The 72,089-nt window shown below is 39.2% G+C and overlaps 2 protein-coding genes across 2 annotated transcripts; both read right to left on the bottom strand.

Moving 5' to 3' along the window:
* Positions 1-5,287: 5,287 nt before the first annotated feature.
* Positions 5,288-6,308, bottom strand: LOC138894355 (uncharacterized). Its single transcript, XM_070179049.1, has 2 exons — positions 6,048-6,308; positions 5,288-5,614 (listed from the first exon to the last, which is right to left on the bottom strand). The coding sequence occupies exons 1-2, from the start codon at positions 6,306-6,308 to the stop codon at positions 5,288-5,290; spliced, it is 588 nt and encodes a 195-aa protein (XP_070035150.1).
* A 13,089-nt stretch (positions 6,309-19,397) lies between these two features.
* LOC138894354 (uncharacterized) lies at positions 19,398-42,912 on the bottom strand. The gene is made up of 2 exons (XM_070179048.1): positions 42,508-42,912; positions 19,398-19,565 (listed from the first exon to the last, which is right to left on the bottom strand). Exons 1-2 carry the CDS (start codon positions 42,910-42,912, stop codon positions 19,398-19,400), a joined length of 573 nt encoding a protein of 190 aa, XP_070035149.1.
* Positions 42,913-72,089: the final 29,177 nt, after the last annotated feature.

Below are 72,089 nucleotides of genomic sequence, written 5' to 3'. Positions count from 1 at the left end.
TCTTCCACAGAACGCCGTCCTCAGGCGACACTAAGATGGTGCCGGATACTCTGAACATATGATATCTTCCCTGCTCCTCCAAGCTTGTGACATTCTTATCAACCTTGATCCTTAACTTCCAATTTCTTTACTGCTCACTATACCTATCATGCTGCTACACGAGAGTACAGGAATTCACCATAACCCCTGAACTACTAGTAAAACAAACACTTCATTGGCTAGAAACCTTTCACTTAACTCATTTAAGAAGACGAATCACAACACACAACCAACTTATCATAACCGCGAAAGACACAGAACTCAGGTCGTGGTCTAAGCTGCCACAAATATTTTGGGATCCATTTACATATAACAAGGACATCATAATTAAATACATCCCAAATCAATCAAATTATGGTGGTTATCAAGCCCGCACGTACAACCACAAACCACCTTCATAGCTTAACATACCGAAGGAACCGATCATTTCCACAACTATGCTGATTCAAACCATTACTAACTGACTCAACTTCTTTCAATTTACTTTTGATTTGCCTTTGGAATAATAGTCCTATTCAAACACATAACGGACCTCCAACAACACTCATCCCGAGTGACCCAAATCATGAAACCACATCGTCCCAATACCCTAAGCCATCTCATACCCTCCTCGTGCACGCAATCGTATCTCAAACTGATGCACCCGTTCTGAAAAGTCTTCTACGAATCCGAAGCTGTTTCCTCTAAAACTGCACCATAGACCCGATGATAACATAGATATTTCCCAAGTATTCTTCACACTCTGCTGCGAAACCCAGTCCTCAGCCCCATAACGAACCCAAAATCCTTAGACACCGCGCTTTAATTCTTGAACCCACTAGAACCATTGATGAGAGTCACCCACTCTGGCCTGGTCCTAATTATATAACCAACCACTGGTGCTCTGCTATCACATGAACACTTCCAAAGAAGCAATCAGATGAATTCTCTTCCTTGTACATCATATCCACAAGAAGCATACACTCTGAATCATCCCAACATATACACACGAATCGATAAGGTGGAATGCATCACACGTACATCAAATTCCTTGCCCGAAATACCTTTGATGTTCTCTTTCCTTAATAATAACTAATCCACCAATGTACCGATAACCCGATACTACCAAGCCACATAACCACGTGACCCAATTGTAGATGGTGGGCTCCCCCACTTAGCTTCAAGCCACCATTACATAAATCCATAATTCACAATGACTCCTCCTCCTCCTCCTCAGTTACCACGATTTCGCACCGTCGCTTCGTCGAATTCCTCGCAATCCCTTGTTAAACTTGCATAACATAACTCGAATTACCACCTCCAAACACACACTCGACCTCCTGACCGCTACACTATCTTATTCAAAGGATTCCAGCCCATATCGTAGCACATACTTCATATTGACAGAAAATAAAGTTCTTCAGAGGACCTTTACTAGGAATTACGCAACTCCTAACACCTCACAGGAGATAGCCCACCAGTGTAACCCCATATCGACATCTTCCAACGACATTGCCCTGATTATAGCCATCATGAAATCAGTTAGTCCTCCTGAGCCCACGCTCGCCCACCAGTCAAAAACGCTCGTTCATTCCTATCAACATGAAATGAAGGTCCAGCCATGCATCCAAAACCCTAAGTAATATTACATCCCAAGCAAAGTCTTTCCGTCATATTCAAACTTCCGAAGCATAAAGACACCATCCTAAGTGAAATCTACAGACCTAGTCACTATCCACCATGATCCCCAAATCTCTCTAAACTTCCCCAAGGCATGTAGCTACCCTACCACAGAATCCATATGCTACTATGCCACTCCTACTTCTGTTAAACCACCTCTTTTAAGAAATTTCTCGACCTCTAGCAATTCAACCTTCGCGAGACATCTCCCACCATGTCCTTCCTCATCATTCGCTGCCCTAATATTGCCTCAAATCACAATCCATCTCTGTACACCCGAACTAATAAATTGTTACCAATTCTAAGACTCCTCAAAGATTATCTTTCTCGAGCCATCAACATTAGAAACACCGATTCGAATCTGAAACCGCTACACAATGCCATCCGACAATGTCACGACCCCAGTTTCCCTTTGTAGGATGTCATGATGGCACCTAGTCTCTAAGATTAGGTAATCCTAACAAACATACGGAATATAATTAAAATAACAAATAAACTCTCAAATACTCAACAATTTTAATAAAGAAAACTCCACAACTCAGCATATACAATTTTCCCAAAACCTGGTGATATCGAGTCACAAGCTCTACAATAGTGTCATAATCATCCTTATAAAACTATATCTAATAAAAGAAGGAAGGTATATAAGTTGATAGAGGGTGACTCCGAGGCTTGCGGACGCCGACAGGTGTACCTTGAAGTCACCAATTACGAACTCAACTCACTGATGCCTAAACTAGTAGGAGGTACCTGGATCTGCACAAAAGATGTGCAGAAGTGTAGCATGAGTACACCACAACGGTGCCCAGTAAGTGCCAAGCCTAACCTTGGTAGAGTAGTGACGAGGTCAGGTTAAGGCCCTACTGGAATAAATAAGAGACAGAATGAGTAATTTGACGGTGCAATAATAATAACAATGGAAATGAAGCAAGTAACGAATATGCCAAATTAACTACACATAATCAAGGAAAATAATGCATCACGGAAGATAACAAGAAATGTTAAGTCCAGGAAACAAAACAACCAAACACAAGTGAAGTAATAGAGAAGTACCAACAAGAGTCACTACCGAGGTACCGCCTCGTAGTCTCAAATCACAAAAATAATCCACAATCTTTCCTTATATCACCGCGGGAGCCTTTCATTTAGTTTTGAAAATAATTTTTCCTGAAATAGCTTCCTCTGTTTTAGCCCACCTTATCACACCGCGTGGCTTCAAGTAGTTCCCCTACTAGAAACACGTGTGTGAAGCCCACCTTATCTCACCGCATACGTTTCAACCCCAAAACCTTATACCTATGCATGCATATCAATATCACGACGTATTACAAATCGCATCTCAAGTGCCCAATATCACAACTTGCCAAGAAATTAACAACAATAGTATTTTCACAATAAGTAGCCTGTGGCTCAATCACAATATGCACAAGAGTATCAACAATGACAACCAGAAGTGAATAACTCAACAAGAATAGTATTTCACAACTTAACACTTTGCCTCAATGTGAATCACGGCCTTTATAACTCAATGCCACTTCCAACAACAAGATATCCCAAGAATAACCCCTTTAAGCAAAGAATTCAACGGTTAAATAATGAATATGGAATAAAGAAAACAAGAACTTCAACTAAACATGTAGAGCAATTAACAAGTAAGTGATAAGACAAGTAGAGCATGTGAAAATAGTCTAATGATGATGAAGATAACATGTTAAGATAACTCAATTAAGGCATTAAAGAAATCTACGTAGCTAAAATTGGTAATTTTCCACATTTAGCCCCTATACACACTCGTCACCTTGCATACACGGCTTCTATACATCACTATTATCACAAAACAACACCAATCCTAAGGGGTAATTCCACCACACAAAGTTAGGCAAGACACTCACCTCAAAACACGATAACTCAATCCACTAGTAAGCCTTTCCCTCGATTATCTAACTTTGAACGGCTCGAATCTAGCCAAAACAACTTCATACCATAAATATAAACTATAGGAAACTATTTTGAATAATAAAGTTACGATCTTTCCAAATAAATAAAAAGTCAACTAAAAAGTCAACCTAGGCCAGCATCTCGGAACCCGGCTAAAATTACAAAATCCGAACATCCATTTGATAACGAGTCCAACCATACAAGAATTACTTAAATCCGACCTCAAATCGCCTTTCAAATCCCCAAGTTTTAGCCTAAGAAGTTTCTCACGATGTTTCCTCAAATTTCCAACTCAAATCACTAATTAAATGATGAAATTACCATTAGATTCATGTTATTTAACCAAAACTGAGTTAGGATTTCTTACCCGAATGATTTCCTTGCAAAACTCCCGAAACATTTCCACAAACCGAGTTCTCTAGGTCCAAAAATGGATTATGAAACTCAAACCCTCGAAGACCCCTTTTCTGCCCAACGATCCTCGCTTCTGCAGGCCTGGGATCGCACCTGCAGAAATTCCATCGCAGGTGCGGTTCCAACTTAACTTCAAAGGTTCCGCTTCTACGGAAAATAGCTCCCACCTGCAAGCCCGCTTCTCCAGAGAAACGACCACATCTGCGGTCACGCCCAAGGCTGCTCCCAAAATTCTGATGCTGCGAAGGTAGTGTCCGCTCCCGCGGAGGCGCACATGCACCCAGGTGTTCGCACCTGCGAGTCCAGTCCTGGCTGCCTCATTTCGATCCTGCGCTTCACCACTCGCATTTGCGATTCCGCACCTACGGCCAATCCCTCTGTAGGTGCAATGACACCAGAAGGCTGGAAACTTCAACAATGAGACTGAGTCCAATTTTGTTCCGAATTCAATCCGAATTACACCCGGGGCCCCCGGGACCCAGTCTGAATATACCAACAAGTTTTGAAACGCATAATGGACCTACTCGAGGCCAAAAATCATGTCAAACAACATCGATTCTATGAATTGCAACCCAATTCAAGCCTATGAAACTTTGAACTTCCGAATTACAAAACTAATGCAGATTCATACCAAAACAACTCCGCTTTACTTTAAATTTTGCACACGTCATAAATGACATGACAGACCTACTCCAACTTTCGTAATTGGAATCCGATCTCGATATCAATAAAGTCAATTCCCGGTCAAACTTTCCAATCTTCCAAACTTTCAACTTCCTAACTTTCGCCAATTCAAGCCGAAACGACCTACATACCTCCAAATGAATATCGGAACACGCTCCTAAGTCCAAAATCACCATACGAAGCTATTGGAATCGTCAAAACTCTATTCCAGAGTTGTCTACACAAAAGTCAAACTACGGTCAACTCTTTCAACTTAAAGCTCTAACTTAGGGACTAAGTGTCTCATTTCACTCTAAAACTCACCCGAACCAAAATCAAACACCCCCGGCAAGTCACATAACCATAATACAACATAGAAGAGGCAATAAATATGGGATTAGGGCAAAAATACTCAAAACGCCTGGCCGGGTCGTTACATCCTTCCCCTCTTAAAACAAATGTTCTCCTCGAACGAGTATAGAGACATAGTTGGAGTGGTGAAAAGATGAGGATAACGGCTACGCATATCATGCTCGGTCTCCCAAGTCGCCTCCTCGACTGGCTGACCCCTCTACTAAACCTTCACTGAAGCAATGTTCTTCGACCTCAACTTTCGGGCCTGCCTGTCCAAAATGGCCACTGGCTCCTTAATATAAGACAACTCCTTGTCCAACTGGATTGAGCTGAAGTCTAACACATGAGTCGGATCACTGTGATACTTCCAGAGCATAGAAACATGGAATACTGGATGAACTGCAACTAGACTAGGTGGCAGTACAAGCTTGTAGTCCAGCTCTCCAATTTTCTCAAGAATCTCAAAAGGTCCAATATACCTAGGGCTCAACTTGCCCTTCTTCCCGAACCTCATAACACCTTTCATGGGCGAAACCCGGAGCAAGACCTACTCCCCAACCATGAATGCAACGTCATGAACCTTTCGATCCACATAACTCTTCTGTCTAGATTAGGCTGTGTAAAACTGATCTTGAATCAATTTAACATTTTCTAAAGCATCCTGAACCAAGTCTGTACCCAAGGCCTCATACGGATCCATCTGAATGCTCGACTGACAGCTGTTGTTGTAGGAAAACTCCCAAGAACTGATCCCAAGAACTCCCAAACTCCATCACACATGCACGAAGCATATCCTCCAATATTTGAATAGTGTGCTCGGACTATCCGTCCATTTGAGGGTGAAATATTATGCTCAACTCCACCCATGTTCCCAACTCACGTTGTATGGTCCTCTAGAACCGCGATGTAAACTGCGTACCTTGGTCAGAGATGATGGATACCGGCACGCCATGAAGTTTGACGATTTCACGAATATAGACCTGAGCCAGCTGCTCTGGAGAATAAGTAGTCACCATGGGAATGGAATGAGCCAACTTGGTCAACCTATCCACTATCACCCACACTGCATCGAACTTCCTCTGACTCCGTGGGAGTCCAACAACAAAATCCATAGTAACCCGTTCACATTTCCACTCTAGAATCTCTAGCCTCTGAAGCAATCCACATGGTCGCTGATGCTCATACTTCACCTCCTGATAGTTTAGGCACTGAGCTATATACTTTACTATGTCTTTCTTCATTCTCCTCCACCAATAATTCTACCTCAAGTCCTGATACATCTTAGTGGCTCCTGGATGAATAGAGTATCGCGAACTGTGGGCCTCCTGAAGAATCAACTCACGCGAACCATCTATATTGGGCACACATAGCCTTCCCTTCATACGTAACACACCGTCATCCCCAATAGAGACTTCTTTGGCATCGCCGTGCTGAATCGTGTCCTTGAGGACAAGCAAATAGGGGTTGTCATACTGACGCTCTCTGATACGATCAAAAAGAGAAGACCGAGAAACCACACAAGCCAAAACTCGACTCGGCTCCGAAATATCCAATCTAACAAACTGGTTGGCCAAGGCCTGAACATCCAAGGCTAATGGCCTCTCTGCTGCCGGTAGATATGCTAAAATGCCTAAGCTTTCCGCATTTCAACTCAAGGCATCGGCCACCGTATTGGCCTTCCCGAGATGATATAAGATGGTGATATCATAGTCCTTAAGAAACTCTGGCCATCTCCGCTATCGCAAATTAAGATCATTCGGTTTGAACAGATGTTGTAGGCTCCATTGGTCGGTATAGACCTCACAAGGGATACCGTACAAATAGTGCTGCCAAATCTTCAAGGCATGAACAATAGTTGCTAACTCGAGGTCGTGGACATGATAGTTCTTCTCGTGCACCTTCAGCTATCTAAACACGTAGGCAATCACCCTACAATCTTGCATTAACACCGTGCCGAGGCCAATACACAATGAATCATAGTACACATTGTAAGACCCCGAACCCCTATACAACACCAACATTGGGGCTATAGTCAAAACAGTCTTGAGATTTTGAAATCTCTCCTCACACTCCTCGGTCCACCTAAATGGTGCCCCTTCTGGGTCTCTGGTCATATAAGCATCAATAGATGAGAAACACTTTATGAATCGGTGATAATACCCTGCAAAACCAAGAAAACTCCGAATCTCAGTAGCTGAAGATGGTCTGGGCTGACTCTGCACTGCTTCAATCTTCTTCGAATCTACCTTAATTCCCTCACTCGACAAGACATGACCCAAAATGGTACTAAATCAAGTCAGAATTCAAACTTTATAAATTTTGCATACAACTTCTTTTCCCTCAAGGTCTGGAGCACGGTCCTCAGGTGCTGGTCATGATCCTCCCAACTACGGGAGTACACCAAGATGTCGTCAATAAACACAATGACAAATGAGTCAAGATAGGGCTATAATACACTGTTCATTAAGTGCATGAATGATATTGGGGTGTTGGTCAGCCCAAATGACATCACAAGGAACTCGTAAAGCCCATACCGAGTCCTGTAGGCAGTCTTCAGAATATTTGGCTCCCAAATCTTTAACTAATGATAGCCTGACCACAAATCAATCTTTGAGAACACTCTGGCACCATGTAGCTGATCAAACAAGTCATTAATGCATGGTAATGGATACATGTTCTTCACTGTAACCTTGTTCAATTGTCGATAATCAATACACATGCGCATAGAACCATCCTTCTTCTTTACAAACAAGACCAGAGCACCCCAAGGTGACACACAGGGCCAAATAAAATCCTTATCAAGTGATGTTTTATACTTTAATACCACACCGAGGGGGGGGGGGGGGATTTGTGAGCTATCTAAATTTTGCGTGCACTAATTATAGAAGGATCCGGTTCTTCTATGTGTTTCTTATACTACTGTTGCAGAAATAGTAAATGCGGAAAGTAAAGAACATAAGTATTTTTATGTGGAAAACACCTGGCTCAAAAGGTGAAAAAACCACGACCTACTACTCAGTAGGATTTTCCCCAATACTTCACTAAATCACTGAGCCAAAACAGTATTTACAAAAAATCTTTGTAAACCTAAGGATTACCTCTAATACTGTTGTGGCAACCAGCCTTTAACTGTTGCGACAACTTCAGGTTAACTCTAATTTGAATACTCAGAGTATCTAATACAATTTCCTCTAGATAAAGCTAAAAGGTACCATTTGGAAATCCCTACTACAATTGAACTAGAATAAAAGACAGACATTTGGAACTGGTTCTTCTATCTGATTCTTGTAGCTTCAGGTTCGCACACTTGAATCACACAAGAATTGTTTGCAAAATGCCTTGCTATTTTTCTCTCAACTCACGTTTAACTTCAATGTTTGTGCGTACCTGTAGAATGAGAACATCTTGCAATTTATAGAGTTAGTAGAATAAGAAATAACTAGAGTTCTAATGCTATACTCTTCCATAGTGGAAGAGTTATAGTTATCTTCAACTTCTAACTCCTCCCTCATCTAGGATAGAGTTCTGTTGAGTAAGGAGTCCTTTTCCTTATCACTTAAGCAATCTTTTTGATTAGGAGATATCAGATCACGTGCATCCCTTATGCTCGAATCTGCTCGTGTCTGTGTACACTGTGTATGGACCTGGTTCATGCTTTGAGTTCCTTTGTCAATCATCAAAATAAACTTCACTTGGGCCAACAAATTCCCCCTTTTTGATGATGACAAACTCTGTATTTTTTATGAGCATAGGCCGTGTGTCAACTCAGTAAAACATCAACACAATGTTAGAACACTTTTCATTTTAAAGTCACAAATCATAAAGGACTAGGTTCATTAGGTTCTAAACATCATAGTCCAAAGTAAAAAAGTACAACATATATTCCCCCTTTTGGTATTATAAAAAAGTTGCATAATTATGTTAGATAACCAGATTTTAATAGAAATTACTCATGGCCACTGGGGCTACTTCAAATGCAATCATGGAGTCAAGCATCATTTATCAATCTAATGATATTAGTCAACTAAGAAGCATCAACAAACAGTTAGAGTACAAAAACAGTTGATTATTATTGATACTAGTCATCCACAAAGCATAAAGAGAAATAAAAACACTGGATCATGAGCAAAAAGATCAAAAATAAATCTCATCCGGGTCACTGGTTTGTCTAACTAAGCTAGGAAGGTTTTAAGATTGGGAAGGACCGAGTTCTTGGTTCTTGGCTTGAAGCAGTTTCAGCATATTAAGATGAATGCCATCATTCTTCTCCTTTTCTTTTGCAAGCTCAGCTTTGAGAGCATCTCTCTCAGTTTCTACTTCTACCAACCTCTTCTTCAGACTTTCAATTCCAGCATCCTTAGCCCCACTTTCTTGCACCAAAGCTCGCACTTTGCTGTTCACAAGTACCTTTTTGGATGAACCAGGTTCTTTGGGAGTGGTGTGGACTTCATAGTCACAAGCAGTCAAAGTGTTTGCCCCAAAGTGATCCTTGCTTGTACCAACTTTCCATTTCTTGATGGGTACCTTGAAATGTACGAGTACAGCCGTGAGAATGAAACCATAAGGTATGTCAGTGCCAGTCAGAACCCTATCGAGAAGCTGGATGACAAATCCAAGCCAATTAATTTGCCTTCCACTGTCTAGACATTCCATAAGGACCAGGTCTGTGAATGTGGTAATGTCCCTCCTTTCCTGCCTAGGCAGCAAAACTTTGTTAACAAATTCGAACAACACTTTGTAGGGTGGCTTCATCTCACTTTTGTATATAGCTTTGGGCTGAAGCTCTTCTTCATTGTCACCAAACTTCCTTGTCATCAAAACTCATTGTTACCCCCTTCACCACACTGGTGACTCTGCCTTTTTTTATCTCACAGTTTGTCATGAACTCCACAATCTCAGTTCTGGCAAGCTTTCCAACCATTTGAAGGACCATGTCCTTCCAACCCTACAGTTGTAACTTTTCGAGCATCATCATCATGCCTTCCTCCTCCAAGTTCCTGAGGAGTCTAACTTTCAAGATGGTTTATTTCCCAAACTTAATCATCTTGTCATTCTCTGCATAAGATTCTTCTTCTTCCACTACTTTCACTTTTCTAGACTTCAAAGCAGACTTGGTTCTTTTAGCCAAGGTAGAGGGCCCTGTAGACTTTGTCTTTGAAAAAGACTTCTTTATGAAAGTCTTGATCTTCTTTGCCTTTGGAGTCACAACCTCCACTTTTTCTGCCTCCTCTTCATCGCGAAGAACCCGGTCCATCTCCTCAATTTCAAATGCCGCAACAAGCTCAACCACCTTCTTCTTTCCCTTAGTAGTAACATTTCTCTTACTTTTTTCTAGGGCCTTTTTCAGTTCAACCTCACTCTGCTTCTTCTGACTCCTTGTAGCTCTTTCTCTTGTAGGAGGAGTGGGATAGAAGAGGTAACCTTTCTCTTCTTGTTTGCCCTAGTAGTACCATGGACTCTAACTCCCGACCCCCTTTTCTTTTTAGGATTGTAATTGTCAGACACGTTTCTTAGTAGGTCCTCGAGGGGTTCCTGCACAGATGGAACAGGTTCTTGAAACCTCTTCCTCAACCTAACCAGCCTCTCAGCTGCTTATCCAGACCCACTTCCCCCTTTTTCTTTCACACTTTCTTCTTCTTCTCCAGCAGATTCTTTACTCCATACTCCCATAGCTCATGTTTCTTCAGTCAAAGCAACATGAGTGGATGAAGATTCATCCACTCTTTTTTCCCATTCCCCTCAAGCACCTTTATTCTCCTTTTCTTTTCTCCTTTTATTTTTACCACCAATTTTTTCAGACTCATTAGTACTTACCCCAGCCACAGTTCCTACCAGAATAAACCTATTTTCCAAATTTGCAGCAACCTCATAAATGATTTTAGAAGTAATTTTTGGACCAGAAGTTACCTACTCTATTTTAGAAGAAATAGTTTCTTCCCCCTCAGTAGCAAACTTGAATGATTCATCAGATTTCTGGGGTTCTTCTTCCCTACTTGCTTTCAATTTTTCATTGATTTTCTTGATTTGTTCTCCTCCAGCAACAACCTTACGAGCAACCATCTTGAACCTTCCTTTCTTAGAGATGGGCCTGATTGAAGGTGTGATGTATGGTATGGGGGTAGTTTCCTTAGGTGGTGATGAAGGATTCTCAGAAGGGTTTGCAATTGCTGTGTTTGGGTATGAGAGAAGGTGAGTATCTATGTGTTTGGAAGATGAGAGAAGATAGAGAGAATTGTTTGACGGCTTAGAAATTTGAAGTGAAGAAATAACTAAGTTCTAATCAATATAAAGAGGAAGAGTTTAATTGGGTAACAACTGCTTTTTCAGAAGTTCAGAGGTCTAATCAAACTGGGAGTCAGTTTGAAGAGACGTTTATGGCTCTCCCTAGAATCTAGGCACTTATTGTGTTTTTGGGACTCTTTTGAATGAAACTAGTTCATTTGATAACGGGTAAGTTCAAGGAGGTTAGGATTAAATGGGACTCTCCATTTGATCATAATTTAAATATAATTATTTGAAAATATGCAGAGTGGAGAGTACGTACCATATAATCTTGATGCACCAGGTTCTTTATTGAGAAATCTCTTGTGTAAGTCTGAATTTTCCAAGAAAATAAAGATAATATCATTAGAAATTAATGAGACATTTTAGCACATGGCACAAGAGTATACTGATGAAAGTGTGAGACTGAGCAAAATCTTATCTAATTATGTATAAAAATTCATAGATTTTCTAACCAAAGTTTTTGAGTTAGAACTGGGTCCTTTTAGGCGATCTTAGTCATCCATAATTCTAACCTGTTCCTTTCAAAGTGATATCTACTTGGAGCTTTTGTGAATATGTCAACTATTTGCTTGTCAGTAGCATAAAATTCTACAGTGATCAAACCCTTTTCATAGTTGTCCCTCAAAAATGATGCCTAACATCTATGTGTTTAGTTCTTTTGTGATGAACCGAGTTCTTGGTCATACTAATTGCACTGGTATTATCACAAAAGATGGGGATACAACCTGTCCATTAGTTGCTGTTTGAACCACAACAATTGAGCACAACATGAGGCAGCAACAACATACTCAGCTTCAGCAGTGGATAAGGCCACAGAATTTTGCTTTTTGGTGGCCCAAGACACAAGATATGAGCTAAGAAAGTATTCCATACCTGAGGTGCTCTTTCTATCCACAAGAAAATCTACATAATCAGCATCAACATATCCCACTAAGTTGAAATTACTACCTTTTGGATACCATAGACAAAGGTCAGTGGTGCCTTTTAGGTATCTCAAGATCCTCTTGACAACATTCAAGTGAGACTCCTTTGGATTTGCCTGAAATCTAGCACAAAGGCCTACACTGAAAACAATGTCAGGTCTGCTCGTAGTGAGATATAACAGAGAGCAAATTATTCCCCTATACAACTTTTGATCAACAAATGAACCAGGTTAATCTACATCCAATTTTGTGGCTGTTGCTATAGGAGTGTCAATTTCTTTGGAATCTTCCATTTTAAATCTTTTAAGCAACTCTTTCATATACTTGTGCTGATGGATCATAGTTCCATTTGAATTTTATTTAATTTGTAAGCCTAAAAAGAAATTAAGCTCACCCATCATACTCATTTCAAATTCACTCCCCATTAGTTTAGAAAATTCTTTTACTTAACTTTTCAGTAGTTGCTCCAAAAATTATATCATTAACATATATCTGAACTACCAAGAGATCTTTACCTTTTTCTTTCAAGAATAAAGTATTGTCAATTTTACCTCTCTTGTAGCCATGCTCAAGCAAGAATTTTGATAATCTTTCATACCATGCTTTTGGAGCCTGCTTGAGCCCATAAAATGACTTGTCAAGCTTGTACACATGATCAGGATATCCCTTGCTTTCAAATCCCAGAGGTTGCTTGACAAACACATCTTCCTTTCGATAGCCATTGTCATCCATCTGATGGAGGGTGAATTCCATATATGTAGCAAAGGCTATAAGGAGTCTAATTGCCTCCAATCTTGCAACTGGAGCAAAAGTCTTATCATAGTCTATGCCCTCCTCTTGACTATATCCTTGACCTACCAATCTTGCCTTGTTCCTTGTAATTGTTCCATCTTCGTCAAGTTTGTTTCTGAAGACCCATTTTGTGCCAATTACTGATCTGTCCTTGGGTCTTGGTACCGAATGCCAAACTTGACTTCTCTCAAATTGGTTGAGTTCATCTTGCATTGCATTCGCCCAGTTGCATCCTGCAAAGCCTGAGCATCATTTTTAAGTTCAATAAGAGATAAAAAAGCATCAAAAGCACAAAGATTCTTCAAAGAAGATCTAGTTTTGATTCCAGAGGTTGGGTCAGTAATGATGTTCTAAATGGGATGAGAACTTTGATACTTGTAAGGTTTCACAACCAGCTGATTTTCCCTAGATGTTCCTTCAATGTTTTGTTAATGAGGAATAGGTTTATGGGCAGGTTCCCTTGAGGTTTGAGGATCAGTTTCTCTTTGTTCAGTTCCCCCTATCAAGTTTCCCTGGGTGGAGGGACCTGTTCCTTCCTCTGGTGCAGCTTCAGTCTGAGCTGTGATTTCATTTGAGTTTCTTACTAGCCCAATTGCTTCATCATCATGTTCATGTCTCTTAGAAAGAATGTTAGTTAAATAAAAAACTACATGTACACTTTCTTCTACACACATTGTTCTTTTTTTATAAATCTTATAAGCTTTACTATGTGAAGAATATCCCAAGAATACTCTCTCATCACTTATGGGATCAGACTTACCTAGGGAGTCCTTGCCATTATTGTACACAAAGAACTTGCATCCAAATGCCCTAAGATGGGATATATTTGGCTTTCTCCCTTTAAGTAACTCATAGGGAGTCTTCTCAACAAGAGGTCTAGTCATGCACCTATTTATGATATAACATGCAGTGTTCACAGCTTCTGCCCAGCAGCTATGGGGCAGTTTACTAGGAAAAAGCATAGTCCTAGCTATTTCTTCCAATGTCCTATTCTTTCTTTCAACTACTCCATTTTGTTGTGGAGTCCTAGGAGCAGAAAAATTATGATTTATGCCATCCTCATCACAAAATTCAGCAAATTTAACATTCTCAAATTCAGTACCATGATCAGACCTAATTGATGCAAGTTGATTACCTAGTTGTTTCTGAGTTTTTCTAACAAAAGAAGTGAACATCTCAAATGCTTAATCTTTAGATGTGAAAAATAGCGTCCAAGTAAACCTAGAGTAATCATCAACAAGCACCATCACATATCTCTTACTACCTCTGCTCAATGTTCTCATTGGTCCACAAAGATCCATATGGACCAGTTCCATCGTCCTGGTGGTGCTTACCACTTTCTTGCTTTTGAAAGAGGATTTTACCTGCTTCCTCCTTGCACAAGCCTCACAAACTTTATCTTCCTTAAACTTAATGTTAGGCAGACCTATCACCAAGTCCTTGGAGACTAGTTTGTTGAGTTGACTTAGACTGGCATGTCCAAGTCTCTTGTGCCAAATGAGGGGATCATTATCCAACACACTTAAGCAAGTGAGTTCATTTTTTGAAAGTGCGGACAAATCTACAACATATATGTTGTTCACTCTTTTTCCCTGCAAAACTATCTTGGCAATGGTAAGATTAATCATAAAAGCATTTTGTAGAGGTGAAGGCTACCATGTTACCTCTATCACATAATTGTGATACACTTATTAGACTGTATTTCAGTCCATCTATCAAGTAGACATTCTCAATAGAGTGAGAATCAGTCTTACCAACTTTTCCAACCCTAATGATCTCACTTTTCTCAATAGTGACATATTTTACTACAGTGTGTGCAAATCTTGTTCTCAGGAAGTGTGAGGTACTTGCTTTTGGGATCCCACTTAGGTGCCAGGTTACCAAAGACAAGTCATCTTCTGTTGCTACTATGGTGTTCTTATAGCCATGAAAGTGTATCGGAGGACCTGTTCCATTTACAAGTTCTATCTAGCTCATGCTTGACCTTGCTTAGATCCTCCTTTAGGATTCTTACTTGCTCATCCCTTTTATACAACTGATCTTTTATTTTCCCTATATTTTCTTCTAGAGTGAGTTGTGTGTGATCAACTATCTTTTTACTTATTCCTAATTTCAGTTTTAGATTTTCAGATCTAAGCTCTAGGAAAGTTGAGTCAAGTGCATGAACCTAGTTCTTCAACACGGTGTTTTCACTTACAGTTTCACTGACCCTAAGTTCCAGGTTTTTGCACTTAGCCTTCAAAATCACACATTCTTTAGACAACTGTTCCTTTTCATTATTTACATCCTCAAAATCATCAATTGGTTCTAGAAGTAACTCAAATAATCTTTCTTTAGACTACAATTTAATCTTGTCTTTGAGATAAATTACACTTACCTCAGTTTCTTCATCAGATTCTCCAATGGTCATAAGTGCTTATTCATCCTCATCATCATCATCTGAGCTTTCTCCCCAAATAGCGACCATAGCCTTGGTTGATCCTTTGTTGTTGCTTTTCTTGGGTTGAACCTGTTCCTTCATTCAGCTCTTTCCTTCTTTCATTCAATTTATCATAAAGGATAGTTCTTGATGTGGTGATCAGTCTTTCCACACTTATAGCAGCCATCATTGGTTGCTTCTCAGGAGCTTTTGACTTGCTATAGTTTCTACTTCTTGAAGAGCCTTTTCCTCTCCTCGGGTACTTCTTGAAGTCCTTGGTGATCATAGCCATTTCATCATCTTCTAGATCAGAACCTTAAGTGATTCTGAGTCCCAAGCTCTTTTCTTTCTTAGGTACATCCATTTTCATGGTTTGTCTCCTAAGTTCATAGGTAGTGAGATTTCCAATTAATTCATCAAGTAGGAGAGTGGCAATGTTCTTTGATTCCTGGATGATAGTGATTTTTCTCTCCCAAGTGATAGGTAAAACCCTAGTCAGTATCTTCTTGACTCTATATTCTTCAGGAATTATCCTTCCAAGAGACTTTATTTCATTTGTCAGTGTAGTAAACTTTGTGTACATCTCCTGAATGGTTTCTTCTTCCTTTATAGTAAAGTTCTTATATTAAGAATACAGTAGAGTTCCTCTGGATCTCTTCATTTGAGGTGTTCCTTCATGATCCACTTGCAATGTGTCCTAAATTTGCTTAGCAGTTGTACAACTTTGGATTCTGCTATACTCATCTGGACCAAGTCCACAAACAAGCCATTTCTTGGCTTCAGCATTCTTCTCCCATTTCTTCAAGTCCTCAACAGTACAATCCGCTCTTGTCTTTGGCATCTCTACTCCTTCAGCATTTATCTTCAAGGTAGCCAGTGGACCATCGGTGATAATGTCCTATAGTTCATAGTCCTCTCCTATAATGTGATCTCTCATCATTCTATTCACCAAGAGTATTACTGGTCATTAAATATTGGAGGCCTTGCAGTGGATTGCCCTTCCTAGTTTCCAGGTGGTGCACTCTTGTTGATCTTATCCTAAGGTGTAAGCCTCTTCAACGAGAACCCACTCTGATACCAATTGATGTTTTATACTTCAATGCCACATAAGAGGGGGGGGGGGATGATTTGTGTGCCATCCAATTTTCGCGTGCTCTAATTATAGAAGGACCTGGTTCTTCTATGTGTTCCTTATACTACTGTTGTGGAAATAGTAAATGCGGAAAATAAAGAACACAATTATTTTTACGTGGAAAACACATGGCTCAAAATCATTAGGATTTTTCCCAACACTTCACTAAATCATTGAGCAAAAATAGCTTTTACAAAAATCTTTGTAAACCTAAGGATTACCTCTAATCCCATTGTGGCAACCTACCTCTAACTGTTGCGACAATTTCAAGTTAACTCTAACTTGAATACCCAGAGTACCTAATACAATTGCGTCTAGATAAAGCTGAAAGGTATAATTTGAAAATCCCTACTACAATTGAAGTAGAATACAAGACAGACACTTGGAACTGGTTCTTCTATCTGGTTCATGTAGCTTCAGGTTTGCACACTTGAATCACACAAGAATTGTTTGCAAAATGCCTTGCTATTTTGCTCTCAACTCACGTTTAACTTCAGCATTTGTGCGTACTTGTAGAATGAGAACATCCTGCAATTTATAGAGTTAGTAGAATAGGAAATAACTAGAGTTCTAATGCTATACTCTTCCATGGTGGAAGAGTTCTAGTTATGTTCAACTTCTAACTCCTCCCTTATCTAGGATAGAGTTCTCTCGAGTAAGGAGTCCTTCTCCTTATCACTTATGTAACCTTTTTGATCAGGAGATATCATATATAATACCTTGAGCTTATCTCCTTCACGTGCATCCCTTATGCTCAAATCTGCCCGTGTCTGTGTACACTGTGTATGGACCTGGTTCATGCTTTGAGTTCCTTTGTTAATCATCAAAATAAACTTTAGTTGGGCCAATATCAAGCAACTCTTGCAACTGCTCCTTTAACTCTTTCAGCTCCACTGAGTCCATATGATATGGTGGAATAGAAATGTCTGAGTGCCCGACAACAAATCAATACCAAAATCGATATCCCTATCGGGCGGCATACCGAAAAGAACCGCCGAAAATACATCTGGATAATCTCTCACTACCGGAACTGACTCAACGGTAGGAGTATCAACACTGACATCTCTCACAAAGGCTAGATATGCCTTACACCCCTTCCCAACCATCCGTTGTGCCTTAAGGAAAGACACTACCCTGCTAGGAATGTAATCCAAAATATCCTTCCACTCCAACCGCGGCAAACTTGGCATAGCCAACGTCACCGTCTTGGCGTGACAATCAATAATAGCATGATAGGTCTACAACCAGTCCATACCCAATATAATATCAAAATCTACCATAGTGAGCAATAATAGGTCGGCTCTGGTCTCAAAACCACCAAGAATAACTAAACACGACCGATACACCCGGTCAACAACAATGGAATCTCCCACAGATGTGGACACATAGATAGGAGAACTCAAAGAAGCACGTGATATACCCAAATATGGAGCAAAGTAAGATGATACATAGGAATAAGTGGATCCTGGATCAAATAAGACTGAAGCATCTCTATGATAAAACGGAACAATACCTGTGATAACTGAGTACCACCTCCAACCTAGTAGGAAGAGCGTAACATCTGGCCTGGCCTCCCCCTCCAGGACGACCTTAACCCGTCCGATCTCCATATCTAGCTGGCTGTGCAGGTGGGGTGGCAACTGGTGCGGTAACCACGACCTGAGAAGCCTGAGGACCCTGTGGAATAGGTGGGGCATGAGTAGTCTATGGAGGTGCACCCCTCCTGAGTCTGAGGCAGTCCCTCACCATATGAAGAGTGTCACCACACTCAAAATAAGCTCTCGGAGGATGTGGTCACTAGAACTGGCTCGGTCCTGGTCGGCTGGACTAACCGCTGAAAGCACCCCGTGCAGGAGGTACATTAGATAGTGGCGGTGCATAATGGGCAACCTGAGACCTAGGAGTAACCGGAATACCGCTGGAAGCTGGAAGTGATGAATGAACTGGATGGCTCATATAGCGTCTACCAGAATCTCGAGGCCTCTTGGCCTCTCTCTTCTAGGCCCATATACCCTCCAATCTCTGAGAGATCTCCACAGCCTGCTAGTATAGGATGTGAGTCTCCAACTCTCGAGCTATGCTGAATCTAATACCAGGGTTGAGCCCCTCGATAAATCGACAAACTCATTTTCTGGCAGTGGAAACTAATGTAGGTGCATGCTTGGACAACTCGCTGAACATGACTGCATACTCTGATACGGTCATAGCACCCTGGTGCAACTGCTCAAACTTTGCACGCCATGTATTCCTAATACTCTAGGGAACAAACTCCCTCATTAACATCTCTGAGAATTGAGCCTAGGTGAGTGGAATTGCCTCGGCCGGGCTACCCAACTCATACGCTCGCCACCATTGATAAGCCGCTTCCTTAAGCTGGAAATAGTGAAAGCAACCCCACTCGAATCCATAATACCCATAGTATGGAGGATACGGTAGTACTCCACAAGAAAACTCTATGCGTCCTCTGAAGCCAAACCGCTAAAAGTAGGAGGGTGGTACTTCTTGTACCTCTCGAGCCTGAGCTGCCCCCCCTCAGAAGTTGGCGCCCTAACCTTGGGCTGAACTAGGACAACCGGCTACACTGGTATGCCCTCTGTGACCTGATCAACCTAAACCTGTTGCTCTGGGGTACGGGCGGCGGGAGTCAGTTCTCCTCCCCCAGCCTAAGATGTGGCAGGAGCAAGTGGAATCAACACCGCCTGAGATAGAGTTCCAAACATACTCAAAACTAGGTGAGAGTCTCTTGAAGTGCAGGGGTAGTAACAGGCGTCTCAGGTGCCTACCCTCCAACTGGAGCTACTGGTGGCTTCTCTGTAGCAGCTCGGGAAGGTGCTCTTGTTACACCACGTGCCCATCCTCGGCCTCTGCCTCGACTCCAGCCTCTTGCGGCTTTAGCAGGGAGCATGGGTGTCTGATCATCAGATTCAGCTATGCGTGTCCTCACCATCTGTGAGAGAGTAGAAAGATAGAGATTAAGAATTTCGAAGTCAACAAATTCGCACAATAAGTAATCAAAGAAGTGAAGCTTTTCCTAACAGTTCTATAGCCTCCCGAAGATAAGTACAAACGTCTCTGTACCGAACCGCGAGACTCTACTAAAATTGCTTGTGACTCATAACACCTATGAACCGAGAGCTCTGATACCAACTTCTCACGACCCTAATTTCCCTCTGTAGGATGTCGTGATGGCACTTAGTCTCTAAGACTAGGTAAGCCTAACAAATATGCAAAATATAAGTGAAATAACAAATAAACTCTCAAATACTCAACAATTTTAATAAAGAAAACTCCACAACTCAACATATACAATTTTCCCAAAACCTAGTGATATCGAGTCACAAGCTCTACAACAGTGTCATAATCATCCCTATACAAGTGTATCTAATAAAAGAAGGAAGATATAGAAATAGATAGAGGGTGACTCCGAGGCCTTTGGACACCGACAGGTGTACCTTGAAGTCTCCAAGTACGAACTCAACTCATTGATGCCTGGACTGGTAGGAGGTACCTGTATCTGCACAAAAGATGTGCAGAAGTGTAGCATGCGTACACCACAATAGTACCTAGTAAGTACCAAGCCTAACCTCGGTAGAGTAGTGACGAGGTCAGGTCAAGGCCCTACTGGAATAAATAAGAGACAAAATGAGTAATTTGACGGTGCAATAATAATAGCAATGGAAATGAAACAAGTAAGGAATATGCCAAATTAACTACACATAATCAAGGCACATAATGCATCACGGAAGATAACAAGAAATGTTAAGTCAAGGAAACAAAACAACCAAACACAAGTGAAGTAATAGAGAAGTACCAACAAGAGTCACTACCGAGGTACCGCCTCGTAGTCTCAAATCACAAAAATAATCCACAATCTTTCTTTATATTACCGCGGGAGCCTTTCATTTAGTTTTGAAAATCATTTTTCACGAAATAGCTTCCTCCGTTTTAGCCCACCTTATCACGCCGCGTGGCTTCAAGTAGTTCCCCTACTAGCAACACGTGTGTCAAGCCCACCCTATCTCACGACATGCGTTTCAACCCCAAAACCTTATACCGCTGTATGCATATCAATATCACAACATATTACAAATCGCACCTCAAGTGCCCAATATCACAACTTGCCAAGAAATTAACAACAATAGTATTTTCGCAATAAGTAGCCCGTGGCTCAATCACAATATGCACAAGAGTATCAACAATGACAACCCGAAGTGAATAACTCAACAAGAATAGTATTTCACAACTTAAAACTTTGCCTCAATGTGAATCACGAACTTTATAACTCAATGCCACTTCCAACAACAAGATATCCCAAGAATAACCCCTTCAAGTAAAGAATTCAACGGTTAAATAATGAATATGGAATAAAGGAAATAAGAACTTCAACTAAACATGTAGAGCAATTAATAAGTAAGAGATAAGACAAGTAGAGCATATGAAAATGGACTAATGATGATGAAGATAACATGTTAAGATAACTCAATTAAGGCATGAAAGAAATCTACATAGCTAAAATGGGTAATTTTCCACATTTAGCCCCTGTACACACTCGTCACCTTGCGTACACGGCTTCTACACATCACAATTATCACAAAAAGAACACCAATCCTAAGGGGTAATTCCCCCCACAAAGTTAGGTAAGGGACTTACATCAAAACATGCTAATTCAATCCACTAGTAAACCTTTCCCTCGATTATCCAACTCCGAACGGCTCGAATCTAGCCAAATCAACTTCATACCATAAATATAAACTATAGGAAATAATTTCGAATAATAAAGTTACGATCTTTACAAAGAAATAAAAAGTCAACTCGGGCCCGCATCTCAGAAACAAAAATTACAAAATCCGAACACCCATTCGATAACGAGTCCAACCATATAAGAATTACTCAAATCCGACCTCAATTCGCCTTTCAAATCCCCAAATTTTAGCCTAAGAAGTTTCTCACAATTTTTCCTCAAATGTCCAACTCAAATCACTAATTAAATGATGAAATTAACGATAGATTCGTGTAATTTAACCAAAATAGAGTTAGGATTTCTTACCCGAGTGATTTCCTTCAAACCGAGCTCTCTAGGTCCAAAAATGGATTATGAAACTCAAACCCTCGTAGACCCCTTTTCTGCCCAGCGTTCCTCACTTCTGCGGTCCTGGGGTCGCACCTGCGATGCCATACCTGCGACGCCGTACCTGCGAAAAATCCATCGCAGGTGCGGTTCCAACTTAACTTCAAAGATTTTGCTTCTGCGGACAATAGCTCACACCTGCGAGCCTGCTTCTGCTGAGAAATGACCGCATTTGCGGTCACACACAAGGCTACTCACCAAATTCTGCTTCTACGAAGGCATTGTACGCTCCTGTGGAGACGCACATGTGCCCAGGTGTTCGTTCCTGTGAGTCCAGACCTGGCTGACTCATTTCGCTCCTGCGCTTCACCACTCACATTTTTGAGTCCGCACCTGCGGCCAATCCTTCCGCATGTGCGATGCCACCAAAAGGTTGGAAACTTCAGAAATGAGCTAAGTCCAATTTTGTTCCGGACTCAATCCGAATCACACCTGGGCCCCCGTCCGAATATACCAACAAGTTCCTAAACACATAACGAACCTACTCGAGGCCAAAAATCACATCAAACAATATCGATTCTACGAATCGCAACCCAATTCAAGCCTATGAAACTATAAACTTTCGAATTCCAAAACTAATGTTGATTCATACCAAAACAACTCCGATTGACTTCAAATTTTGCACACAAGTCATAAATGACATGACGAACCTATTCCAACTTTTAGAATCGAAATCCAGCCCGATATCAATAAAGTCAAATCCCGATCAAACTTTCTAACCTTCCAGACCTTCAACTTCTTAACTTTCACCAATTCAAGCCGAAACGACCTACGGACCTCCAAATCAACATCCGGACATGATCCTAAGTCCAAAATCACCATACGGAGCTATCTGAACCGTCAAAACTCCATTCCGAAGTCGTCTACATAAAAGTCTAACTACAATCAACTCATTCAAGTTAAAGCTCCAATTTAGAAACTAGGTATCCCATTTCACTCCGAAACTTATCCGAACCAAAACCAAACACCCCCGGTAAGTCACATAATAATAATAATAATAATACAACATAGAGGAGGCACTAAATAGGGGATTGGGGCTAAAATACCCAAAACGACCGGCCGAATTATTACAGACAACCGCTTCTTAGGCACCATTTAACAACACCCTACCCCGAAGGAAAATCAAGAAGACCATAACACTGACGGGCCTTAATGTGCCCCAACAAGAACGACGACACCACACCACAATGAGAACTCCACCACGCTAAAAAATATCAAGTATCGCTACTCCACCAACCAAGGCCTGAACATCCAAAATCCCATTGCCTTTCCTCAGCTGGAATTAATTGCTGAACCTCTAAACCATGAACCAAGAAATCCTCCTTTTGGTCCATTCACTGCCGCGACACATACATAAGCACTCTACTATTTACACCAATACTGCGCGATAATAACGCATGAACATAATAACACACTATGCATAACCTTGAAATTGTAGGCAACACTAACACTGGGCAGAAACAACTGAACACCCTTCCATAAGGACGATAATAGCTCTCTCAAATATGCAGGGAAAACATCCCGCACCACATCTTCAGTACCACTACAACTCCTTGATGCCCAATTGATATCGAGCGCTCAACATCGTATAAGAATGAGTTGGAAGGAAATGAAGGCATAAGCTTCAATGGAACCAAACCGCCCGATGAGGAATCAAGAAGGGAAGTGCTCCTAACAGCACTGTAACCTCTCAAAGATAAGTACAGACATCTCCGTACCGATCCGCATGGCTTTACTAGATTTGCTCATGACTCGTGATACCCAAGTGAACTTAGTGCTCTGATACCAAGATGTCACGACCCAATTCAAAATATAGTTCGTGATGGCGCCCAACGTCACCCTTAGGCAAGCCAACGATGAATTATCAATTCAATTATTCATTTTTATTATTTTTGAAATAATAGGTTTTATTAAGAAAGGAATTCAATACATTTAAAGATCATAAAAGCTTAAAACATTAATAAGAAGTAAAATAAAAGATTAGAATATCAAGCCGAACCATAAACAACTAGTGGAGTATCCCAAAACCCGGTGTCACAAGTGCATGAACATATACTAAGGAGTACAAAATAGTACAATATTATGTCTGGAACGTAAAAAGAAATAGACAGGATTAAGTAAATAATCAAGATGGAGACTTTGAGAGTGTTGCGACACAAATTCCCCTCTGTTGGGTGTCGTGATGGCACCTAGTCTTAGGGACTAGGTAAGCCTAACATTAACTGAAATAACAACAATATTGAACAAACATCTGACAATTTCAAAATAGAAATCTCTATACAAATTTACAATCTCAAAACCGGTAGTACAAGTCATAAGCTCTACTGATTTTGCTAAGAAGCCTACAAATATAACTATTTCGAAATAGAGGTAAAATAGTGCAAATACAAAATTAGAGGGTGACTCCGAAGCCTGCGAACGCAGCAACATGTTTACCTTGAGTCTCCCCAGCGAGATCCGTACAGCTAGCTAACGATTGACTGACTCCGAAAGTATCTGGATCTGCACAAAAATGGTGCAGGAGCGTAGTATGAGTACACCACAATGGTACCCAGTAAGTATCAAGACTAACCTCAGTGAAGTATTGACGAGGAACAGTCAAGACACCTACTGGACTAAATAACCTGAGCGAGTATAATATAGAACTAATAGAATACGATATATCTATAAAGCTACGCATAATGACAACGATAATATAGTACTTGCAATAAGAAATAGAAACAACAATTAGCAGCAGAACACAACAAGTAATAACACAGTAAAATAAGCTGAACACAGTCTAAATCCGGTGAACACAATTTAAAGAAGGGCAGGTAGCAACTAGATGAGAATAACCACTTTCACATCAGGTTTTATCCAATAATCTCCACGAGGTACCATACCTCAAAATATTCACAAGTCACGAGTCCCACTTTGTGAACCCTAAACACTTGACATATTGTGCCATTATTTCAACTGGTAACTGCACGGACGACTCACGTGCCAATAGAACCACTCTCACATAGAAGGCAAGTAGATGAGGGTGTGTATAAATACTCAAAAATCATCTTCTTAAACCGATAGGAGTGATTAACTATGTGTATGCTTGTGCAAGTGTTCTAACACAGTTCAGGCCAACTAGTAAGTATAGAGAAATGGACAGCACGTAAGAATGTTCCCCTCAAATTTTCACAAGATAAAAACTCGCACAGGTAGGTATGCCGCTACACAAATATCAACCACAAGAACTCCCCCAGTCCATCACAGATCAATCCATGACATAGCCCACCTTGTCTCGCCACATGCGCAATAAATAAGTAAATGCCCGCCTTGTCTCACCACACGTGCATAATAATATTCCCACCTTGTCTCGCCACATGTGCAACCCACATATATAGCCTACCTTGTCACGCCGTATGTGCACATATCAATATTAACAATAGAACTGCAGAAACCTCGTGCAACACAATAACACACGCACGGCAGAGACTTCGTGCATCATAATAATAACTGCACGACAGAAACCTCGTGCTACACAATACTGAATAAAACAACAACAATGACAATAAAACAAAAGTATGGCAAGTAACCCAACTCAAAATCTTTTGATCACAAAGAAATGGTAGAACGAGTTCATAAAGAACAAACACAATAGAGAATACTAGTGACAATAAGAATAGCTCAACAAGGGAGAAATGAAATGCAACAACGATTCCACAAAGTACAATTCAACAACAAGGGTGATATCACAAGTCAATAATTCCAAATAAAGATAAGTCAACTAAGATATAGGATAACTAAACTTGTTTTAGAGTTGAGCATTACAAAAGAGATACGATAACTTCAATTAAGGGTACGCAACGGAAAGATAATCATAACCTCAATTAAGGACGAACAATTACAGAAGAGATAATTGTAATTTAAAATAAGGAAAACGATTAGAGATGGATAGCATGGTGATAGAAGAGGTCACAACTTCGGTTAAGGCACATAAGAGTCAAATAGGCAATAAGGGTGGATCATGAAGCAATTAATTCCAATTAAAACACATAGAGGTGAAACTAGTAAATAGGGAACTCAATCATGGAAAAACAACTTCATATCTAGTGAACATAAGGACCTAAGAGCCCTAAAAGTTCAACTTTCCATGAATAAGCCCGGGCACGTACTCGTCACCTCACGTACACGGACTTTACATGATACAATTAGCATAGAAGACTCAAATCCTAAGGGGTAGTTCCCCCAAACGAAGTTAGGCATGATACTTACCTCAAAGAAGATAGACTGTTACTCTAAAATGAACTTCTCGAGTGAAATAACCTCAGGATGGCTCAAATCTAGCCAAAATAACTTCAAAGCATAAATAAAACTCATAAGAAACTATTCCGGATAACAAAGCTTCAAATTACCCTACGGACCTCCGAATCCAAATTCGAATACATGCCTAAGTCCAAAATCACCATACGAAGCTGTTGGAATCATCAAAATTCCATTCCGTAGTCGCTTACACAAAAGCCAAATTCCGGTCAACTCTTACCGCTTAAGCTTCCAAAACTAGAATCCTTCTTCCAAATTGACTAGAATCATCCGGTAACTGAATTCGGCCACGCACGCAAGTCATAACACATAATACGAAGCTGCTCAAGACCTTATGCCACTGAGCGGGACTTTAATTCTCAAAACGACCGTCCGGGTCATTACAGAGAGCTGTAGTGCGTCGCCTAGAATACAGGTCACCATAAAGTCCCCTCAGCAGCTGCGCCTACATGCTAAGATGACCATCAATGAACCTGTCAGATAATGTACGTTTAGTGTAGAAGTGTAGCATGAGTACGTAAATCGACGCGTACCCAGTAAGTATCTAGCCTAACCCCAGAGAAGTAGTGACGAGGGGTCGATATCAACACTTAATAGTGGTCAAATAAATAAAATGCAGAGATCATAAATAGGCATAAAATACAACATGATCAATAAAATGAGGAACAATAGATTTTGAAATCCTTTAACAACTATTATCCGTTAAAATACCCCCAAAGGCCACATGCTATCTCAACAATATAAGTCCCGCTCGCGGAGACGAAGTCGCGTTCTCCTACCCAAAGCCATCGTGAACGCGACTTCATCTCCGCGAATGTGTAGACCAAACCTGCCAGCCCCTCATCCATTCCTTCCATGATCGCAAACTTACCCACGCGACCGCGAAGAGCTAGCCTCCAAACTAGGCCACCATGGCGTTCACGATCCTCACTACGCGAAATCGATGAACCATCTGCACAAAGTACGCGATCGCGAGCCACTATACGCGATCGCAAAGAACAACTTCGGCAGCTCCCAATCAACACTACGTGATTGCGAGCCTGTTTACGTGATCGCGATGATCTCCCCTGACACCAGAAATTAGCAATCACAAAATAAGGGAAAATGGTCCGAAACCATCCCAAAACACACCCGAGATCCCTTGGACCCCGTCCAATAACACCAACAAGTCCCAAATCATAATACAAACCTGCTCAAGGCCTCAAATCAGATAAAACAACATCAAAACTATAATTCGTCGATCGAAACCTTTATTTAAACTTTTAAACTTCGACGAGCGCATCCGAAATACATTTAAACATTCTGGAATGATGCCAAACTTTACGTGCAAGTCAGAAATCACGATACAAACCTTTTTCAAGGCTCAGAACCCCGAACGGACATAGATATCACCAAAATCCTCTTCAAGTGAAACTTAGGAAATTTTTTAACTTTCAAAATGTCACTTTTTATAATAAGCGCCAAAATGTTCCAGAACCACCCGATACTTAACCCGAACATATGCCCATGTCCGAAATCACCATACAAACCTATTGAAATCTTCCGATCGCAATTTCGATGTCATTTACTCAAAAGTCAAACCTTGGTCAACTCTTCCAATTTAAAACTTCCGAATTGAGAATTTTCCTTCCGAATCAACTCCGAACTTCCAACTTAAATTTCTTCTTCTATTTCATATTTGTTGAGTATAAAAAAATCTGCAAGCTGATCTCATCGATTTCCAATATTTCTTTCAACTCAAATACATAGATTATAAGATAAGAATATCTTATAATATTTTTTGTAATTTACATTGTGTGTCGTTTTTAAAAAATTACTATTGCTAACAAACTGATATGATATTTGAATATAAATTTAAATGCAATTTGAGTAGTTTGCATTGAGGTTAAGCCAAGTATGGGGTCAAAAAATAAACTACTTGGCAATTTTAAGATAATATATGCAATGTTATAGAATAACAATCAACTAATTTAACATTTAATGATTGAAAGAACAAAAAATCTCTATATATAAGGTATTCAAAATTTGTGGGTAGAGATATCAATAAACTCAAAATGGAGCCATACTAAAATAAAGTTTCACCAGCTAAAGAATCATTTAAATTTTTAAATAGCCGATTAAAGTGATATTTAAATTAGGGATAATATCTTCACTTACATCATTATAAAGATAATAATTATTGAAATATTTATAAACTTTTAGAAATTGGAATTTCAAAGTATAAATATTTTTTGAAAGATAACAGCACACCAAATAAGAGTTCAAGTCGTAGTGAAAGTGTCACGACCCCAATTTTCCACCTTAGGATGTCGTGATGGCACCTAGTCTCTAAGACTAGGTAAGCCTAACACATGCCAATTTAATAACAGAATTGAACTATTTAATCATTTATCATAAACCATTAGTTGACATACATAGCCGCAAGCGGCCAATAGTTATACATTTCTCAAAACCGGTAGTACGGAGTCATAAGCACTACTAAAACACACTAGAATTTCTAAACACAATACTATTTTGAATTACAATTTAACAGTAGCATAATGAAGTAAGATGGTAACTCCGAGGCCTACGAACCTCAATCAGGTATACCTTGAAGTCTCCCGCCGCGCAAAAGCAACTCTCAGCAGCACAATCAAAATACGTGGATCTGCACAAAAATATGCAAAAATATAGGATGAGTACACCACAACGGTACCTAGTAAGTATCAAGCCTAACCTTGGTAGAGTAGTGACGAGGCCAGGTCAAGACACCTACTAGATATAGAAACTTGTTCAAGATATACAAAAGATAATAATGGAAAGAACATCAACGTAAGACCAATGTGTAACGACATGGCCGGTCATTTTGAGAATTAGCACTCCGTTCGGTGGCTTAAGGTCTCGAGTAGCTTCGTATTATATATTATGACTTGCGTGTGTGGTTTGAGTTTGATTTACGGATGATACGGGATTGATTTGGAAGGACAAGTTTTGTTTTAGAAGCTTAAGTGAAAAGAGTTGACCGGAGTTTGGGTTTTGTATAGACGACTCCGGAATGGTATTTTGATGATTCCAATAGATTCGTTTGGTGATTTTGGACTTAGGTGTATGCCCGTATTTGGATTTGGAGCTCCGTAGGTTGATTTGGTGCATTTTGGCGAAAGTTAGAAAGTTGAAGGTTTGGAAGGTTGAGAGGTTTGACCGGGAGTTGACCTTGTTTATATCAGATTCAGATTTCGATTCCGAGAGTTGGTATAGCTCTGTTGTGTAATTTGGGACTTGCATGCAAAATTTGACGTCATTATGGGTTGATTTGATATTATTCTTGTTAAAGTTGAAAGTTAATAAGTTCCATTTGAGGTGCGATTCGTAGTTTTGATATTTTTTGATGTGATTTGAGGCCTCAAGCAGGTCCATGTTATGTTTTGGAACTTGTTGGTAGGTTTGGACGGGGTCCCGAGCGGCTCCGGTGAGTTTAGGATAGGTTTGGGTTGTGTTGCGCTCGTTTTTTATGTTTTGACATCATTTCTTAAAGCATAAATGGTACCACATTAAGCAAATGCGCTCCAATTTTTATTTTTATTAAAACATTAATTACGGAGCCATAGAAAAAATGAATTGTCGAATTTAGACATCGTATGAGAGAGTTATGCTCATTTTAGTGTCGGAGAAGAGGGCTGGTGTTGGTGCTTCGCAGATGTGAAGTTGGGCCGCATCTGCCACCCCACAGGTGCGAAAAATGGTCCGCAAAAGCAGAAATGACAGTTGGAAATGTGCAGGTGCGGTTTTTGGGGCACAAAAACGAAAATGCATATGTATAAAAAAAATCAGACTGCGTTCTTTTGGTATTTTGAGCATATCTTGAGTTCTAGAGCTCTGATTGAGGTGATTTTCGCGGCGTTCTTCTCGTATTTTCATGGGGGTCAGTATTTAATCTCAATTTTTATTTTTTAACATGATTCCAGTAGTTAATTTGTGAATTAATCCATATTTTGATTGGAGCATTAAGGGTTTTATAAAAAACTTTTCTAAAGAGAATAATTGGGGTTTGAACATCGATTCAAAGTCGGAATTGGATGAAATTAGTATTGTTGGACTCGTAATTGAATGGATTATCAGATTTTGTAAGTTTTGTTAGATTCTGAGGTGTGGACCCGGGGTTAACCTTTTGGGTTGACTTTTTACTTTTCATTAAAGATCGAAGCTTTATTATCCGAAATTGTTTTCTATGCTTATTATTTATGATATTAAGTTATTTTGGCTAGATTTGAGCAGTCCGGAGGTTGTTTTACATGAGAAGGTCATTTTAGAGTATCGATTTAGCTTATTTGATGTAAGTATATTGCCTAACTTTGTGGAGGGGACTTACCCCTTAGGATTGGAGTTTGTGCTATTTGTGTTATATGAAAGTCGTGTACACGAGGTGACGAGTGCATACTCGGGCTTATATGTGAAAATTGACCGGTTTAGACTCTTAGGCTTCTTTCATGTATTAATTTGGGATTGTTAGTACATATTATATCTTTTAATTGTCTTGTTTACTTTCGCATGCTTTATTTGAAGTTATTGTTACATGTTACACCCTTTACTTGTCAAGTTTACTCTTATATGCTTTATTTGAAGGTGTTACCTCTTTTATCATTATGCGACTTCCTTTATTGTTAAGTTACACTTAATTGAAATTGTTGTTACATGATATCCTTACTGTTGCCGGGTTATTCTCTTGCATTTTGGCGTTGTTTCTAGTTCGTGCCATATCTTTCATTGTTAGCCTATTCCATACGCTAGAATCTGAAGTTTGTCATTTCATGGAAATATCTTCATTATCGAGTTTATCCTTAAGAAATTAATTGAAGTTGAAGTTATTGAAAATCATTAATCTATTTTAATTGAAGTCATGTTTAAAGGGAGTGTTGTTCATAGTTGAGTTAGTTTCTCGTTCATTTTGTTATTATTGAGATTCTATACACATTGTGTTTGAGCCGTGGGCTATTTGTTGTGGAAATATTGATATTGTTGGTTCTTTTAGAAAGGTTGTGGCCTATGGGCACCTGTGGTACGAGTAGATATGTCATGTTGTTGTGATGTAGCACATGTAAATTATTGTGTGGATTGGTTATTATTATGCGGAGTATAAAGGTGGTATTTCACCATTATTGTTATGCAGAGTATAAGGGTGGAATTTCACCGTTGTTGTTATGCGGGGCATAAAGGTGGAATCTCACTATTGTTGATTGTGCGGAGTGATAGGGTGGCTATTGTGTATTATCCGGGCGGAGTGATAAGGGTGGCTATTATATGGAGTGATACAGGTGGCTAATGATATTGTTAGGGCGGAGTGATATAGGTGGCTATCGGAGTGATACGAATGGCTATCAAAGAGATAAGGGTGACAAATGTCAGGGATGATGTGTGATGGCCTGGGGGCATTTTGTTGGTAATATTCGTGTGATGGTGTGTTTTTTCTTGTGTATGTCATACACCTTGCGTGACTTGTTATGTTGCTTCGATGAGCTACTCGACGTCTTTGATATTACTCGTTGACTTGGGTTGTAATAGTACACTCGCACAAGCATACACCGTAGCATGCCACTTATCCTAGTTCAGGAGTATGAAACTTGACATTTGCTGATCATGCCCATGTATTCTTGTATTATCTACTTTCTTGTTGATATCAGGCATGTGACCATGGCGGGCGGATTATGATTGTGAGCCTGTGATCATGCCAGGCGGATTGAGATATTGGCACGTGTATTGTCCATTCGGTTGTGATTTGAAATGTGGGCACAAGGTGCCGTGAACATATGATGGTGGGTTGAGACCCCTGACTTGTGACTATGAGGTGAGGTATCTCGGAGTAATTTCGTTGCGAAACTTGTGCTAGAACGGCTTGACTTAATTGTTAGTTATTATTTTTCTTTCTTTGGTTTCAATGGTACTTTCACGGTATTCGTATTACTTTACTGTATAAATATTATGTTGATTCTTGTTGCCATTTACTGAATCCTACTTTCATTATTAACTTTATACTTCTATACTGCACCTGTTATTTTGACTAGTAGGTATCTTAACTTGTACCTCGTCACTACTCCATCGAGGTTAGTCTTGATACTTACTGCGTACCGATCATGGTGTATGCATACTACACTTCTGCACATTTTTGTGCAGATATCGGACTCGGGCGGAGTTAGCTTATTGATCACGAGGATTCAAGGTAGAACTGCTTGGTCGTCACAGTACCTTGGAGTCCTTTCCTTTAATTATACTGTCAGCTTTTTATTTGAATAGTATTATATTCGAGCTTTGAGATCTTTCCATGTATTCAACTAGAGTTCGTGACTCTGTATTACCTAGCCGTGGGAGGTTGTTATGATTATTGTCGCGTAGGCTTATTTCGCTTTTATTTCGGTATTCATATTAAACTCTATTTCAAATTATCATTGTTAAAACTAGCTTAATCATTGTTAGTAATCGGCTTACCTATTCATAGAGACTAGGTTCTATCACGACGCCTGCGGTGGGATTTTGGGTCCTGACACAACGGCGAAAAACTTATTGTTTTACAACCAACAATGAAGTAATAGAAACATAAATGGCAGCAAGTAGTAAACAAGTAATAAAGAAACAACATAATCAGAACACCGATGAGATGTAAATGAACTCAAATAAGGAAAAATAGATGGCAACTCAAATAATCAAATCGCTCCCAATGCATGGACTTACAACAAAAATTACCCCGAGGCACCACACCTCATAAACTGAAATTCATGGACCACAATTTTTAAATCTTACACATATGGCACCTCGTGCCCACAATAACAATCACCTTCGCACGGCAAAGCCCACGTGCTACCATGTACTTTGCAACCGTGATAAACATTAATTTAGATGAATGAAAGATATATTTAAATACCATAAAACATAATAATAATCTTGAATAAAGTAAGGTGTCAAATGAAATAATGAGTTTATTTTAGAAATCAGTAAAGTAAAATAATATACAATTTGTACGAAACAGAGTATAAGATGGGTTTAGTTTAGAAATCAATAAAATTGAGTAAAAGTATCATTTTAAAACAAAGCAAAACATAAGTTAAATTAATGAATTATATATAGAATTTGTTAAGGAAAAAAAAAAAAAATTTCAAATAAGGTAAACATCTAATAGGGTGATAAGTATAATTTGAAAACCCCATTATAGTGAAAGTGCGATAACCATTTAGAATAATAAGGTACCGAGTGAGATAACGAGTTCTATCTTAAGAGGCATATAGAATAAAGCATGTTAATAATTCTTTTATTTAAACCATTATATTACCAACAACTCAACATAATAAGATACAGTGACTCCACGCAAATTAATCTACACTGACAATCAATTCAGCAAGTTATAACGGAGGCATAGATTGGCATGTTAAAGCAACACAACAAATCACGTAGAATACATGACTCACATAAGAAACCACAATCGTTCCAATACCAAGATAACAACGAATAACCAAACACAATCAAAATGCGGATGAATTATTGAAGGAAGAACAATGACCGTTCAAATAAACAAGTTGCTCCAACATGAAATGTACAATAAAAATCACAACCGAGGTACTGCCTCGTATTCACATTTCACAATTTCAATCATAATCATTCCTTATATCACTGCGTGAGCCTTACATTTAGTTTGAAATTAATTTTTTTCGAAATAGCTACACGCGTTTTAGCCCACCTTATCTTACCGTGTGGCTTCAAGTAGTTCCCCTACTAGCAACACGCGTATCAAGCCCACCTTACCTCACCGCATTCTTATCAAACCCTAACCTTATAATGCCGCATGCGTATCAATATCACAACACAATCACAACTCGCACCATAAGTGTCCATATGCCACAACTTACCACAAAGTCAACAATACCAATATTTCCACAAAAATATCCCATGGCTCAATCGCAATGTGTACAAAAATTTCAATAATAACAAAATGAATGAGAATTCTCAATAAGGAAAAGTATCTCAACAATTAACAACTTCGCCTCAATGTGATAACAGCTATTACAACTTCAACACCTATAACTCAACAAGATGATTTTCCACAAAATAACAACTTCAATTAAAAGTGATTCAACAATTAAGAGGTAACAGGACAATAAGGAAGGCAATAACTTCAACTAAAACATATAAGAGCAAATTAACAAGTAAGAGGTAGAACAAGTGCTAACAACGTCAAATAGAGCATGTAAGAGTAGATTAACAATGAGAGATATGACATGTTATGACAATTCAATTAAAGGCATGGAAAGAGTCTAGATAATCTAAACCGGTCATGTACCCATTCGTCACCTTGCGTACATGGCTTTCACGTAACACAAATAGCACAATCAACCCAAATCCTAAGGGGTAGTTCTCCCCTCCCCCTCCCCCCCCCATAAGGTTAGGCAAGATACTTACCTCAACTAGGCCAACTCAACCCTCTGAAATAGCTTTTCCCCTAAAATTCGCCTTCACACGGCTGAAATCTCACCAAAAATGAATTAATAACATCAAACAATGCAAGAGGAACCAATTACAATAAATAAAGCTATGATCTTTATATTTTTCCCAAAAAGTCAATGTTGGGCCCACTTTGGATTTCGAATCTAAGCACACCCGAGTGAAGCCCGAACCAATAGCCAAAAATGCCCACTTATTCTGCCTCGTTTCTTATGCCAAATGATCCCAAAACTCGCTTTTGATGCCTCCAATATATTCCTCATGAAATTCCACTCAAGTTAGGCTTATGAATCACTCCATTTGACCTTATAATGAAGGAGATATGCGCCATTTGACCTTATAATAAAGGAGATATGTTGGTTTCGATATTTGGAAATAGTGAAGATTTTTAAATACGAATTCAGTTGCAATTTCGTAATTAATCTGAAAAATCTGGCAACCCAATTCTTAGTAAAATGACCATAAATTTCTCATACGATGTCGAAACTTGATGATTTCAGTTGTTATGGTTCCAAAATTACGATACGGATATAATGGTTTAGTCGAAACACGAATCAAAAGCTGTTTGCTCAATTTGGTAACCTTTATGCTCAAATTAACTTCGAAACCGAAATAAATCACTATATAATCCAAACTTATCCAAAACTCATCGGAATTTAACCAAACTTTGTGGATATGTCCAAAATCATCATACAAACTTACTGGAATAATTAAAACCTGATTTCGAGTCCATTTAACCAAAAGTCAAACCTTTATCAACTCTTCCAACTTAAGCTTCTAAAACGAGAATCATTCTTCCAAATCAATCCCAAACTGCTCGAAAACCAAAACCAACCATACACGCAAGTCATAATACATAATATGAAGCTACTCAAAGTCTCAAACCACTGAATGGAACGCTAAAGCTCAAAACGAACGGTCGGGTCGTTACACTCTCCCCCACTTAAATATACGTTCGTCCTCGAACGTTCCAAGAGTCGTTCCAAAGCCATCAAATTGCCATATAACCTCACCATACACATAACCATGGGTGATCTCATGTCACCCCAATCCATATAAACCGAAAAACACCACCTAAGAGAGGATCCTTACTTCAACCTTAGTCCATAAACCTTAAAACCCAAATCCTCAACATCTGAAACTCATTATATGACCCGATTCTTGAATCTATGCACCATATAACTCTGAACAAACAATATCAATCCATAACCATATCTCAATACATAATCACATGATATACCACATAACTCAAATACTCATAGCAATAACTTTCGATCGGAATAGATGCTTGATAACCAACCCGACACCGGAAACAAACCTCATATCAACTAAAACCTTGTTTTGAACCTTCATACACTGCCAATGATGAAATAAATATATAGAAACTCATAACCACCCATCAGATTAACAAGTCGTGGAGCTCTCTTGCCCGATAAGAACCATAGCCAAAATCTAAGTCGACTAGTGACACAATTCTTGCAAACATACCTTAATCAAATCCGATGGCACTCATTTCAGGCCCAATAACCTCACCTCATCCAGTACAAGCTACTCGACCGACCTGTCACACAAATCCTACTTAGAGTCACATGTTATGCAATCCATGCACCAACGAATAATAACTCAGATATACCCAATGATGGAAAGAAAAATGGAAATGAAGAAACCATCCCGCCAGCTCAACAGATACCACCATAAAGCGCAATGATATCAATCCACCACACAAGAGGAAACAAAACACATGAAATAAGCACAAAGGATCATATCCTAGCATAATGCCGCTGCGATGCATGACCCAATCCGACACCGGCCCACATGGAATACGTCAATCCATGATACTCACAATCAATAACCATAAGCATATCAACATCAAAAACACGAAGTGTGTTATCATAACTATGGAGATATGGATATCACTATATACCAGAAACAGGAAGACCATAACCAAGGTACAATCAACCATTCAACACCCCAAGAGCAATCTCGCTCAAATTTGCTGCAAAGCCCAAACATAACTGCATCGGTGTGCAGATAACCAACATATAACAACCCATCGCAGCAGAGGAGAGTAACACATGAGACATATCAGAACACGAATGTGATCCACCCTAACCGATAACATACCCCTCCATAATAATTGTGCAGAGTAGATAAATCTGACCCGATTTAGAACACACATCCTTATTAGACCTACTAGTATCCCCCAAATCAATTTACATCCTTCCGAAGTAGGTAGATAGCCTCTAAAAAGCCCACAATAACATATCTATAGTACATACCATCAGTTGTCAACCTCTTAACATACCTTTACCGTTCACAACCATGGAACAATATGCCTCGAGAACCCTCTTAGTCTTCAAATCCCTAGAATACTAGAATCTCAATATCCGATCATAATTAATAACTACACTACTCAAATAACTAACACATTCCTCACATACGGTCAGCCCACGAGAAGTACTTCAATAATTCTTTTGTGCCACAAAGCAAAATTTCGACATCAGCAGTCAATCAACCAGGCGATTACCATTATACCAGTCAGGCATCCGCAAGTCGAAACATAGTGTGCCTTCTAGAGTGCGCACCCTTATTAGGTGGTATCAAATAATGCTAGCATTTTTCTAAACATCTAAAATCGTCCATGTTGTTTAGAACCCATGACCCCATCCAGGCGAAAATCATAACACGTAACACGTTCCTTATATCGGTAGCAGACATCTAGTTCAAGTTGTGGTCGACACTATCAAGAACTCTTCGAGGCCAGTCCGCACGTCACAAAGCCATCAGAACTGAACTTCCCCAACTCAACCAAGTCACGCAAGCCGTCAAACCCAAGAGTATTGCCATAGAATGCCGGTGAAGCATTACCACACCAAAAGACCAGTTACCTTTGTTGCTATGCTGACCCAACACTACCGAGCTGACCTATTTCTTCTAATCCTCCTCGACTTGTATTCAGGTTAACATATTCCCTTATCGATACACAATGATCCTAAGTCAAAGCTCGTTGCAGAAGACCCTAACACAAACCACGTCGTCCGAAAACCCATAGACCACTGTATTTCCTCTGGAGCACCCAACAATGCTGCAACCGAGATACCCACTCTGAAGAGACCTTCTGTGAATCTGAAGATGCGTCTCTAACCTCTCTGATACTAGAATGTATATTTAGCAATGATATAAATATACCGCAAGTTACAAACCATCCCATGAAAATCTCAGATCTTAGTCATGTACAATTCTGGGGAATCCCTCAACACTACATATATATCTTACACCCAAGACTAATGTAACACTTGCCCATGTAATCTGATCATCGATAGCAGACTTCCCCACTTAGAACAGAGTCATAGGGCACAACATCCGATGAGCCACATTACCAACCTTCATAAGATCATACAACACCAATCAGATACATGAACCAGTTGTATCCCACACTTGAACAACTGACTATCTACCAACACGTCTGCGTCCTTAGTCTGGACAATACCTTGAGTAAATGATCGAGCATCTATGGCCCCTTCGTAGCCCATCCACGGCATTATAAACCATCAGAGCATAACTGATATCGAGCACGCTACATCATATACGAGTGGATGTAAAGGTATATAAGATATATGCTTCAAGCTGAATCAATGTCGCACGAAAAAGAGTGAAATAAGTGGTTCCTAATAGTTCTGTAGCCTCTCGAAGATAAGTACAGATGTCTCCGTACCGATCCGCAAGACTCTACTAAAATTGCTTATGACTCGTAGCACCTATGAACCTAGAGCTCTGATACCAACTTGTCACGATCCCAATTTCTGACCTTAGGATGTCGCGATGGCACCTAGTCTCTAAGACTAGGTAAGCCTAACACATGCTGATTTAATAATAGAATTGAACTATTTAATCATTTATCATAAACTATTAAATGACATGCATAGCCGCAAGCGGCCAATAGTTATACATTTCTCAAAACCGGTAGTATGGAGTCATAAGCACTACTAAAATACACTAGAATAGCTCTGATACCAACTTGTCACGACCCCAATTTCTGACCTTAGGATGTCGCGATGGCACCTAGTCTCTAAGACTAGGTAAGCCTAACACATGCTGATTTAATAATAGAATTGAACTATTTAATCATTTATCATAAACTATTAAATGACATGCATAGCCGCAAGCGGCCAATAGTTATACATTTCTCAAAACCGGTAGTATGGAGTCATAAGCACTACTAAAACACACTAGAATTTCCAAACACAATACTATTTTGAATTACATTTTAAAAGGAAGCATAATGAAGTAAGATAGTGACTCCGAGGCCTACGAACGTCAAGCAAGTATACCTTGAAGTCTCCCGCCGCACAAATGCAACTCTCAACAGCACAATCGGAATATCAGGATCTGCACAAAAATGTGCAGAAGCGTAGCATGAGTATGACGAGCGCAAAAAACACACTTAAATTATGCTCACTAATCAAATATAGTATAGTATAATATTGTATCCACATGGATTGGATTTAAACAATAATCTCGTAGTTTCTAGCTTGGTTGCTATCCAAGATGATCAATAATTGAAATTTATATGATTTCTAACTAAAATTAACTAAGAGTCTGAAGCTATTTACTAATGACAATCGAAGCTAGGAATAAGCAAAAAAGTTTATCAATGGGAGAAGATAGGTGAGCACAAAACACACACTTAAATATGCTCGCTAGTTGAATATAGTATAATATATTATCGTATCCACATGGATTGGAGTTAAACAATATTACCGTAGTTTGTAGCTAGATTGATATCCAAGATAATTAACAGTTTAGAATTGTGTGATTAGAAACTAAAATAACCGAGACTCTAAAGCTAATTGATGAATAACACTCGAAACAAAAGTAAGCAAGGAAGATATCAATGGGAGAAATAGGAATTGATTGGAAAGGTGCAAGATAAACGTGTGGGATTTAACTCTAGTTAATTCACTTCTAATATTCAAGTGAGTCTCTCGAATTCACTCAATTATTAGTTCAAACGTTCAGTAGAAACTCCTCTATCGATTAAGTCTCAACCTCACAAGATGAACTAAGTTAAGCTCGGTGAAGATATTTAAGAATTCGTAGTGGATTGGTCTTTAGGAGACCCTATTTCGATTATCCTCCTAACTTGGTTTAATCAACAATTCAACTAGCCTCTTTCGATTACTAAGAAGAATTAATAAATTCAACCAATGAAATATAATGCAAAGATATCACAGTTTATGCCTCTCTCGATTACATGAACAAGTGAATATAGATGCACCGATTAAAAAATCCAAAATGATTCAATACATAAAAACTAGAGTTGTAATCCACAAATAAATATCAATATACCAAATCCATCAAACCCTAAAGAGAACTACTCCATGGATATGGAGTAATTCATCACAAATATGTTTAAAGTAAAAGAAAACATAAAATGATCCAAACTCATGTCTTGAGTGAGGATTGAATTATGAATTCTTTGTTCTTTTACTTTTCCAACTCCTCCTTAGCCTCCTTAGGTCTTAGATGTGTCAAAAGTACAAAAAATAATATTTTTTCATGTATTTATACAAGTAGGGTCGTGCCCAGACGAAAACACCTTCTCCTGCACGAGATAGGGCAAATACTCTATAAAACTTGCATAGGCACGCCGCATGGGGCGATGCACCATGCGGGGCATTAGTGGGGATTTCCAGAGAGTTGCTTCTGACGGGCAGTAGGCATTTTACACAGGCGCGGCGCACCACGTGCCCCCCACGTGCCGCGCTAGTGTTGTTTTCTCGGAGTCCGAATTTTTCTTGACTTTTTGATACCCGGACGTGGTTTTCGACCCCTGAACGTGATCCCGGCTTAATCCCTTGGGCTTTTACTCAGACTGCAAAGCTCCAAATTACTTGAATTAGCACCATAACATCTACATCACTCGGAATCAATCCTATAGTGCCTAAAACACACAATAAGTGCAAAACACTAGCGATTAAAGCTCAAACTCAATTAAAGTACAGTAAATTAGAGTGCAATAAGAGACTAAAATACGAAATTATAGCCTGCCATCAACACCCCACACTTAAACCATTGCTCGTCCTTAAGAAATCAAACTGCAGTTCATATACACACGACTTTTTTAAACAACTCTCATAACTCATCACACCAAGAATATTTAAAATAGATTAAGCACAAAAACGTAACATCATAGCCTCAAAATTTGACTCAAAAACACCATGCATTATTTATAACCGGCTCACTTACTCTAACACAGAGGTCAATGACATTACCTTTTCTTCATGAATCAAGTGCTCTCACAAAATACTAGAGAGTAGTTCCATAAACAATAAAATTTAAGAACAATTCAGAACTCAAGATAGAAAGAATTCACTCACTCTCAGAAACAACATTCATATGCGATAAAACATGAACCATAGGCTTGCCCGTAGTGTACTACTCAACTAATTGAGCCCATTCAGTCAAGGATCAAGTAGGACTTTAATTGGTTGTAATACAGGTTGCAGGACGAGTAGGATACATTTAGATATAAGAGTGACTATACCTCCCTAAGCACTTTAATACATACATTTCATTATTCAAACCCCACACTTATGTCAAACCATAACTCCACCTTCACATTAATACAAATTAACTCCTAACTTCTTTAAGCACAATTACATCAATATTTACCACTATCATGGAATATTTTGCACAAACATACCATTAACTTTTTTTTTTAAAATCAAGTGGCTCTTATTTATTTTTTATACAATGCACCTTTGTCCTTATTTCATTAGTTCCACTCAAAAGCTAAACCAACCACCCCGCACTTCAACTTTTACAAAGTTCATAACAATTTTAAGTGCTCACGAGTGGTGAAAGGTTCAAATAAATGATCAATTCAAACAATTGGGTAAGACTTGTAATGTGGTTACCAAAGAAACATGATTACATGCTCAACGGGGTTAACTAAGATACATAATAATTAGGTGGGTAAAAGCATATAACTGGCTCAAAAAAGAAATGTCTATATCACTTCCAAGAAAATAAAACTATTATTTTTCTTTGCAAACACACGGGGCAAGTTCTAGACATCAAATACAATGCATAGAATACCCGAAACCTCACACACACATGGCACATAACTCAATCAATATTGGAATCATCAAGACACTCTAGTTAAAACAGTTAAGCAAAGTTAAGATCATACAATTTAAGGTGCTTATGCAAGAGTTAAAAACTGAGCCTAAGTGTCACAACTAAAGTAATCAGTATTCTCTCGGCATAATAAAGTCAAGAGACATTGTCTTCAATTCAAACCATAGCACAAAGTTTTCTACTTCTAAAACTAAAATCTGACAACACCCGGTTAAAAAAAAACCATGGAATAGAACCGCGACACCAAAAAAAACCAAGGAAAAATTATTACACTAACTACAAAAATAATCTTTTTATCTTTTTTCTTCGACTTTAATCCCTCAAGAAACCTATCGAATGATATCCATCGTCGGAAAAAATAAAAAATGTTTCAAATTTTTATGCTTTGTTTTCCAATTTTTTCTATCTCTAACTACTAAAACAACAAAAACTAACACATATACATACAACATACAATTATCCCCCTACCCCACACTTTAAGTTGTGGCATGTCCCCATGATACATAATTAAAACACATAAGATAAAGGAAACTTCCCTGAATATCTAGTCGGGGTCTGAGTCGAAGTCGGGCTCCATTCCACACGCCCGAACCAAAGCACATATCCATGCAGACAACTTCTTTTCAGCCTTCTTGGGGTACACCCCACACTTTTGTTTCTCACTCAGTGGAGCCTTCTCTTTTGAAATTTTCACCTTCTACTCAATACTTGCAACTGGCTTCTCCTTTTTCACCCCCGTTTCTATATTCATCTCAAAAGTCACAGTCTCCTCACCCACTCTCAACATGAGTCTTCTCTAGTGTATATCTAAAATCGCCCTGCCCGTTGCTAAGAATGATCTTCCTAAGATGAGAGGGACCTCCTTGTTCTCCTCCATATTCACCACTATAAAGTCTACAGGAATGACAAACTTATCTACCCGAACTAAAACATCTTCCACTATCCCCTCGGGTATTAGAGTCGTTTGATCAGCTAGTTGCAAAGATAGTGGTACTGACCCTATCTCTCCAATCTCATTCTCCAACTTCCTATAAATACACAAAGGCATTAGAGTAATTGAGGCACCAGAATCACATAAAGACTTATCAAATTTAATAGTGTCTAAAGAGTAAGGTATAGTAAAATCCTCGGGATCTCCACACTTCTGTGGGAGTTTGTTTTGCAAGATTGCACTGCAATGCTCAATAAGCTTCACCACCGAGGTCTCTTCTCTCTTCCTCTTCTTTGTAAGGATCTCCTTCAAGAATTTGGCATAAGCTGTCATTTGTGAAAGCACTTATGTGAATTGCAAATTTATATTAACATGTTTCAACCTATCCAAAAATCTCTCAAATTGCTTGTCCAGCTTTTCTCTATAAAGATTTTGGGGAAAAGGTAAAGCAGGGATGTGCTTGCTCTCTTCAGATTCATCCCGTCTTGAATTCTCTTCCTTCTTCTTTTTCTTAGTTTCTTTCTTGCCTTTCTTCTTCTTATCAACTTCATTTTTCAGCTGCTCCCTACTTTCTTTTTCAGGTATCACATCTTTTTGGACCTGGGCGAGCTCTTTCAATACTTGACCACTTCTCAGAGTTACAACATTCACAGTTTCTTTGGGGTTTCTTTCAGTAACAGCTGGTAGAGTACCTGGGATCCTTTCATATAATATAGTTGCAATCTGTCCCACTTGTCTCTCCAGATTTTGAAGACCAGTATCTATTTTCTTGATAGCTGTTCCATGTTCCCTTATAGCTGCACTATGAATTTCCAGCTTCTCATCAGTTTTCTGAATAAAGGACTTTATGAGATCTTCTATGCCAGACTGAATGGGCTATTGAGGCTGAAATTGTTACCTCTGTTGATTTTGGTAGACTGGCGCCCCTTGTCCCCGGGTTCTAGGATTATTATGTTGCCATGCAATTGTTGTACCTCCAGGTGAACTCCATGAAAAATCGGGGTGTTTCTGACCCCTTGCATTAAAGTTGTAATTCCCCACGGCATTCACTTCCTCAGTTGAGGCTTGACACTTATGAGTAGAATGTCCTCATCCACATATATCACATGCTGCATGAGTCTCACTCTGTATTAAAGCTAAGGTAAGCTTCCTTATCTCCTTGGCCATCGCATCGAGCTGTACCTGCATAGATGTGCTAGCATCAACTTGGTGAACACCAGTCGCTCTTCTTCTTTCAACACTCTCAGAGGGCCACTGATTTGCATCTTCAGACAATTCATCAAGAATAATGACTATCTCCTCTGGTGTCTTCTTCATCAACGGGTGTAACGACCTAGTCGGTCGTTTTGAGAGTTATAGCCTGTTTCCCTATTTACTATTCATTATATACTTTATAGCTATTATGTGACTTACCAGGGTAGTCAGTTCGGGTCCGGTGAGATTTCAGAATGAAACGAGACACTTAGTTTTGAGGTTGAAAGCTTAAGTTGAAGTGATTTACCAAATGTTGATCTTTGAGTAAACTACTCTAGAATGGAGTTTTGATGGTTCCGTTAGCTCAGTTAGGTGATTTTGGACTTAGGAGCATGTCCGAATTGTGATTTGGAGGTCTGTAGTGGAATTGGGCTTGAAATGGCAAAAGTTAAATTTTTGGAAAGTTTGACCGATTGTGGACTTTTTGATATTGGGGTCTGATTCCGATTCTAGAAGTTGGAGTAGGTCAGTAATGTCAAATATGACTTTTGTGCAAAATTTGGAGTCAATAGGACGCGATTTGATAGGTTTTGGCATCGTTTGTAAAAATTAAAAGTTCAAAGTTCATTAGGCTTGAATCTCAATGTGATTCGTGTTTTTGATGTTGTTCGAGGTGATTTGAGGGCTCGACTAAGTTCGTATCATGTTTTAGGAATCGTTGGTATGTTTGGTTGAGGTCCTGGGAGCCTCGGGTTGGTTTCGGATGTCTAACGGATTGAAAATGGGACTTAGTGCATTGCTAAAGCTGGAGCTCTTCTGGTGTGATCGCACCTGCGAGGGGTTGGCCGCAGGCGCAATACCGTAGATGCGGCTGGATTTACGTAAAAGCGGAGCTGGGCTGGCCTGGACAGGGCGTAGGTGTGAGGGGTTAACCCCATCTGCGAGCCCGCAGGTGCGAGCGAGGCTCGGCAGATGCGGAGTTGAGGGAGAGGCTTGTTTCCGCAGAAGCGGCTCCGCAGGTGCGGAACCTAGAGCGCGGATGCGAGCCTGGGGTATTTAAGTATTTTTTGCAAAAGCGGGGGACTTACCGCAGAAGCGGTTCCGCAAGTGCGGATATTTGGTCGCAGGTTCAAAAAAGCTGGACAGATTATTAAAAACAAGAGTTCACACTTTTAGCTTCATTTCAAACATATCAAGCACGATTTAGGCGATTCTAGAGAGGGTTTTTGAGGATATTCTTGAGGTAAGTTCCATGTGCTCATTTTTAATCAATAATCTTGCTTCCTCATTGATTTTTCCCACCTAGTTGGTGTGTATTTAGGGTGTAAATTATGAATTTGAGGTTAGGGATTTGTAGAGTTGGATTTGGGAATTTGGGTGACGATTTGGTACAAATTTTGATAAATTTGGTATGGTTAGACTCGTGGTTGAGTGGGCTTTTGAGTTTTGTGGCTTTTATGAAATTTCAAGACGTGGGCTCGGGGGCCGACTTTTGAGCCGATTTTTGATTTTGATTAATAGCTTAGCATTTTCTTATGGAGTTGATTCCTTTAGCTCGTATTGACTATATCGCGTTGTTTATGGCTAGATTCAAGGCATTCAGAGGCCGTTTTGCTAGGCAAGGGTGTGTTAGAGTAGAGATTTGCTCGGATTGAGGTAAGTAACAGTTCTAAATTTTGTTCTGAGGGTACGAAACCCCGTATTATGTGTCATGCATTTGATTTTGAGGTGACACACATGCTAGGTGACGGGCGTGTAGGCGTGCACTGTAGGAATCGTGACTTGGTCAAATTTCGTGGAACCGTATAGTTGAATAATCTGTCTTTATCTGTACATTCTCCATGTAGTAGAGAAATTGAATCACAAATCATGTTAGAAATCATGTTTAGACGATGTGTTGGCTCTGTAGGGAACCATAAATATCGTGTACATGTTGAATTATCTGCTAAATTGCTGTTTTGTACTTAGTCAAAGTTTTACTTGTTTATTTTATCTCAGTCTCTATTGTTCTTTGTTGACACATTATATCATTTCTCTTGGTGCTAACTTTCATGATCACTTAGAGCCCGAGAGACTAAAAATATTGATGACTGAGTGAGGCCGAGGGCCTCATTGTGAGATATTGATACTATAGCACGTGAGTTGTTCGTGCAGATCCAGATATTATACTATAGCACGTGAGTTGTCGGTGCATCACGTGAGTTGTCCGTGCGGATCCAGATATTATATAATAGCACGTGAGTTGTCCGTGCAGATTATAATGTTTGGGCTGAATAGGTACCTACTGAGTGTCGAGTGCCGAGTGCTGAGTGAATGGGAGGGTTGAGTGACTGTGGCCCTGAGAGGATGCATTTGATTTCATTATTGTTGCATTTAACTGCCAGGTATCACTATCTTGAAATTTCTGAAAGATATTACACTCTGTTTCATTTAACTTGTCATGGAGTAACTGTTTGATCTAATTTATCGAATTTGAGAGCATGCCTACTTTCCTATGATGAAATCACTGTAACTGAACTATAACTTTGAAGCTCGTCACTAATTTTAGTTTTTTATTTAGTCTTGTTACTTACTGAGTTGGTTGTACTCACGCTATATCCTGCACCTTGTGTGCAGACCTAGGTGCTTCCGATCACGGCGGTTGCTGAGTTGTGGACTTCGTATTCTCGGAGACTATCGAGGTAGCTGCTTGGCAGTTCGCAGACCTTGTTTCACCTTCCCTATCTTTCTACTTATTGTATTTAGTTTCATATTATCATAGACGGAGTTGTTTGGACTTTTGATGTATAGATGCTCATGTACTCAGTGACACCTCGATGTTGGGAATTTTCGCGTTGTATCTTGGGTTTCTATCCCGTTTATGAAAACTTTTATTGTTTAAACTTCTTTAATTTGCTTTCTATTAAAAGTTTTGGAAATATTTTTAAATGTCGGCTTGCCTAGTACCACGATAGGCGCCATCACGACATGTTAGGATTTTGGGTCGTGACAAGTTAGTATCAGAGGCTAGGTTACATAGGTCTCACGAGTCATGAGCAGGTTTAGTAGTCTTGCGGATCGGTACGGAGACGTCTGTACTTATCTTCGAGAGGTTGAAAAACCCTTAGGAAATTTCACATTCTTGTCGTGCAGACCTGTTAGTTCTGGCAACTAAACTTCTATATTCTATTCTCTCACAGATAGTGAGGACATGTGATATCGGAGATGATGGACAACCACCGGTACCACCAGGTAGGGCCATGAGAGGCCTAGGTCACGGTAGGAGCAGAGGTGCAGCCCGTACAGCAGAGAGAGCACCACATGCAGATCCACTAGTTGCTCCAGCTCAGGAGCAGGTTCTAGATATAGTTGAGCCAGTGGGGCCAGCTCAGTCACCAGCTGTGCCCATTGTGATTCTTGGCCTTCACGAGGCTTTGGCCCAGATATTGACGATTTGCATTGGCCTTGCTCAGGTGGTATCGGCTCAGGCCGCACCAGCCACTTCTCAGGCCGGGGGAGGTACTCATACCCCCGCTGCCCGTACTCCAAAGCAAGAAGAAGTCAGGGACTTTAGACACCGGAGGTACTACCAGCCCAGCCGGTTGCAGCTGCTCAGGCCTCAATAGTCCCAATTATGGCTGATGATGAGTAGAGGAGACTTGAGAGTGAACTTGTCATATCCCGACATTTGTTCGAGAGATTCCACCAAGGGCACATTGATTGACAAACTTTTCATCATCTCAATAAACGTCTTGAATTGGTTTTCATTATTTTGCTTTGCAAGCCTTTGAGGATACGATGGAGGAGGCTTTGGGAAAGCGGCCTTGGCTTTAGTCACTACCGTTTCTGGTATGTCTATCACGTGTTCCCTAGATGGGTTCACATAATTTTGAGTCTCCTCCATGTTGTCATCAATATCGATCCTCACTCCATCATTCACATTCTCATCATTGGCTTGAATCTCATCATCTTCTTGCAACACAACATCATCACTTACAATCTTCTTTGGATTAGAGGTACTTGCATCTCCACCTCTACCGCTTCTTGTGGTCACCGCCATAGCATGGCCTGTATTGTTCCCACCCTTCGGGTTTACTACCGTATCACTTGGTAGTGCCCCCTTGGGGCAAGTATTCAATGCTTGAGAAATTTGACCCATTTGTACTTTCAAGTTGCGAATAGAGGTAGTATGGGAGGCTATTTGGGCACCTGAGTCAACATTCCTTTCCATCATTTATTTGAACATATTCTCTATCCGCCTCATCTCATTGTTTGAAGAACTTTATATGGAGGCGAATTGTTGGGTTGTTGATACATTGGGGGCCTTTGAAAGCCCGACCCCCGGTTGCCTTGATTATTATTATTCCAACCCCCTTGGTTTCCATTGCTGCCCCAATTGTTATTGATGTTCCCCCAATTCTAATTGTTGTTCCCCTAATTGTTCGAGTTGTTGTTGTTGCCATTGTTCCAATTCCCTTGGCCTAGGTTGCCCCAATTTTGATTGTTCCCTTGCGATCTCCATTGTTGATTTGGAGCATTGCTCCGTTGACCTTGGTAGTTAATGGCATATAACACTTCCTCACTTTGATCATCATAAGAATCGTCTTGATTGTAATCACTACCATTTTGCTCATATTGATCTTGATTGTTTTGCACTTGTTGACCACACTGTCTCCTCTTGTTTACCATGACATTTACCCCTTCCATGACATTTACTTGCTTTGTCCCTTGAACTTGCTGAAGCTGGGCCTTTGCTAAATGATTCATAGTAGTTGTCAACTCGGCTATGGCTTGTCCGTGATCATGAAGTTCCTTGTGAAGATGGATAACATTAGGGTCACCCTGAGAAACATTTGCCCAACTCTGCCAAGCTGAGGATGTGTCATCCATCTCATCAAGTGTGTCACAAGCATCGGCGTAAGGCATTTCCATAAAACTTCCCCCAGCTAGCTGATTCACCACACACTGGTTGGTCGAATTGATGCCCCTGTAGAATGTCTGCTGAATCATTACTTCAGTTATATCATTGGGCAGTCCTTGACCATTGTCCGGTATCGCTCCCAGATTTCATTTAGGGGTTCATTAGGTTCTTGTTTAAAGGCTAAGATCTCATCCCTTAATGTTGCCATATAACCCGGTGAGAAAAACTTGGCTATAAACTTTTCTGCCAACTCATCCCACGTGTGTATGGAGTGGTTGTGTAGCCTCTCGAGCCAGTCCAAAGCTTTCCCTCTAAGTGAAAATGGGAAAAGTCTCAATCTCAGAGCGTCCTCCGACACGTTCGTCTGCTTGCTCCCCCAGCATGTGTCTACAAAATCCTTTAGATTCTTGTATGCGTTCTGATGAGGAGCTCTAGTGAAGAAGCCCCTTCGCTCTAATAGGGTCAGCATGACATTTGTAATTTGAAAATTGCCTGCCCAAATTCGGGGTGGGACTATTGCACTTGCGTAACCTTCATTGGGTAGCACCCGATGTGCTGCCCGTGGAGGAGGTGGGGGAGGGTTTGGAATGTTGTCATTAGCTAGACGGCCTCTTCTTTGGACTTGAAGTTCAAGATTAATCTCATCCTCACCATTGTCATCTACCTCCTCCCTCGGAAGAACATGTCCGAGAGCATCATTATGAGCCATTTGGTACCTAAAGCGATTGATACACAAAAGTTAGAAAAACAGAAGGAAAGAAAAACAAGACACACAAATAGTTAGATAGATAGCCAACACCGTCTAATTCCCCGACAACAACGCCAAAAAGTGATCGGGTCCGAACCTACACCACTATAGAGTAGTGAGGATAGTCGATGCAGTTTCACCCAACGAGGTCGAGATCGATTTCCACAGGGAGTTAATTTGGTTGGCAGTTGGGTATCTAACTAATCTAGATATGCGTGTTGTTCCTAATTTCACTTTCAAACATTGTTGCGATTGATTCTATCCTAATTTTATACTATAGTATGCTGAGAGTAAACTAAGTACAATATTGTTTTGTGAAAGTTTTCAAGTGTTAAAAGGCACTAGAAAAGTGACTTCCGCCTAGGTGAGTATCTAATGGGTATTAAGAATCTAGAACAAGCTTGTTATGATTTGGGGTCGTGATATAACCATCACACATAAGTGCTCACTCTATACCTCTCGGTAGTTTGAGTGACTTTGCCCGATTTTGATTTCTCAAGCCCAAATGGGTGGTCATACAATAGTCAATACAACTGAAATTGGCTCAAGTCGGGTATTACTATCTCTAGGTTTAACCCTTTAATTAGGGCTATCAATCTCTTGAATTCACCCCAGTTCCTTGTTAGCCTAATGTTCCTAGACTTAGTCCCTCTTTCTCAAGAAGAGCCTAAGTCATAAAGGCATGAATCAGTGTTTACAACCACTAATTCTATAATTTTAGCATGAATTAGGCTAAATATCACTAACCCATAAGCAATTAAGCCTTAAAATTTAAGACCCATTAAATACCCACACTAGGGTTGGGTCACAACCCTAGCTATGGGGTCTAGCTACTCATAATAACAGCAGAGATCAAAGATAAAGATGAAATATAAGCCATAATATTAAAGTATAAGATGAAAATCTAAAGTTTGAAGGTAAATCTACTCTAAAATTGTCCAAAAAGGGAAAAACCAGCTGTTCACGTGCTCTCCTAAAAAAAACTTAACCTAAAATTGATAAAAGGATTTATTTATACTAGGCTGAAATTTTCGGACAAAAATGCCGCTGCGGAGGATTCGCGGACGCGTAATTCTGACCGCGTCTGTGTTTGAGCTTTTGCGGCCGCGTAATAATGAGCGTAGTCCGCGTTTCTTCAATACTGGGCTTGGATTGGTCTTAGTTTCGCGGACAGTATAATTTCAACCGCGTTCGCGTGTGCTTCCACCGCGATAGCGTAATTTGGATGTGGACCGCGTTCTTTAGTTAAGCCCGACTTGCAGGGTCTCTGAACCTCATAATGCACTCTCAGCAGAATTCCCTTCGCGGTCGCGCCTTTCCAACGCGGTCAGCGGTGATTTTAGTACTCGAAGCAGCTTCTCTGAATCTACTTTCGCGGACTGCGTAATATTGGCCGCATCAGTGGGGTCCTTACGCGGCCGCGCTTTTCTGCCTTTCTCAGCGCTCCAGTCTCAGCCTTGGATTCGTGCAGGTTTGACTCCTTCATGAGTTGATTATGGCTTCTTTGCCGTATTTTGACCAAACCCTGCAAGCAAGTACATTAAGTTAGTTTTCGGGAATACCTTTACGCATTTTTTGACCCAAAACCTAAGCAAAAGAGAGCAAATAATAGGCTAAAACTCCTAGTTATCAGTATACTAATACTACCCTTCTGCATATTTTTATGCAGATCTAGGTACTCCGGAGTGTGTTGACTGTTAGATAGCGAATCAGATATTGCTGCAGAGACTTCTAGGTATACCTGTCATCGCGTTCGCAGGCCTCAGAGTCACCTTCGGAAGTGATTTTTGTACAATTTATTTCTATTCTGGAATAGTTGTACTTAGAGATATTCTAGTGAACTCAGTAGAGCTTATGACTTGTATTACCGGTTTTGGGATTGTAAGCTTTATATAGAAAATTTCTGTTCATGTTTAATAGTTTTTTTTGGTTGAGTTTGCCATTAATTTAGTAAATGTTAGGATTACCTAGCCCTAAGAATAGGTTCCAGGACGACATCCTACGGAGGAAAATTGGGGTCGTGACAAGTTGGTATCAGAGCTCTAGGTTCATAGGTGCTACGAGTCATAAGCGAGTTTAGTAGAGCCTTGCGGATCGATATGGAGACGTCTGTACTTATCTTCAAGAGGCTATGAAACGATTAGGAAAAATCTACACTTCTTTCATTCCTGTCGCGTGGATTTGTTGATTTTGATATTTGAGCCTTTGTATCTCTATTCTCTAAGAGATGGTGAGGACACGCGCTACCGGATTAGCTGAGCAGACACCCGCCCCCTACTAGAGTCGCGAGAGGCCGGGGTCGAGGTAGAGGCCGAGGAGTGGCACACGCCGCAACTAGAGCACCTGATAGAGCAGCTGTTAAGGAGCCGCCAGTAGCTCCGTCTGCAGGACAGGCACCGAAGGTAGCTGTTGTTACCCCCAGACTTCAGGAGACTTTAGCGCAGTTCCTGAGCATGTTTGGTAGATTGGCTCTGGCGGGATTGATCTACGTTGCACCAGCTACTTCGTAGATTGGGGGAGGAGCTCAGACTCCCACCGCCCGTACTCCAGAGCAGCGGGCTCACATTGGTCAGGTTTCAGGTGTGGTGCTGGTATAACATGTTATTCCGATTCAGCCTGAGTCAGGCCAGGGGCATCAATGGAGGAGCAGCTTAGACTTGCGAGGTTCAAAAAGTATCACCCTCCTACTTTCAGTGGTTTGGCTTCAGAGGATGCACATGGTTTTCTAGATTAGTGCCACCGTATTCTCCTCACCATATGTATTATGGAGGCGAGTGAGGTTGCTTTTACTACATTCCAAATGGCAGGAGCAACGTATCAGTGGTGGCGAGTTTACGAGGAGGGTAGCCCAGCCGATGTTCTTGAGACAGTTTGTTCCCCAGACCCTTCGGGATGCATATCGTACAGAGTTTGAGCAGCTGCATCAGGGCACCATGACGGTGTCAGAGTGTTCCATCAGGTTTAGTGAGTTATCCCGTCATGCACCTACTTTGGTTCCTACAGTCTGAGAGCGAGGCCACAGATTCATTGAGAGGCTCAGTTATGATCTTAGATTCTATATGGCTCGGGAGATTCAAACTGATACTCCATTTCAGCAGGTCGTGGAGATTGCCAGGCTGTTAAAGCTTATTCAGGGTGAGGAAAGGGAGGCTAAGGAGACCAAGAGGTCTCGAGGTTCTAGAGGGTCTAGTGGATTCTACTCGTCAGTTATGACCCATCATGGTGGAGGCTTGGGCAATCGTCCAGTTTAGTCCGCAGTTTAGACTACTCGTATTGCCCCAGTTAGTCATGGTACTCATGTAGGGCAGTCATCTTTTAGTGCACCACCGGCACGGGGTTCCTACAACTGTTATTCTAGTTATCCAGCACATACTCAGTACGAGCAGCCACGCCCGTAGAGGGATTGTCATGAGTGTGGTGATACTAGGTACATCATGAGAGATTGTCCCAAATTCGGGAGAGGCGGATTTCATCAGGGTACTCAGGCTATGGGCTCTGTTCCAGTTGCTACTCCACCTGCACAGCCAGCTAGGTGTGGAGGACAGGCGGGTAGAGGGCGCCCTAGAGGGGGAGGCCCGACCCTGCCATATGCTTTATATGATAGGGCTGAGGCCGTTGCACCAGATGGTGTTGTTACATATATGGTTTTGATTGTTATAGAGGAGCATTATTCTTATCGGGGTGAGTCCTCTTATCTTGCTTCACATATGGGTGAGTTTCATGATTTTGTACTCTATTTATGTGTTTACCCCTGTTAGGATATTCTGTAGTTGTATCCCGTGTCTATTATTTTGTTTTGTTCACTATTGAGAACTATGAGGCTAGAATTGACTTTTTGTTACTCATTACAGTAGGTTTTGATGTGACTTTTGATGATTACAATTTTAGGATTTAGATGCTCTACCGGTATTAGGGTTCAATATGTGTTGTGATTTCGTTTAGCTGAATTGAATTGGTGGACAGATTTTAGTTGGTACAATGTGTATACTACTTATGATTCAGAGCTGAGGATGGGTTCCTCGCGTTTTCAAGTGGTTCGATATGTTGAACCGGACTACGTGCTGCGATGGAAGTTATATCAGGATGAGATCCTTATGATTAGTTCATGTGTTTTAATTCTCCCTTGTGAAATTGATTCGTAAGTATGATACTGATAAGGAATGGTGTCTGTCGGGCTTATTTGATAGTTCTTTCATATATTTCCTTGTATATTCAGTCATATTCGTGCTGTGGGATAAAGACATTAATGCTTGTTTTATTTGATAGTTCTTTCATGTATTTCCTTGTATATTCAGTCATACCATAACCTAGGTGTTTGCCTAATGGGATAAAGACGCTGATGCTTGTTTTGTTGATTGGGGTGTATTATAGCTCTCAACTCTACGTTACCCATCCAATACCTCTCGGCCAGAGAGTGATTTTGCCCAATTTGTCTTTCTCAAGACCAAATGGGTATCACCCAAAACAGTTGATAAGAGCTCAAGTCGGGTTATTACTATCTCTAGGTTGAACCCTTTAATTGGGTTAATCAATCTCTCAATTGACCAAATTCCTTGTTAGCTAAGTTATCCTAGACTAGGTCCCTATTTCTCAAGTAGAGACTAAGTCAAATAGGCATGAACTAATGCTTGCAACCATTAATTCTATAATTAAAGCATGAACTAAGCTAAATAATCAACATCCAATCATAAAAAAGCATTAAATTGATACACATAAGGTTTACACACTAGGGTTGGGTCACAACCCTAGTAATAGTCTAGCTACTCATAATGAGATTTGAAGAAAATAAGGAAGAAAAACTAATTAAACTCATAATGGAAGATTAAAATGATTAAATCTAATGTAAATACACCAAAGTAATGTAAAACTTCCGAAAGTAGTAAAGAAAAACGGCTACAGCAACTTTAGATGTTCAAAACTTGACCTAATTTTGTGAAACTCGTCTATTTATACATGCTTGAAAATCTCGAATAAAAATGCCCCTCGGGAGGTTCTGCGGCCACACAATTCCATGTGCGGTCCGCAGATTTCTTCAGCTGACAGGAAGTGGAGTTCTGCGGCCATAAATTTCTGAATTGCGGCCGCGAGGCAATCTTTTGTGGCCGCACATTTCTGCATTGCGGCCGCGAGGCAATCTTCTGCGGCAGCACAATTCTTGTGCGGTCCGCAATTCACAAAGGCTCCTGGACTTGGTCTTTTTGCATACTCTCTGATCTTTGACTCTTAAATCAGTTCTGCGGCCGCATATTGCTGAAAGCTCTACTAGATTTTCCTTCTTGGTTTGTGGCCGCATATGGAATTCTACGGTCCGCAATTTCTTCTGCGGCCACAAAATTCCTTCTGCAGACCGCATTTTTGTGCTTCTACGCCCTTTATTGCTTTGTGCTTTGGAACATTCCTTTTTGAGTCGAATTTCATTTCGAGAGACCAAAATTCTAGCATTCCTGCAGTTTGCACAATTTCATAGTTTCAGGAATACAATTCAATACTTTTGGACTAAAACAAAAGCTAAAAGGTGCTAATAAGCAGTCAAAATTTTCACTTATCATGTGCCCAAGTGGTGTTGGGTGTGACTTGTTGATTTGAGTGAATAGTCATGGCAACTTCATGTTTCTTGCATCGTTATCGGTGTTGTGGAGGTTTGGAATAAGGTTCTAGCTAATATGAGGGTAATTGCCGGTGGTAGGTTGATTATGGACATCTATTATGATCAAAGATATTGTTAAGGGCATATGTGTGATGTGCCACATTGTGTGGTTGTACCTTGTGGGTGTAGGCATGAGTTTTTGTAGCTGGTTGAGGCTGATACCGTGTGTTGTTGTAGGAATCGCGTCTTTTGGAAATGATCGGATAGTGAGAAATCTGGTTCTAAGGCTTATTGGTATTGGTAGGAGGGAGAAATCTCCAGTTGATGGGGTGTTGTCGGGCTTACGTAGATTTGGGGTGACGTAGGGTCACCTGCGGGTGTATGTATGGTAAGTCCACTCAATGATTTGATGACTTCAGAATAGTTCTTGGCACGTTCGAGGACGAACGTTTGTTTAAGATGGGGAGAATGTAACGACTCGACCGGTCGTTTTGAGAATTAGCATCCCGTTCGGTGGCTTAGGGTCTCGAGAAACTTTGTATTATGTATTATGACTTGCGTGTGTGGTCGACTTCGGTTTTTGGATGATTCGAGTTCAATTTGGAGGAACAATTCTTATTTTGGAAGTTTAAGCGGTAAGAGTTGACCGGAGTTTGACTTATGTGTAGACGACTCCGAAATGGCATTTTGATGATTCCAATAGCTTCGTATGGTGATTTTAGACTCAAGAGTATTTCCGGATTTGGATTTGGAGGTCCGTAGGTTAATTTGATGCATTTTGGCAAAAATTAGAAAGTTGAAGGGTTGGAAGGTTGAGAGGTTTGATCGGGAGTTGACTTTATGGTTATCTGGATGAGGTTGTGATTCCGAGAGTTGGAATAGATCCGTTATGTCATTTGGGACTTGCATGCAAAATTTGACATCGTTACGGGTTAATTTGATATGATTCGGCGCAAGTTGTAGAAGTTGAAAGTTCATAAGCTCATTAAGTTCGATTTGTAGTGCGATTCATAGTTTCAGCATTGTTTGATGTGGTTTGAGTCCTCGAGTAGGTCCGTGTTATGTTATGGAACTTGTTGGTATATTTCGGCGGGGTCCCGGGGGCCTCAGGTGTGTTTCAGATGGGCTACGGGCCATTTCTCCATGTTATTGGACTGCTGTTGCTGGTGCCTGATTTCCTTCTTCGCGATTGCGAAGTTCCAGTTGCGATCGCGTAGCCTGTTTTGTGACTGATCATTTTCCTTCTTCGCGCTCGCAGTGAGAGCTTCGCGATCACGTACGTGTGGGTTCTACTTCTTCGCGTCCACATTCCTTTTTACGCCTTCGCGTGGAGCTTCTAGTGGGGCAGTGTGATGTCTTCTACACGATCGCATCCCTATTTTCGCGATCGCGTAGTGCATTTTTAGGGAAGTGGTGTTTCTTATACGCGATCGCATGATTTCTTCCGCGATCGCGATTCATGTTACCTGGGCAGCAAATATTAATTTCCAAAATCGAGGGCTTTGTTCCATTTTTCATTTTTTGAGCTAGATACATCAAATTTTTGAGGGATTCTTCACGTGTTCGATTGAGATAAGTGTTCCTTATCCGAAATTGATTATATTTTCATGATTCCATAATTAGTTTCATCATTAAATTAATGAATTGAATGAAAGGAAAAGGGAATTTTGCAAAATCTTTCAATAATGTAAAATGAGGATTTGAATGGCGATTCGATATTGGAATTTGATAATTTTGGTATAGTTTGACTCGTATCGGAATGGGTGTTCGGGTTTTGTAAATTTTATCGGGTTCCAAGGTGCAGGCCAGGGGTTGACTTTTTAGTTTTCATTAAAGATCGAAACTTTATTATCCGAAATTGTTTCTTATGATTTTTATTTATGATATTAAATTATTTTGGCTAGATTTGAGCCGCCCGGAGGTTGTTTCATATGAGAAGGTCATTTTAGAGTATCGGTCTAGCTTCTTTGAGGTAAGTATCTTGCCTAACTTTGTGTGGGGAACTGCCCCTTAGGACTTGAGTCGTTTGTGCTATTTGTGTCATGTGAAAGCTTTGTATGCGAGGTGACGAGTACGTACCCGGGCTTATTTGTGAAAATTTAACCGTTTAGGACTCTCAGGTTCTTATGTTCATTAGATGTGAAGTTGTTTTAGCATGTTAAATCCTCCATTTACTAAATTCACCCTTACGTATCTTATTTGGAATTGATTGATTCATGTTCTACCCTTGTTGCCAATTAAACTCTTATGTGCCTTAATTTAGGTTGTTGCCTCTTTATTGCCTTGTTGTCTTTCCCGTAGTTGCTTAACCTTAATTAAAGTTATTATTATTTCTTCCATAATTGCTTAACCTTAATTGAAGCTATCGAGAGTCATTAATCTATTCTAATCGAATTTGTGTTTTAAAAGGGGTGTTGTTCCTTGTTGAGTTACTTTTCCGTTCATTTTGTTGTTATTAAGATTCTATATATACGTTATGTTGAGCCGTGGGCTATTTTTTATGAAAATATTGATGTCGTTGAATCTTTGGAAAGGTTGTGGCCTACGGGCACTTGTGATATGAGTTGATATATTGTGTTGTTATGATGATAGCACATGTGATTTATTGTGTGGATTGGTTGTTGTTATGCGGAGTATAAGGGTGATATTTCACCGTTGTTGTTATGTGGAGTATAAGGGTGGTATTTCACCGTTGTTATTATGCGGGACATAAGGGTGGCATCTCACTATTGTTGAATGTACAGAATGATACGGGTGACTATTGTTTTATTGTCCGGGCGGAGCGATAAGGGTGGCTATTATACAGAGTGCTACATGTGCTATAGGAGGAATAAGGGTGGCTAATGATAATGTCAGAGTGGAGTGATACATGTGGATATATGAGAGATAAGGGTGGCTAATGATATTGCCAGGGCGGAGTGATATCGGTGGCTATCAGAGAGATAAGGGTGGCAAATGTCAGGGATGATGTGTGATGGTTGGAGACATTGTGTTGGTGATTTTCGTGTGATGTTGTGTTTTTTCTTGTGTTTGTCATACACCTTGCATGACTTGCTTTGTTATTTCGATGAACTATTCGATGTCTTTGATATTACTTGTTGACTTGGGCTACAGTAGTGCACTCGCACAAGCATACACCGTAGCATGCCACTTATACTAGTTCAGGAGTATGCAACTTGATATTTATTGATCATGCCCATGTGTTCTTGTATTATCTGTTTCCATGTTGATATTGATCCTGTGACCATGCCGGGTGGATTATGATTGGGAGTCTGTGATCATACCGGGCGGATTGTGATTATGAGCCTATAACCATGCCGGACGGATTATGATTATGAGCCTATGATCATATCGGGCGGATTGTGATTATGAGCCTGTGACTATGCCGGGCGGATTGTGAATGTGAGCCTATGATCATGCTGGGCGAATTAGATTTTGGCGCGTGAGTTATCTGTACGGTTGTGACGCAAGATGTGGGCACGAGATGCCGTGAGTATATGATGGTGGGTTGACATCCGTGACTTGTGACTATGAGATGAAGTACCACCGAGTATTTTCGTTGTGAACTTGTGTTAGAACGGCTTGATTAATTGATTGTCCTTTGTGTTTCCTTATTTGGTTTTAATGATACTTCACGGTGTTCTTATTGCTTTACTATTTATATCACTTGTTGGTTCTTGTTGCCATTTACTGATTTTCGCTTTCTGTTATTAGTTTTATACTACTATATTGCCCAGGTTATTTTATCTAGTGAGTGTCTTGACTTGTACCTCGTCACTACTCCACCGAGGTTAGTCTTGATATTTACTGGGTACCGACCGTGGTGTATTCATACTACACTTATGTATATTTTTATGCAGATCCAGGTACTCCAGAGTCTGTTGATTGTTAGATAGCGGATCGGATATTGCTGCGGAGTCTTCAAGGTATACCTGCCGCGCGTCCGCAGGCCTCGGAGTTACCTTCGGAAGTTATTTTTGTACAATTTATTTCTATTCCGGAACAATTGTACTTAGAGATTTTCTAGTGAACTCAGTAGAGCTTATGACTTGTACTATCGGTTTTGAGATTGTAAGTTTTGTATAGAAAATTTTTGTTCATGTTTAATAGTTTTTTTGGTTGAGTTTGCCATTAATTCAGTAAGTGTTAGTCTTACCTAGTCCTTAAGACTAGGTGCCATCACGACATCCTACGGAGAAAAATTGGGATCGTGACAAGTTGGTATCAGAGTTCTACGTTCATAGGTGCTACAAGTCATAAGCGAGTGTAGTATAGTCTTGCAGATCGGTACAGAGACATCTGTACTTATCTTCGAGAGGCTACAAAACTATTAGGAAAAATCTCCACTTCTTTCATTCCTGGCACGCGGATTTGTTGATTTCGACGTTTGAGCCTTTGTATCTCTATTCTCTCACAGATGATGAGGACACGTGCTACCGGATCAGCTGAGCAGACACCCGTGTCCCCTGCTAGAGCCGCGAGAGGATGGGGCTGAGGTAGAGGCCGAGGAGGGACACGCACCACAGCTAGAGCACCTGATGGAGCAGGAGTTGAGGAGCCGCCAGTAACTCCGGTTGCTGGACAGGCACCAGAGGCACCTGAGCATGTTTGGTACATTGGCTCAGGCAGGATTGATCTACGTTGCATCAGCTACTTCACAGATTGGAGGAGGAGCTCTGACTCCCACCGCCTGTACTTCAGAACAGCGGGCTCACATTAGTCATGTTCCGGGTGTGGTGCCAGTACAGCCTGTTATTCTGATTTAGCCTGAGGTCAGTCCAGGGGCATTGGAGGAGGAGCAACTTAGACTAATATATAGAATAATAGGAAAGTGAGGTGGCAACTCTCTTAAGCCAAAAAATATATTTATCTTTTTTCTCCTTTTTTCAGTTTTTCATCATTTTTTCATTTATCTTATATTAATAATTCTATCTTCATATCTCACACCTCTTTACTTTAATAACCAATACTTTTAATAATCTCTATAACTCTCATGCCTTTCATATCCATAACCCAAATGATTAATGGACAAGTTTATGATAATTTATTATAGTGTTTCTCCATATGTACCTATATTAGGACTTCTATATTTTGAACAAAGATATTGAGGGGCATACTAATGCACAGTATGTAATAAGTCTTTTACCTCCTTTGTTTTGGCTTTTTTTACAACTTCCTTCTTTATTTCTATCTCATGAATTTTAATTTTATTCTACGTGAGATTTTCCAAACTATGCATCATCCGAAGGTAACAATTACTCTATTCTATATTTTAGGTTGAGTATTAGATATGCTTAATTAACATTTATTTGAGGAGCCGTTATATGTTTTCTGCAGATCATGGAGGCTGATACTAGCAACTTGAAGCAAATTGTGAAGGATCCGAGTCAGAGAAAAAATTTGACTGATCTATACAAGAAGTTTAAGGGTGAAATAAAGAGGTAGGAGCACAAAGACAGATCTAAGTATTCTCTTTCCTTTTTAGTGCTTTGATTTCTAGGTTGCCACCTAATTAGAATTCTTTCTACATGCTCTTTTGCTCCATAATTTACTCTGAGCCCAAGCTAGATTAATATCACGGATGATTTCTATTAGCCCAAAACATCATCTCCTCCCATAAATAACTTTTTCTTAATTTAATGCTATAAGATATTATTAAAGAGGGAATATTAGAAAAATAAATAGGAAAAAAAAAGAAAAAGATTAAAAAAATATAAAGAAAAGAGGAATGACCAAGTTTCATGGGTGAATATTTATTTGTTTCTTATTTCCTTTTTCTTTTCTATTATTTCACATATCTTCTTCTTTTTGAAATATTGAGAAACTTTCAAAAATTTTAGAAAATTAAACTCAAATATGCATATATTAAATTTATTATTATTTTATATAAACACGGAAAAATTTATTAGTATCGTATACACGCGACCACACAAGCCCTAAAGATAATTATTCTTTTTTAATGTTTCAGTGAGTAAAGAAAGATAATAGGGCATAAAATACTCCTAGTAAAAGAAAAATCATACTCATATATTCCAAAAAATATACTGTAATAAGAACAAAAAATAATCATCCATTGTGGGTGAGTGCACTGCTGCCGAAGCCTCCACATTTATCATTTAATTACAATGCTAACACACCCATCGTGAGTGGTTATCGTCAATGCTGAATGTTGAGAAGATGCAATTTCCAATTTTATAAAGCTACGCACCCGTTGTGGGTGCTGTCCAACGTTTGCTACTCAGCAATTAATGAAGTAATTGGCTTATTTACTCAAGATCGATGTGGGATGTTAAATCGCTGAGGGTTATGTGTTATTTAGCTTCGGTGAGAAAATCATTCTAAAATAATTCTAATTTGACTTCAACCAAATGTTTTTCTTATCTGTCATGAGCTCCTCATTCCCAATGAAACATCCTAATGAAACATCCTTATGAATTCCTTAAAAAATGTTATAAACAGAAAGCAAGACCTCAGATATAGTACTATGAAATCATTAACTTGGAGTTATATACTGCTCTCTTTTGCTCATGTTTAGCAAATGTTTAACTCTAATTTTTTGGTTCAGTCTCAAGCAGTAAGTTTCCCTAGGGTTTGCGAGTAATTGGTTAACCAAAAAAATATTTTAAATGAAAATAAATACACAATTTACAAGAAACTTCCTAAACGTACAATTTAAATGCCATGTGATTAGAGCCGTCAATATGTGTTGATCTACTGAGCCGGCCCAACCCAACCCGTCATTTAATAGGCTTGGGCTAAGAATTTTGTAGTCCATCTAAAAATAAGTCTTTTAAGTCTGGCCTAAGTAAGCCCGCGGCCCATGAGGCTTGGCCGAGGCTGGGCTTGCCAGCCCATGGGCTTAATAATGTATTTAATTAAAAATAAAAAAATAAAAAAAGAAAAAATACCAACTATGTCCATTTATAAGTAGCTTATTACAAAAATAGGCCAATTCATAAAATATAACTAATATTAGCCAAATAGCTATTTGTAAGAAAAAAGGTCAAATTTTTACTTTCTTTTGAGTGAGTGTTATTAGAATAGATTGGGTACATCTTAAGGAACTTGAATCTCAGTTTTGGGATGATTTGGTGGAGTTTTGAGGTGGTTTGAATTGAAAATTCGAAGTAGAAGATGAACATGAAAAAAATGATAGGTGTATCACACTCTGTATCACTTGTGTATCATATATGTATCATATTTGTATCAAATGTATATCACATGAATATCCATGTTTACCTGTGTGTGAGATACATGCGTGATACATGTTTGATACATGTGTCGCAGAAGAATTTTTTGAACTCGATTTTAACTACGAATTTTATACCAAATCAGTCCAAATCACCTCCAATCTTCCTCAAATTTTGTATATTGACTCATCTATATCTTTTCAGTGAATCTCAACCATACCCATTGAAAAAAGTCTTTTTGGTTTAAATTTTTGGAATCTTGTATATATGTATTTTTTGTATTTCATCACCTTATTTATTACCTCATCCATAAAATTTTCCTTCTGTCTTACAACTAATGTTGCTAATCACGCTTAAAAATATGAAAGGAGATTTTTGTGTGTGATTCTTGGAGAGAAAGAACCTTATTTCTTTAGGTTTTTAATTTTTATATGTGCTTGGCTAGTTTTAGTAAGTCTATGATTAATGACTAGAGGTTGGTTGTCACGACCCAAAATCCCACCACATGCGTCATGATGGTACCTAGTCTCTAAGACTAGGTAAGCCGATTTCTTTTACATTTTGAAGCCATTTTTTTTTTGAATTAAAATCTAACAGCGGAAATAATTATAATACACAACCTCCCAAGACTGGTAATACTGAGTCACGAACTCTAGCTGAATACATGGAATGATCACGAGACCGAATATATAATACTGTTTGATTACAAATTAACAGTACAATGAAATGAAAAAACTCCAAGGGACTGCGACGGCCAAACAGCTCTACCTTGAATCCTTATGATCGCGCTTTAACTCTGCTCAAATCCGATATGTTCAATACCTGGCTATGCACAAAAATGTGCAGAAGTGTAGTATGAGTACGCCACGGTCGGTACCCAGTAAGTATCAAGACTAACCTCAATGGAGTAGAGACGAGGTACAGTCAAGACACTCACTAGTCTAATAACATGTGCAATATAATATACAAAATAATAGGAAACAAATAACAATAGGACAACATGGAACAACCAGTGATATGCACAGCAGACAACAAGAATACCATTAATATCACTCAACAATTAATAAACACAAGTACACCAAATTAAATCAAGTCCTTCAAATAAATGTCTTTCACATATAATTCTTCCAGATAACTCTCTTTCAAATATAATTTTCTCAAATCATTATTTTTCAAATATAATTCTTTCAATAAATCTCTTCAAATATAATTTCCTCAAATAAATATCTTTCAAATAAAATTCTTTCATATAATACTTTCTAAGTAAAAATTCTTCCAAATAAATATTTTGAATATAATTCTTTCAATTAAAAAGTCACCACGTGATACCTCATTTCATAATCATAAAAATACGGATCTCGGCCCATTTTTATATTTTTCGTAAACACGGGTTTCAGCCCATTTTCATATTTCCATGGCACCTCGTGCCCATAATTAAATCATCATATTTTCCTGGCACCTCGTGCCCTCATTTAATATCACAACTGCATGGACAATTCACGTGCCAATTATCATTATCATTTCATCACATCACCTCGTGCCCACATTTCATATCACAAATGCACGGACAATTAAGGTGCCAAATATTCTCATTATTTACTCACGGCACCTCGTGCCCACATTTTATTTTTTTATAATCCGCCTGGCAATAGCCACAGGCTTTCAATTTCAACATAAATCAGATTGTTATCAATTTACCAACAACAAGACAAGTTGCACAAGGTATAGAAATAAACACAAGAAAATCACAACATCACATGAAAATTATCAACACCACAACCCCACATCATCACATATTGTTCCTGACAATAGCCACCCTTATCGCTCCTATTGCCACCCTTATCACTCCTATAGCCACCCTTATCGCTCCTATAGCCACCCTTATCGCTCATATAGCCACCCTTATCGCTCCGTCCAGACAATATTCCAATAAACACAACAACAGTGAAATACCACCCTTATACCCACATAATATCAACGGTGAAATGCCACCCTTATCTTCCCAAAATAGTAACTCACACAACACAATAATTTACACGGAAAATTAACACGACAATATAATAAAATCAATTCATATCACAATTTGCCCAATGGCCACAACCAAATTCTAAAGATATAACAAAATCAATTAATTTCACAACAAATAGCCCAAGGCTCCATACAATATATATATATAACACCCAAAAACAATCAATTGAGATAGAAATTACTTAGCATAAAGCAAAATATTCATTAGTGCAAATTTAGATAATTATATTAACACTTATTCTTAAGCTCGCTTAAATTAATTATTTGCATAAGAAGATTCATATTGGAATTTATTTCCAAGAAATATTAAACCAACAATACTCACGAAATTTCATAAATATTTCAAGTAATAATCACATCAAATTATCATATAAAAATAAATTCAATAATAAGAATTTAGGCATGGCAAACAGATGATTTAATAATTTACTACAATTTCCCAATTTACTACGCAATAATGCCTAAGACTTTATTTCAATGAATTATGCACGTATAAGCCCGAGTACGTACTCGTCACCTCGCGTACACGGCTTTTTACATTTCACAAATGGTACATAAGACTCAATGCCTAAGGGGTAATTCCCCCACTCGAGGTTAAGCAAGACACTTACCTTTTTGAAGTTAAGTCGATATTCCAAAATAGCATTCTTGCTTGAATTGGCCTCCGGACAGCTCAAATCTATCCAAATTATTTGTATAACTTCATTAAAATTCATCGGAAATAATTCCGGATAATAATACGTCGGCTTAAAATTGTATTTCAAAAAGTCAACAAAAGTCAACGCGGGGCCCGCCCTTTGGAACCCGACATAATTTTCATGAAATCCAAACACCCATTCCGATACGAGTTCAACCATACCAATTTTATCGAATTCCAATAGCAACTCGACCTCCAAATCTTAAATTTTCATTTTTGGAAGATTTTGTAAAAATCTTGATTTCTTCCATTTAAATCCGAATTAAATGATGAATATAATCATAGATTCATGAAATATAATCACTTTAGGATATAGAACACTTACTCCAGTCGAAGTCGTGAAGAAATCCTCAAAATCACCCAAAAATCGAGCTCCAAAAATCCCAATCGAAAATGAAGAAATGACAGATTTTCAATCCTTAAGTTTCTGCTGAGGTTCGCATTTGCGAATGAACAGTACCTCACATGAACAGTATTTTCGCAATTATCATAAATGGTTCGCAATTGCGAATGAACAGTATTTTCGCAATTGCCATAAATGGTTCGCAATTGCGAATGAACAGTGTTTTCGTAATTGCCATAAATGGTTCGCAATTGCGAATGAACAGTATTTCACTAGAAACCAGCAAACTCAAACTTCTCCGAAATGATCCGAAACCACCCTGAAACTCATCCGGAACCTCCCGGACACAAATCATATATGAATTTCAATCATAAACACATGCTACGGACCTGCTCGCGCACTCAAAACACTGAAAAGGAGGTCGTCTTGACCCGATATTGACCGTGGTCAAACTCCCAAATTTCTTAACTTTACTAGTCTTTCAACCAATGATCCAAAAATACACCTAAGCATCTCGGGACCCGTCAAATCATACCAACAAGTCCTAAAACATCATACGAACTTAGTCAAAACTTCAAACTACATCGAACAATACTAGAACCACGAATCATACCCCAATTCAAGCTTAATGAAACTAAGAAATTCCAACTTCTACATTTAATGACAAAACCTATCAAATCACGTCCGATTGACCTCAAATTTTGCACACAAGTCATAAATGACATAACGGACCTATACAAATTTTCAAAACTGGATTCCGACTTCGATATAAAAAAGTCAACTCCCCGGTCAAACTTTTCAAAAATTCTATTTTCGTCATTTCAAGTCAAATTCCACTACGGACTTCCAAATAATTTTTCGGACACGCTTCTACGTCAACAGTGATATATGACAGCTGAAGTGCAAGAATAGTGAAATCAAATGCATCCTCTCAGGACCACAGTCACTCAGCCATTCCATTCACTCAGCACTCAGCCTCGCACTCAGTAGGTACATGCGCTCACCGGGGGTGTGTACAGACTCCGGAGGGGCTCCTTCAGCCCAAGCATTATAATTCGTACGGACAATTTACGTGCTGAACGGACAACTCACGTGCTATAGTATAATATATGGATCCGCACGGACAACTCACGTGTTATAGTATCAATATCTGAATCCGCAAGGACAACTCACGTGCTGCACGAACAACTCACGTGATATAGTATAATATCTGGATCTGCACGGACAACTCACATGTTGCACGGACAACTCTCATGCTATAGTATAATATCTAAAAATCAGGACCTCGGTCTCACTCAGTCATAAATCTCTCCAGTCTCTCGGGCTCTCAATAATCATGATAATCAACCCAAACAATAATGATATGATGCATCAATAATGAACAATAGAGACTAAGATAAAATAAATAAGTAAACTGTGACTAAGTATAAAAAAACAATATAGAAGATAATTCAACATGTACACAACCTTTGTGGGTCCCTACAGTGCCAACACATAATCTAAACATGATTTGTGGTTTAATTTCTCTACTACATGGAGAATGTACAAATAACCACAGATTATTCAACTACACAGTTCCATGGAATTTGACCAAGTCACAATTCCTATGGTGCACGCCTACACGCCTGTCACCTAGCATGTGCATCACCTCAAAACCGATCACATAACACAAAATTCGGGGTTTCATACCCTCAGAACCAGATTTAGAACTGTTACTTATCTCAAACCGTGTAATTCTTTATTCTGCAATGCCTTTGACTCGCGAATCGGCCTCCGAACACCTCGAATCTAGACACAATTAATTCGATTCACTCAATACGAATTATAGGAATTAATTCCATATGAAAATACTAATTTTTCAACAAAAATCCGAAATTGCACTCAAAAATCGCCCGTGGGGCCCATATTTCGGAACCCAACAAAAGTTACAAAATATGAACGCCCATTCAACCATGAGTCCAACCATACCAATTTTACCAAATTCCGACATCAACTCGACCTCCAAATCTTAATTTCTTATTTTGAAATCCCTAGGCCCAAATCCTCTAATTTCATCTCAAAAACACGTAATCTAGTCAAAATATTCAAGGATAATCCAATATTATTGACTAACAATGATCATAACTGGCTTACCTCAAGTTTTCCGTGAATTCCCTCTGAAAATCGCCCCAAAACCGTGCTTGAAAGTCCAAAAATGAGAAAAACTCTCGAACCCTTCGTTTATATTCTGCCCAGGCATTTTTTGTATCTGCGGTCTCGCAGATGCGAGGGCCTTCACGTTTCTGCGGTCTGAGGCGCTTCTGCGCATAGCAGTCCGCTTCTGCGATGAGGCTTAGCCCTTCCCCTTTTCCACTTCTGCAATTGCGAAGCCGCATGTGCGACTCTGCTTCTGCGGTAAGGAGTGCGCATCTGCGGCCACTGTTCTTCATAGTCCAGGCCGCATATGTGACCATTTTGTCGCTTTTGCGATCACGCACCTGCGACCATTTCCATCGCAGGTGCGATTGCACTAGAACTGGAAAAATTTTAGAATTGCTCCAAGTCAAAATTTGGTTCGTTTAACCATCCGAAATTCACCCGAGGCCCCCAGGACCTCAACCAAATATACCAATTAGTCCTAAAACATCATACGAACTTAGTCTAAGCCTCAAATCACATCAAACAACGCTAAAATTATGAACCATACCCCAATTCAAGCTTAATGAAACTAAGAACTTTCAACTTCTACATTCAACGCCGAAACCTATCAAATCAAGTCCGATTGACCTCAAATTTTGCACACAAGTCATAAATGACATAACTAACCTATTCCAATTTTGAGAATCGGATTCCCACTCCGATATCAAAAAGTAAACTCCCCGGTCAAACTTCCAAACTTAAATTTTTATTTTCGCCATTTCAAGCCTAATTTAGCTACATGTTTTCAAATAATTTTTCGGACACGCTACTAAGTCCAAAATTACCATACGGAGCTATTGGAATCATCAAAACTCTATTCCGGAGTCGTTTACACATAAGTCGATATCCGATCACTATTTTAACTTAAGCTTTAAACCTTGGAACTAAGTGTTCCAATTCATTCCAAAACCTCACCGGACCCGAACCAATCACCCCGAAAAGTCACATAACAACTGTAAAGCATAAATTGAGCAGTAAATGGGGGAACGAGATTGTAATACTCAAAACGATCGGGCGGGTCGTTACACTAACATTGCATATAATTATGGATTTAGATGAAAATGAAGATGTTAAGACATCTTTATTTCACAAGAGGATTCAAATGTGCTTGATGAAGATGATTTGTTAGTGTTAGATATGCCATGAGTACCTTAAAAACATTTGTAAGTAGTTTGTTTTGAGTATTGACTTTTAATGAATGAAATATTATCCTCCTTTTTTTGTGTTTTATAGTAATTTTGTATTTTATAGTAATCTATTGGAACAATATCAAAAGTTATTATGTTTTGCAGAAATTTTTTATCCAACAAGTATATATATATATATATATATATATATATATATATATATATATATATATATAACGTATTCACTCTAGATCGATGTGGAAGATAAAATTGCTGAGGCCGCATCGAATGACATGGTCATATTTGGCTTCGCTGAAAAGAGCATTCTAAAGTAAACAAACATGGGACAAGAATGATCATATATGTGTTTCCATATGAAAAGATTCTTTATTTATAAAGCTGAAATATCTCTTTATATGAAATTTATGTAAAACTGTTTCTTTGTAATTCTAGCTAGGATTTCTTTGGGTGCTAATTGACTTAAATCAAATGTCTTTTTTAACTGGTCTGAGCTCCTCATTAATCCCCTATGGAGTTTCAAATAATTGGAGATAATGAAACATCCTTACGAATTCCTCAATTCCTCAAAAACTGTATAAACAGAAAACAGAAAGTGTCTCAGGTAGTACAATGAAAATAACTTAAATTGGAGCTCTATACTGCTTTCTTTTGCTCATATTTAGCAAATGTTCAACTTTGAATTTTCGGTTCATTTCGTGGGGCTAAGTTTCCCTATACAGTGGTTTGTGAATAATTGGGTAAACAAAATACAAATTAAATTGAAAAAGGTACTCATAATTTACTCGCGAAATAAACTTCCTGAACTTATAATTTAAATACCATCTGATGTTGTTTATGATAAATAGAAAGGAACATTAAATTTTCTTAATCAAATAAATTTGTTTGTTGATATTTTGTTAGATACTCAGGAATAAATAAAATAGGTCTGTGATACTTTGTTAAGAAATCTTATGTCATGATCCAAGTCCATGGTATGTATTATCAGTTTTGGCCCAACAGACCTCATAAATTTGTCTCTTGGGTTACATCATTATCGAACCCAAAAACACGTTTACCATGTGAACTTGTGTCACACCTTATAAAATTCTTCACTTTTCTCTTCCATTTCGATGTACAATTAACTTAAGGTGATATGTGTATCCCCACTTCAGAAGCTTGCGAACCTAGAAGCATGCTAGTCTTGCATGACTTGCCCTTGTCAGTCCGCCTCCCGTCATGCGTGTCCCATTCACCCTCCTAGAGATTCAACGTCCTCGATGAGATTTGTCTCACTACCGTACTGAAGGAGCGTCAACCACAGATACCATTTCTAGGTTGGCTTTGCGGGGCAAATTAATCCTAATTTTTTATAATAATAAATATTGTCACACCTCCTTTTTCCGCTGGGATATGTGGAGTTTTTTCCAATTTAAGTGACAATATTCGATATGAGATTATTTATTTGATCAGAGTCGCCACTTGGAATAAGTTATGTTGTCCCAAGTCACCGGTTTATTTTAAATCCCAAATAGAGGAAATTTGACTCTATTTATGGTCTGCGAACACAGAAGACCGGGTAAGGAATTCTGTTAACTCGGGAGAAGGTGTTAGGCACTCTCAAGTTTCGTGATTTTAGCACGATCGCTCAACTATTAATAATTGGCCTAATTATCTGATTTAATACATATTTGAAACCTACGGTGCATTGTTTATCTTCTAACTGCTTTTAATTATTTATGAAATTATTTCTGGAACAAGTCACGATGTTGTATACTTGTCATTTTGGTATACATTACAAACTACGCCACATGAAATGCACCCGCGATTTACGACATGTTTATTTTTATTATTATTCGAAGTTATGGTCGGGTCACATAAAATACACACCCGAATTGGGGATTACGTATCATGACTACGCCACGGGAACCGTACCCATAGTCACGATAATTTATTAGTCGCGCCTAAAGCAAGCTACGATATTCATAAGTGACATTTATAATTCATCTAAGTAAATTAAAATGAATCCTAGGGATGGAACTGGCTAAAATTATAGGCCAACAAAGTTAAAATGCCTACATTCCAAGGACAAAGAAAAACTCACAACGGTAGCATATTCATAAAGACAAGACTAAATTATCCTACAAAGTTATACTACTAATACTTTTCAAAAAATAAAATTTTCAAGAACGAATGAAACAAGAAGCAGAAAGACTACTCTAAACTAAACATTTGGTCCAAGCATATTAGGAGATATGTAACAAACATTAAGGCCAATTAATTAAAAACAGAACTACAAAATTATGCAATCATCAGAAGTACACTCTACTTATCATAGCCTTGAATGTATTGAACAAACATCAAATATTTAGAGCCAAAATCAGTCAGATTCAGATTCCTTTTTTAAGAGTATAAAATCAATAATCCTAAATCTATCTTAAATGGCTCCCATTATATTTTATCACATATAGAGAAAATTCAATATTAAAGAGAAAGATGAGATAAACCTGAAGTTAGAGCTTTCTGATTAATTGAGTTGCGGCAATTACACGGACTGAAACGAAGCAACAATTACAGTCGAAAATTGACACAGCTTCAAACGAAATCAGCACAAATCGAACCGGAATTTCGGACTTAAACCTCTAACGGCAAACTCCACACGACTCAAACTCAAAAATGGCTCCAAACTTCAATTAAACTCCATGTTTCAGAAACTAAGAATCGAATCAAGAATAAAGAAGATGAAATATTTTATTATTATTTTTCGATTTTCTGAAATCAAAACCCAAAAATGAGGGGGTTGCGGCTGGCTTTTGGAATTTTGGTGATTAGGTTCCTCTTTGCTTTTGAAGCTAGGTGGTCTATTTGGCTCGCCGGATTCCGGCAAGTTTTGGCAGTGAGAGAGACGATGGTTGTTCTGTCGCCGAGAGCTTTTTTGAGAGAGTGCTCTCCCGTCCTCTCACTATCTATCCCCCTTTTGTGTCTTGGGTGAGTGAAAAATATATAGGTATAGGTATATGAATTAATTGGTGGCCAAGCAAAAGAGTGTGTATGTGTATGTCTAGGGTAGGTATTATTTGTAGGAAATTACTAGGAAAATGCATGTGAATTAGTTATCACATGATGATAAGAGAAAATCTTTTGCATGTGATAATTTTTCATTGGCTCCCTTTTTTTATCTTTTTTTTAAGGTAATCTAAAATTTAAATTACTACACTAATATTTTAAACTAGATAAAATATAATAAACTACTAAGAAAAGTTATAAAATTATTAGTCTTACCAAATTAGAAGAAACATATATTTTTCGTAAATTTTCTTTTCTTTTTTCAAATAAAACACAACTAATATCTAAAAATGTGACTCTTTTTGTATGATTTTAATTTTATCAAATAAACCTACTAAAATAAGTGAAATAAAGGTTAAAATATGTAGATTAAACTTAAAATTATTTACAACTAAAAAGTGTTGAAAAATCCCAAATATAGTAAAAAAATTAGGTGCTCACAGCTGCCCATTTTT

This window comes from Nicotiana tomentosiformis, chromosome 6 (genome assembly GCF_000390325.3).
Source record: "Nicotiana tomentosiformis chromosome 6, ASM39032v3, whole genome shotgun sequence".
In the NCBI taxonomy this organism is placed as follows: Eukaryota; Viridiplantae; Streptophyta; class Magnoliopsida; order Solanales; family Solanaceae; genus Nicotiana; species Nicotiana tomentosiformis.
The sequence above is the reverse complement of the archived record's forward strand: the minus strand, read 5'-3'. Positions and strand labels throughout refer to the sequence as shown.

What these genes read in the sequence shown, in the direction of transcription:
- LOC138894355 (XM_070179049.1), bottom strand. Translation starts at nt 6,308, where the DNA reads ATGAAGAAAGACATAGTAAAGTATATAGCTCAGTGCCTAAACTATCAG. An exon ending in CTCCAGAGCAGCTGGCTCAG is followed by an intron (nt 5,615 to 6,047) that starts GTCTATATTCGT and finishes GTTGGGGAGTAG; the next exon opens with GTCTTGCTCCGGGTTTCGCC.
- LOC138894354 (XM_070179048.1), bottom strand. Translation starts at nt 42,912, where the DNA reads ATGACAGCTTATGCCAAATTCTTGAAGGAGATCCTTACAAAGAAGAGG. An exon ending in ATATGGAGGAGAACAAGGAG is followed by an intron (nt 19,566 to 42,507) that starts GTCCCTCTCATC and finishes ACTCTCTCACAG; the next exon opens with ATGGTGAGGACACGCATAGC.